Source organism: Bubalus bubalis, chromosome 17, assembly GCF_019923935.1.
Source record: "Bubalus bubalis isolate 160015118507 breed Murrah chromosome 17, NDDB_SH_1, whole genome shotgun sequence".
NCBI lineage: Eukaryota > Metazoa > Chordata > Mammalia > Artiodactyla > Bovidae > Bubalus > Bubalus bubalis.
This window is the reverse complement of record NC_059173.1, coordinates 33,483,533-33,555,621: the sequence shown is the minus strand read 5'-3', so window position 1 is coordinate 33,555,621 and position 72,089 is coordinate 33,483,533. Positions and strand designations below refer to the sequence as shown.

Below are 72,089 nucleotides of genomic sequence, written 5' to 3'. Positions count from 1 at the left end.
TGGCTGGATGGCATCACTGACTCGATGGACGTGAGTCTGAGTGAACTCTGGGAGTTGGTGATGGACAGAGAGGCCTGGCATGCTGCGACTCATGGGGTCGCAAAGAGTCGCACATGACTGAATGACTGATCTGATCTGATAAAGCACATACCAAAATGTGGGGCATAATCTATATTCAATAAATGGTAGCTCTCGTTTTACTGTTTTAATAAATCTGTTTTAAATATCCTTATTCTAGATCCAGCTTCTATACTGGATACAAGAAAATACAAATTAGAACAGTGAGACTTATGGATGTAGTTGAAGACTCTCTAACTTTAGAGGGAAATGCATCTTATTGGGACTTTTTTGTTCATTTTATGAAAAGGAATTATAAACTTAGTCTAGAGGAAATTCCATTTTGTTGATCATCATTGCCCTCTCCTGAGTGCTCAGTAAGTGCTAAAATACATTCTCTTCTTTAATCCTTACAACAAATGGATCAAGCAGGTAATTTTACTCATTTTGTGTATGAGAAAATTGACACTTGGAGGAGTTAGCTCACTTGCTTAGGAAAATACAGTTAAGAAAGAGTACAAAGATTTCAATCCAATCATTTTTTAATCCAAGGATCCAAAATTTTAAATACATAATATACAGTCATCTCATTGTATCCATGATGGACTGTTCCAGGAACAACCTTCCAATACCAAAATCCATAGATGCTCAAGTCTCTTATATGAAATAGCATAATGTTGACATATAACCTACATACATCCTCCCATATATTTTATCTCTGTATAACTTATAAAACTTAATGCATGTAAATGTTATGTAAATAGTTGCTGTTGCACAGAAAATTAAAGTGTTATATTTTGGAGGCTTCTGGAAGTCATTTTTTTTGAACATGTGGAACCTGTGGACACAGAGGGCTGATAGTACTTCATCCTGTGCTGTGTCACACATCATGAGAGAGCAGATAGTGACTTAAAGATAACTGTTCCGTCTCTCTTGCTTAAAGGATGATTCCTCTACATTTTTTTATTCTCAAGGGCTTTACTATCAATAATTCATTATTTATTTTGTATGTAATGTATCTAGAGAAAAAGTATATGGACAGCGTTTCTTTTCCCAGTACCGTTGCCTTTCCTTTCAGTAACTGGACAGTGCTCAGCAGCCATCTATTCAGAAATGACTGTGCTCTAAAACACTGGCATCTTGAGGAAGCCTAAAGCCACAGCAGCACTGAAAGCAAGCACCAAATCTGGGAGTCACTTGCTTTCATTTGTGCTTTCTTTTCAACTGGCTAAGTCATAGTGGGAGACAGAAGGGTTGTTCTATTCAGTATGTCAAGACTGAAGGTATTGAACTGCCATGGCTTACTTTTGAGCTCTAAATTATATTTGATAGTAGAAGGGTAAGGGGTTGGGGGAAAATGTCCACTCCTCCTTTTGCCAATTTTCACTGCAACATCAAGCAAGAGGTAAACAGTTCTAATTAGCTTCTTTATTATTTGCATACCAGTAATTCTTCTTTATAGATAACAGAAATGCTGTGCTTTCAGAATCATAGCTTTTCTTTCTGTCACAGACAAGCAATCTGTACTACCTTATTGATTTGCCCAACCAATTAGTCCAATGATTGTTTCCCATCTATAAAAACAACAGCAATGCAAAATCATACATATCCGATGACAAATATGATAGAACTTAGAAGTCAGCTATGAATAAAAATGATTGATAAAAATGATACCTATTGATCTTTGCATTTTCTCAGTAGCTTTTTTCCCATGTTCCAACTGAATGGTTCACAGTACATTGCTGAAGCATCACAAAATCCGTGAAAATGATATAAGAAACTTCTTAGTAAGGGCTGAAACTACGGAAGAAATAAGAGAGCTTTTATTTGTGTACATTTGGCTTCTAGTTCGAAAGTTTATAGTTTTCTTTTCACATTCAGTTGACACACTACTATATCGCAGGCTGAAAGATTTGAACTACCACCACTCGTGAATTGTAAAGACCAAGACATTTGAAACTTTTACCAGATTTATGACCTAGAAAAGCAAAAATAGAGCAGGAAAAAGAAATGAATGGAACTATAAAGCAGATCTGAGTCTATCTTTCAGGAAAAAGAAATGAACTAAAAAGTTAGAAGATTCTGGAAGTTAAAATTTTATTCTAGGCAATGGTGACTGACCAAGTGGGTTAGGTGAATGAACATGTTAATTCATTTCTAACTAACTAACTGAACTGAACTAGCTGTTATGTTGCACTTGCAGCTTTGCTTAAGGAAGATAGTGCACCAAGAGTTTCCAAAAGGCATTATTTAAATTTCAGTCTGAGTCACACATGTAAATTATAAGGCAAAGATCACATTATAAGAGAAAATTATGTCTCTTATTTTAGGAAGTTGAGCCATATTAATGATCCTTAATGATTCAATATCACACTAAGCAGTCTAAAATTTTTAAGCTGAAATAACCCTGGAAGCATATATGTCAACTTCACAGTGATTATTCATCTTGGGTAGGAAACCCTACAGTACATGAAACATCAAAAACTAAACATAATTTAAATGGTCCAATCACAGAGATCTTCTACTGAGTCAGTATCTCAAATTATAAGATATTAGAAAATAACTAACTTTAATAGAATGAAATGCCCCCCCTGATTAGAAAGGCCAGGGTGTCTAAGAATCAGTTTATGTTTAATTTAAAGCAGTACCAAAGGAATTAACCAGAAAACCCAATAGTAGAAATGCTATACAGAGAATGCCTTTGGATGCTGGTGATTAATTGAACCTGTGAGCAGAGTGTGGACTACTGGAGGAGTATAGATGACTCTCATAATTTCAGTTTAGGTGACTGAGTAAATGGCTATAATATATTCTGAATTAGGTCACACAAATAGAAACAGATGGGGAATGGAATATCATAATTCATTTTGGAATGTGCTGTATTTAAGCCACTTGTGTGAGTAGTATATGCGAAGACATGGAATGGGGAGCTGTCTGTATCAGTCAGGAGCTCAGAAGGAAAGTCTAAACTTAAGACCAGGATTTAAAGTCATCAGTGTACGAGCAGTATTTAAATCACAGAATCAGATAAAATTGACCAAGGAGACACATAGACTGAGAATGAGACAGGTTGAGGACAACATCACCACCAGCAAACACCAGGAGAATACCAACATCTAGAAAGAGAGCATTTAAGGAGACTGAGAAAGAAAATGAGCCAAAGAAGAAAACAGGAAAGAAGTAGTGAGGAAGGAGACAGAAAGATGACCGGAAAGAGCAATAATTGAGGTCAAAGAGCAGAAAAATATTGTGAAATAATTTAGTAATTGTCTTAATCGTCTAGGGCTGCTATAATGAGACACTGCAGACTAGGTGGCTTAAAAAATAGATATTTGTTTTCTCACAGTCCTGGAGGCTGGATGCCCAAGATTGGGGTGTTGACAGGTTTGGCTTCTCTGGCTCCCTCCTTGGCTTGCAGACAGCCGCCTTCTCATCATTGCTCACATGGGCTTTCCCCTGCTCATGCACATCCTGCCGTCTCTTTCTAATATAATGTATTATATTCTAATGTGTTCTAAATATAACACAAGTTGTATTAGATTAAGGCCCCATTCTTATGGCCTCATTTAATCTTTTTTTTTCCTTCCTTTTTAATTTTTTTCAATTTTATTGTGATTATAATTGACATATAGCCATCTGTTAAGTTTAAGGTGTACAGTATAATAATTTGACCTACATATACATGAAATGATTATCACATAAGTTTAGCAAATATCCATAATCCCATATAGATACAAAATTAAATAGAAAAAAATTGTTTTCCTTGTGATAACTCAGGATCTACTAACAAAATCAAAAAGACTAAACTTGACAAGATCAGATTTGTGATTATCCAAGGCAGGGGTGAGGGAAGGGGAACTGGATAAAGTTGGTCAAAAGGTGCATGTTCACACTCAGTTGTGTCCAACTCTTTGTGACCCCATGGACCGTGGCACACCAGACTCCTCTGTCTGTGGAATTTCTTGGGCAAGAATACTGAGATGGGTTGCTGTTTCCTTCCCCAGGGGATCTTCACAACCCAGGAATTGAACCTGGGTCTCTTGTATCTCCTGCATTGCAGGCAAGTTCTTTACCAGCTGAGCCACTTTAAGTTGTGTGGTCAAAAGGTACAAACTCCTAATTATAGGATAAATAAGTACTGGGAATATAAAGTACAGCATAATTATAGTTAACATGACAGTATCACATTCAGTGAAAGCTGTTGGCCTCATGAAATCTTAATTACCTCTTACCTATAAAGCATTATCTCCAAATACAGTTGTGTTGGAGGTTAGGGCTTCAGCATATGAATTGAGGAGACGCAATCTAGTCCTTAACTGTGGTCAGACCTTTACTGAATGCTAATGACAATACTTCTGCTCCACCAAAATTCATAAATTGAAACCTAATCCCAAATGTGATGGTGTTTGGAGGTGGGGCTCTGCAGAGGTGTTTAGGTCATGAGGCAGAGTCTTGATGAATGAGATCAGTGTGTTAGAAAAAAGAGACCCCTAAGAATCCCTCTTGATGAAAGTGAAAGAGGAGAGTGAAAAAGCTGGCTTAAAGATAAACATTCAGAAAATGAAGATCATGGCATCTGGTCCCATCACTTCATGGGAAATAGATAGGGAAACAGTGGAAACAGTGTCAGACTTTATCTTTTGGGGCTCTGAAATCACTGCAGATGGTGGCTGCAGTTATGAAATTAAAAGATGCTTACTCCTTGGAAGAAAATTTATGACCAACCTAGATAGCATATTGAAAAACAGACATTACTTTGCCAACAAAGGTCCATTTAGTCAAGGCTATGGTTTTTCCAGTGGTCATGTATGGATGTGAGTGTTGGACTGTGAAGAAAGCTGAGCACTGAACAATTGATGCTTTTGAAATGTGGTGTTGGAGAAGACTCTTGAGAGTCCTTTGGACTTCAAGGAGATCCAACCAATCCATTCTGAAAGAGATCAGCCCTGGGATTTCTTTGGAAGGAATGATGCTAAAGCTGAAACTCCAGTACTTTGGCCACCTCATGCGAAGAATTGACTCATTGGAAAAGACTCTGATGCTGGGAGGGATTGGGGGCAGGAGGAGAAGGGGACGACAGAGGATGAGATGGCTGGATGGCATCACCGACTCAATGGACATGAGTTTGAGTAAACTCCAGGAGTTGGCGATGGACAGGGAGGCCTGACGTGCTGCGATTCATGGGGTCGCAAAGAGTCAGACATGACTGAGCGACTGAACTGAACTGAAGAGTCCTTTCACTCCTTCCACCATGTGAGGTCACAGGGAAAGCACAGGCTCTCACCAGACACTGAATCAGTTGGCACCGTGTTCTTGGACTTACCAGCCTCCAGAACTGTAATGCATTTATGTTGTTTATAAGCCACCTTTGTTATGGCAGCCCAAATGTACTAAGATATTGATTGACTATTCATGGTTTATTAAAATCTGAATTCCTTAGCAAAGCATAAAGAGTCTTTACTAAATGGCTCCAATCAACCTTTCAGTCCCTAATTACTATCTCATACTTCAATTCCATGGGAAAAATTTGGTTTCTCCTGATTATGCCTTGTGTTTGTATGCCTCTGTTCCCTTTAGGGTCATCTTGATCCTCTACATGAACAAATCCTAGTTCACTTTGAAAATCTTCCTCAGTGTTGCTTCTTTTCAAAAGACTTTCCTTCCTTATTCTTCCTAGTAAGAAATGCTTCCCACATCTATGCTACTTCTGCATTTTATTCCTTTGTCACAAAGCCCTCATTAAATTCTATTATGATTATCTCTACTAGAAGGTCAGCTCATCTAACTATACCTTACTCATCTTTGTACCTGTGTCCTCTAGTATTCTTACAGATACATGCCAGATGTCTATTAAATGTAAGACAGTAAATAAACAAGGAAATGAATAAAAAAAAACAGGTAAATTAATGGACAGCTACACTATCCATAATGAGTTATTTCTCTAATATTTATGGAAGCCTGGAGTGCTGCAGTCCACTGGGTTGCAAAGAGTCGGACATGACTAAGCAACTGAAATGAACTGAACTGAAATAGAAAAAATATGCTGTGCACATTATCATAGAAAATGAGAGTAGTGTTCAACTGCTCTAGATAATCACTTTATTAAATACAGTGCAAAAACAAAATATAAATAAATAAGAAACAATGTGGTAGGGATGGTAGAAAAATTCACAGATTATAAATACAAAACATGATGCAAACCTTAGAATATTTATACATTAAAGGAGAAGTAGACTAAACTGCATGCTGGAAAAAAGCACGGGACCAAATGATGTGAAAGAACCTACTTGTGACACATTTAGTTTACCTTGTTCTGTTATTCTGACAATGAGCATTGAATTTGATGAACTTTAAGCACAGAGGATTTGCGTAGGTGAATGATATAGCTCTCCTCACGTTCTTTAGTATAGGAGCTCAGTAACAGGACATCACCACCCAGCCTTTATATTCTTTTTTTAAAGCAGTTACAAACCTTCAACTATCTATACATACTCTACTATGGGATTAATGATGGGATTATTTGTCCTTCCAGGAATAGACAGCATCCATGTTTCCACACGGCTAAGGCAATAACTAAAAGACGTAACAGTAAAGGAGATATCAATGGTAGAGGTCCAAGAAGCTCGTCTCACAAAGTTTCAGAACTAGGACTCAGGGGACCCCAGGGTCCCAGGTCCCAAGTCACTTCCTTATCAGCACCCGGTCTTGAGGATGCATTCATTGACTTTCTCCAAGCGCAAGAGCACAATTCTCATCCCAGCTGATATCCAATCCTGGCCATTAGCTCAGTTATAAGACAAGACTAAAATCATTCATCATTTTCTCTAATAATCCTCTCTATCTCTTTAATTATTTTAACACCACAGCCTTTAGATTCAGTCCATAGAATTTGTTAAAAACACTCAGCTGAAGAATAGCAGGACTTTTCCACTCTTGTTTTTATTGCAGTATCTGTTCAAGTCATTCTGAGCTCCAAGCAAAATGCTGCATATCAGTGCCCAAAGCAGAACAAAGTTGTCAATAATGATTCTCTTCACAGCTGCTAGAGTGATCATTCACTCTTCTGTTCAAAACACTCCCACCGTGTTGCATCTAAACTCTATGTGGTCTTGAAGGTGCTATAGGCTCTTTGCCTGCCTGCTGTTCCTACCACCACAACTGGATTTGGCCTCCAGGGCCAGGGTCATTGGAGGAGCTCCCTCAAGATGTCCTGCTAATTTTTACTTAGGGCTCCCCACTGCCTAGAACCCTTTATCCTTCAAGTTTTACAATGCTCACCCCTTCGCTTCAATCAAGTCTTTGTTTAAGCATCACTTCCCCAAAATACCCTTTCTTAACTTCCTGCCTAACACATGAGCACATAATCACATCAATCCCAGTTATAGAATTGTTGTAGCATAATCACAATCATTTCTTTTCTTTGCTTGCTTGCTTGCTTAATCACTCAGTAGTGTCCACTCTTTGTGACCCTCTGGACTATAGCCCCTCAGGTTCCTCTGTCCATGGGATTTTTCAGGCAAGAATACTAGAGTGGGTTGCCATTTTCCTCCTCCAGGGGATCTTCCCCACCCAGGGGTCGAATTTGTGTCTCCTGCATTGCAGGCAGGTTCTTTCATCACAATCATATTACATATCTTTTTATTTGTTTTGTTTTTTTTTTAAATCTGTCTCCTATTCTAGGAAGTAGCTAAGGAAGAACAGAACCTAATGCATGGTAAACACTCGATATTTTCAAAATAAGCAAAGAATAAGAGAATAAAACAAAGAAATAATAGAAGTCTGTCTAGAAGTCATGCTCCTTCAAAATGGATATTGGAAATACATACAACACTTGATGAAATTTGACATTTTCAAAGTAGAAGATTGAGAACACAGTGAAAGCACACATCCTCTGTTGAGGTGGAGTGAGGAGCCAGCATTAATAAGACCTCAGCAATGATAGCCCCAGGAGACATCCAGACTGTTGTCTTAATCAGAGTTTTGAACTTTATTCTATTCTGCTACTTGCTAAGTCGCTTCAGTCGTGTCCAACTCTGTGCGACCCCAGAGACGGCAGCCCACCAGGCTCCCCCGTCCCTGGGATTCTCCAGGCAAGAACACTGGAGTGGGTTGCCATTACCTTCTCCAATGCATGAAAGTGAAAAGGGAAAGTGAAGTCGCTCTGTCGTGTCCAACTCTCAGCGACCCCATGGACTGCAGCCTACCAGGCTCCTCCATCCATGGGATTTTTCAGGCAAGAGTACTGGAGTGGGGTGCCTTTGCCTTCTCCTTATTCTATTCTACATCTATGTAAATATATAACACTGTCACATGGTCCTGTAAATCAGCTCGTGGTAGCAAAATCATGGCAGCCATGAATAGCATCGTTTCTATGGAAGGACCTTTTTCTGCTCAGTTCAGATTGTTGTGCATTCATGGTTAACTGAGGATTCTACTCATCCTCTGGATGGTCTGAAGTCGTGAATTCACTAAGTAATGATTCAACTCTGATACCATCCTGGAACTGTTGTATCAGCAGGAATATGTGGAAGTCATGAGCAGAATGGTCCTTTCTCTCAAAAGGACTTAGAAGTTGAATGTGCCTTTGAAAACATATTAACTTTATGCTGCTGCTACTGCTGCTGCTGCTAAGTCGCTTCAGTCGTGTCCGACTCTGTGAGACCCCATAGACGTCTAGCAGCCCATCAGGCTCCCCCGTCCCTGGGATTCTCCAGGCAAGAACACTGGAGCGGGTTGCCATTTCCTTCTCCAATGCATGAAAGTAAAAAGTGAAAGTGAAGTCGCTCAGTCGTATCCGACTCTCAGCGACCCCATGGACTGCAGCCTTCCAGGCTCCTCCATCCATGGGATTTTCCAGGCAAGAGTACTGGAGTTGTGTGCCATTGCCTTCTCCATATTAACTTTATACAGACCTTTAATTTGTTCTTAGCCCTCTGTTTTCCTCATCTACACTCTTAGCAACATGATCCGTGTTGGTCTATTACCTAAGGTTGAAATATCAGAGGCAGCTGATGACTGCTGTCCCCTCTGCCTTCTGCATCACTAAAGCAATGTCAAATCCCAGGTGTGTATCAGAACCCCCATCACATATATCATTATACAACTTGATTTTGCAGAAAGTACACTGACCACACCTTTAGGAAACTACAAAACAAAGCTCTAAAACAATAAGAGGAAAAGAAATAGTGAAAAATTAGAACAAAAGAATCAATGGATTCAAAAACAGTAAAACTAAAAAACTCTGAATCAAAAGCTGTTTTTTTGAAAAATCAATAAAATTGATACCTCTATGCAGGCTAGATAAGGAAAAGAAAGAAGACATATATTACCATTATTAGCCACTAAGGAGGGAAGTTATTACTGCTGATCCCTGCACATTAAATGGTTAGTAAGGAAATTCTGAGTTCACCAAATATTCCTTTGGGGTCCTTCTATAACTTTTTATGGAATAATTGCAGAAATAATTGCAGAAAACCATTTGAAAAAAGTAATCAATTATAATAAAAACTTTAAAAGAAAACTAGAAATATAACAACTTAACAAAATTTATACATATTTAAAGAAAAAAATGCAACATTGTAATGCAATTATACTCCAATTTTTAAAAAATTAATAAAATGGAATCTCCACACTGTTCTCCATAGTGGCATACACACTGAGGAAACCAGAATTGAAAGAGACTCGTGTACCCCAATGTTCATCGCAGCACTGTTTGTAATAGCCAGGACATGGAAGCAACCTAGATGTCCATCAGCAGATGAATGGATAAGAAAGCTGTGGTACATATACACAATGGAGTATTACTCAGCCATTAAAAAAGAATACACTTGAATCAGTTCTAATGAGGTGGATGAAACTGGAACCTATTATACAGAGTGAAGTAAGCCAGAAAGAAAAACACCGATATAGTATACTAACACATATATATGGAATTTAGAAAGACGGTAACAATAACCCTATATACGAGATAGCAAAAGAGACACAGATGTATAGAACAGTCTTTTGGACTCTGTGGGAGAGGGAGAGGGTGGGATGATTTGGGAGAATGGCATTGAAATACATATAATATCATATATGAAATGAGTCGCCAGTCCAGGTTCGATGCACAATACTGGATGCGTGGGGCTGGTGCACTGGGACGACCCAGAGGGATGGAATGGGGAGGGAGGAGGGAGGAGGGTTCAGGATGGGGAACACATGTATACCTGTGGCGGATTCATTTTGATATTTGGCAAAACCAATACAATAGTGTAAGGTTTAAAAAAAAATTAATAAAATGGAAAGAAAACAAAAAAATAAAAAAAAATAATAACTAATATCATCTTTTGTGGAGCAGGACTAACTCTTTTCACATAAATTCAGGGGTAAGACAAGAATATCTTCTTTCTGAGTTCCTATTCAGCACTGTATTGGAAGTCCTAACATTCAATAAGATGAGGAAGAGAAAAATTAAGATACACAAAATTAAGAGAAAGAATGAAACAGTTTTTACTCAAAGGTGATAGACTGTCTGTGTAGATAGCCTGAAAAATAACCAATAAAATGAATAGACAGTGAAAAATAATTAATGAATACAGCATGGTAGCTGATATAAAGTCAGTATGTTTTTAAAAAATCAGTTGATTTCCTATATATCAACAAAGGAAACTGGAATATTAAATTTTAAAATTCCATTTACAATTGTAACAAAAATTTTAAGCAAAAAATGCTGATAAAAAAAAAGCTAAGTAAATGGAGAGATTTTGTGTTCATGGATTGGAAAACTCAACTACTACTTTTCTTAGTAGTAAAGAAGTCAGTTTTTTTCCCAAATTGATATATTGGCTTAATACAACACTATCAAAATACTAGCACTTTTTTTGGTGGTAACAACAAACCACTTCCAATAAATGTACAGTAGGAAAGCAAACACTCAATTTCAAGATTCACTATGATTCAACAGTAATCTAGAGAGGATGGCATTGGTGAAAGAATAGACATATAGCCAATGGAATAGACAGAGAACTTAGAAATAGCCCCACACAGATAAAGCCAACTGATTTTTGACAAAAGCAAAAAGGCAATATAACAAATATAACACAATTATAGTCTTCCATTGATGGTGCTGGAATAACAATAAGCCCCCATATTTTTAAATAAATAAAGAAAAATAATAAAGAAACTGGACATAGATCTCACATTTTCCATACATATTAATTCAAAATATACCATTGACCTAAATGTAATGCAAAGTTACAAAACGTCTAGAAGAATACATAGGAAAAACTCTGCATTACTTGCAATTTAGGGATATGTTTTTAGATATAACGCAACACTGAAAGCAAACCCATAGAAGAAAAATATATGTATAATTTGGAATTTACTAATTTTTTGAGGGTATTAAATCTTTTTTGTTTACACATAATAATGGATGAAACACAAGCTTCATTCCCTGGCTGAGTTCACAAATCTGTGGCAGGGCCTAGCTGCTACAAAGAAGAAATGCTTTAGACAATAGTCATGTGTGTGGGCAAAAAACTTGAGGACTATACTTGTGACCAGTTGTATAACAGGTTATTTCATTTTCTGTTCTGTGGAAAGGGTAAAGCATTTCAACAAAGGGTTTTAATGTCGATTTTTTTTTTTGCACCCATGCTGTTGATTGCTAAATGTAATAGGCTGATCATGACATTGAATACATGTATATCTCTTTTTTTTAATGTGCTATGTAAAGTTTGTCTACTCTGAAGCCATCTTGATAAACTATCCCAACAGTATGAAGTTAGAATTCCTTCAGGGTGATGCCAGGTTCCATTTGAAATTTATTTACAACCTGCTTTGGTGGAGAAGCTGTCACTTCTCTGGCTCTCCTCTCCTGCTAAGCTTGGTTTCCTGGCAGTAATTAAAACCATTTGCCACTGCCATAGCTACTGTTGCTGCTGGAACCACCATGGCCACCTTGGTTTCATGGTCTAGCAAAGCACTGACCTCCATCATAGGGGTCAGAACTTCTGCCTCCAAAGTTTCCTCCTTTCATGGGTCCAAAATTGAAGACTGATTGTTGTAATTACTAAAATCCTTGTAGCTTCCTGCCACCTCCAAAACTGCTTCCATCATTCTAGCCATCCCCACTGCCACCATATCCACCACCACCACCATGGCTGCCACCAAAGCCACCTCAACCACTGACGTTTTCTCCATGACCAGAGTTATCATTCGCACAAAACTACCTTCATGACCACCACCAAAGTTTCCAGAACCACTTCGACCTCTCTGGATGGATGAAGCACTAGCCATCTCTTGCTTAGATAGGGCTTTTCTTACTTCACAGTTGTGGCCATTGACAGTGTAGTATTTCTAATGACAATCCTGTCTATGGAGTCATGGTAATCAAAAGTTACAGAGCCTCTCTCTTTGCCACTGCCTCAATCAGTCATGATTTCAACCACTTCAATTTTACCAAACTGTTCAAAATAACCCCTCAGGTGATGTTCTTCAGTGTTGTCTTTAATGCCACCAACAAACATCTTTTTCACAGTTAAGTGTGCACCAGGTCTTTGAGAATCTTCTCTGGAGGTGGCCCTCCTAGGTTCCACAACTCTTCCATCTACCTTGTATGGTCTTGCATTCATGGCCACATCCACCTCCCTCACAGTGGCCTGTGTGACAAACCTGAAGCCTCTGGAGCACCTGGTGCTTGGAAGCCTCATTACCACACAGTCTGTGAGCATTCCACATTGCTCAAAATGGCTCCTCAGACTCTCATTGGTTGTTGCAAAGCTCAGTCCTCCAATGAAGAACTTCTGCAGCTGTTCGGACTCTTTGGGAAACTCTGACTTAGACTTGATTGCAGTGGAGAGGGAGAGGCTTCAGTGATGCTTACCCGGCAGCATCCACAGGCAAAAAGTGGAATTTATTTAATTTTTTTAAAAAATTTAAAAAGCAGTCTTCTGCAAAAAAACACTGTTAGGATGAAAAATCACAGTTTAAAAAAACATTTGCAAATCACTTAGCTAATAAATGACTAATATCCAAAATATACAAAATTACATAATAATAAAGTGTCTCAGTCCTCTACACTAAGAAAACAACTTTATACTAAGAAAACAATAATAAGCAAAAAACTGAATAAACAACTCACCACAAAATATACAGGTGGCAAATAAGCATATGAAAACATCCTCAATGTCATGTATCTTTAAGGAAATAGAAATTACACAGTAATGACATACTACTGTGCACTTACTGGAATGGCTAAAACCTAAACTCTGACAGTATCCATCACTGATGAATATGTGGACCAACAGTAACTCCCATTTATTGCTGGTGGGAAAGCAAAATGTTACAACTGCTTTGAGATATGTGTTGGCAGTTTCTTATAAGCTAAACATAGCTTGCTAGAGAATAACTCCAGTTTTACCCAACTGATTTGAAACTTATGCAGAAATCTGCACATGAATGAATTATAAATCAGCTTTACTAACCACCATTAAAAACTGGTAGCCACCTAAATGTATTTGAATAGATGAATAAATGAATAAACCATGGTATACTAGTATAATGGAATATTACCCAGTGATATAAATGGATGAACTATCAACCCAAAAAACAACATATATGAATTGTAAGAATATCACTAAGTGAATGAAGCTAGTCTTGAAAAGGCAGCATACTTTATGATTCAATTTACATGACATTTTGAAAAAGACAAAACTATGGAGAAGGAAAACAGATTAGTAATTGTCAGAGTCTTGGGATGAGGGAAGTGTTGATTGGTTGAAGCACACAGGAATTTTTAGTGCTGTAACTATTTTGCTTGATACTATAGTGTCAGACACATATTACTATGTACTTGTCAAAACTCATAGAATCTTTCACCACAGGAAGTGAACTTTAATATATACAAACAAAAATTCAAGGAGGTCAGGGATCCCAAAATGGAATGCAAACTGTGGCAAGAGAATCTAGCTGTATTACAAATGTGTAATATAAACTCTCAGAGAAGTGAAGAGAAGTCTCTCAGTCGTGTCCAACTCTTTGCGACCCCATGGACTGTAGCCTACCAGGCTCCTCCGTCCATGGAATTTTCCAGGCAAGAATACTGGAGTGGGTTGCCATTTTCTTCTCTAGGGGATCTTTCTGACCCAAGGGTCGAACCTGGGTCTCCCACATTGCAGGCAGACTCTTTACCATCTGAACCACCGGGGAACCCCCAACCTCTCAGAGAAGGGTATGAAAATGTTCTGATGTAAGCAACTTTGGAAATAAGTGGAGAAAAAAAAGAAACTGCATGTAAGCACTGCACTCCAGTGGGTAGCATTGTTTCTTGCAGGGGTATAGGTTGATAATTGTGAAACCCTAGATTATGCTGGAATTGAACAGATAGGTAAATGGATGCCAAATGACAGAGCCAGGAGCCTCACTGTTGGGGCAGGGGGAAGTTTACATAGAAGCAAGGGGAGTAGCTAGAAGAACCCATATGGTTATGGATTGGATGTGGTGCCTCCAGCGTGAACTCATGTTCAATTTAACATAAATACAGATGGAGAGATTCAGCAATACTTAGAGCAAAATGTTGCCTGGGAAGACTTAGGTGCAATGAACACATCCAGCACAGAACCAGAGCTCCTTGAAAAGAATGGTTGATTCTAGGCCTGGGGAATACACAATATGAGCCTGGAGCATAATTAATCCAAAAAGTAGGAAATGCTATATTAAACATGTGTGTGCACACACACACACACATGCACACACATACACACACCAATGGGAGCATGTAAAAGGGGAACAGAAATCAATTGAAAAAGCTCCCAATGGCCAAAACTGGAACCATTCTAACCATTAAGCAAATAACACATTATTGGATTATGGCTCAAAGCATAAAAAAAATACCTTGAGTCCATACTCATCTAAATAAATGATTGAGTAAATAAATAAATTACTGAGAATAAAAAAATACCCAGTGTAGAAGAATTCCAAATAATTTACGTAGATACTCTGCCCTTAATATGGTGGAGCTGGTAGAACATCACATCCTTCCCTCCCACCGGTCCTTAGTGACTTCCTTCCAAAGAATACAGGATGAAAAGGGGGCAAAGGAGTAATTAATTTGGAAACTGTGGTGGACAAATATTATCTGAGCCATGTGATCAAGGTTAGCATCAACAATGATAAATCATGTTGAGAATACTTATCCTTGATGTGATTTGATGAAAATGTCACTTTATCTGTAACTTTTCTCCAAAGACACATATCCTCAGTCTATTCATGGGAAATAGAAAAAGTAGGACAAACCCAGACTGAACCACATTCTACAAAATATCTGACCAGTACTATTCAAAATTGTCAAGGTCCTTGAAAACAAGGTAAGTCTGAGAAATGGTCACAGCCAGAAGTATTCCATGCAAACACAGCTACTGAATGTTGACATAGCATCTTGCACTGGATCCTGGGATAGAACAGCATAAGAAAAAAATTAAAGAAGTTTTAAAAATATGGTCTTGAATTAATAATATTCCATCAATACTAATTCACTAATACAACAAATATTTCAGACAGATAAGATGTTAGCAATCAGGGAAATAAGATGCAGACTATAAAAGAACTCTCTATACTGTCTTTATACCTTTTCCATAAATCTAGAAATTTCCTAAAATAGAAAAGTTACTAAAAATTGCCCTTATATTTGGAAAAGATGAAAACTCTAACTTGAAAAGATACGTGCACCTTAATATTTGTAGCAATACTATGTACAATAGCCAGAATATGGAAGCAAAACATACTGCATGTATATGTACACACACAATGGAATATTACTCAACCTGCTCTAGCTCTGGGTTGCACCATAAGCAATTGGTGGAAATTAAGCCAGTTTTGATATTAAAAAAACAGAAATTTAAAATAGTTTGACCTAATAATCAAGAGAATGGTCTTCGGTATCAATAGCATGTAAAAATTTAATAACTGCTGTCAAAATAGGCCTCCAAAAAGATTATACATCAATTCATATCAATGGCAGAGGAGAGGACAGGGTACTCTCCACTCTTGGTCAATGGGTCAGTCCCAGGGCAGCCAGTGGCAGCAGGGAGGCCAGAGAGCCCTCCACTCCTTGGCATCCTCCAATGTTGGCTCCAGGCTTCCCTGGACCCTCTTCCTGGTGACTCCAGCAGGGCCGCTGCCTCAGTCCACCAGCAGCAATGTAGACCAGTCTCTGACAGCTGGTGAAAGTTTACGCACTCAAGGAGGACCAGCAGTGGGACAACCAGGGCACTGGGCATGCAATCTAGCTACATAGAGTACCAGAAGGACATGTCTCTGCTAGTCAGGGCCTGGCAAAATGTGGTCCACTGGAGAAGGGAATGGCAAACCACTTCAGTATTCTTATCTTGAGAACCTCATGAAAAGTATGAAAAGACAAAAAGATATACTACTGAAAGAGGAGGCCACTGAGTCAGTAGGTCTCCAATATGCCACTGGAAAAGAGTGGAGAAATAATTCCAGAAAGAATGAAGAGCCAGAGCGGAAATGATGCTGAGTTGTGGTTGTGTCTGGTTGTGCAAGTAAAGTCTGATGCTGTAAAGAACAATATTGCATAGGAACCTGGAATGTTAGGTCCGTGAATCAAGGTAAATTGGAAGTGATCAAACAGGAGATGGCAAGAGTGAACATTGACATTTTAGAAAACAATGAACTAAAATGGATGGGGAAGAGAAAATTTAATTCAGATGACCATTATATCCACATTATATCTAAGGGCAAGAATCCCTTAGAAGGAACAGAGTAGCCCTCATAGTCAACAAAAGAGTCTGAAATGCAGTACTTGGGTGAGATCTCAAAAATGATAGAATGATCTCTGTTCATTTCCAAGGCAAACCATTCAGTATCACAGTAATCCAAGTCTATGCCCCAACCACAAATGCCAAAGAAACTGAAGCTGAATGATTCTATGAAGATCTATAGGACCTCCTAGAACTAACACCAAAAGTAGATGTCCTTTTCACATAGGGTATTGTAATGCAAAAATAGGAAGACAAGAGATACCTGGAGTAACAGGCAAGTTTGGCCTTGAAGTACAAAATGAAGCAGGGAAAAGGTTAACAGAGTTTTGCCAAGAGAACACACTGGTCATAGCAAGCACCTTTGTCCAACAACACAGGAGGACTCTACACATGGACATCACCAGATGGTCAATACCGAAATCAGATTGATTATATTCTTTGCTGTCAAAGATAGGGAATCTCTATAAAGTCAGCAAAATCAAGACCTGGAGCTTACTGTGACTCAGATCATGAGCTCCTTATTGCAAAATTCAGGCTCAAATTGAAGAAAGTAGCAAAAATCACAAGGCTATTCAGGAATGACCTAAATCAAATCCCTTGTGATTATATAATGTAGGTGATGAATAAATTCAAGGGACTAAATCTGGTAGACAGAGTGCCCAAAGAACTATGGACTGAGGTTCATACCATTGTACAAGAGGTGGTGACTAAAACTACTCCCAAGAAAAAGATATGCAAGGAGGCAAAGTGGTTGTCTGAGGAGGCCTTAAAAACAACTGAGAAAAGAAGAGATGCTAATGGCAAAGGACAAAAGGAAAGTTACATTCATCTGAATGCAGAGTTCCAGAGAATAGCAAGGAAAGATAAAAGAGCCTTCCTAAGTGAATGATGCAAAGAAATGAAGGAAAACAAAAAAAAAAAAAAAAAAGAAAGAAAGAAAGAAATGAAGGATGAAGGAAAACAATGGGAAAGACAAGAGATCTCTTCAATAAAATTCTAGATAACAAGGGAATATTTCATGCAAGATGGGCCCAATAAAGAACAGAAATGGCAAGAACCTAACAGAAGAAGAAGAGATTAATAAGAGGTGTCAAGGTACACAGAAGAACTGTATGAAAAAGGTCTTAAAGACCAAGGTAACTACAATGGTGTGGTCACTTACCTAGAGCTAGACATCCTGGAATGTGAAGTCAAGTGGGCCTTAGGAAGTATTACTACAAACAAAGCCAGTGGAGGTGATGGAATTACAGCTGAGCTATTTCAAATCCTAAACGATGATGCTATTAATGTGCCACACTCAATATGTCAGCAAACTTGGAAAACTGAGCAGTGGCCACAGGACTGGGAAAGGTCAATTTTCACTCCAATACCAAAGAGGGAAATGCCTAAGAATGTTCAAACTACTGCACAATTGCATGCTTTTCACATGCTAGCAAGATTATGCTCAAAATCATTCAAGCTAGGCTTCAATAATGCATGAACTGAGAAATTCCAGAAGTACAAGCTGGATTTAGAAAAGGCAGAGGAACCAGAGATCAAATTGCCAACATCCACTAGATCATAGAAAAAGCAAGGGAATTTTTTTTAAAAATCTACTTTTGCTTCATTGACTATGCTAAAGCCTTTGACTTTAGAAAATTCTTAGAGATGAGAGTAACAGACCACCTTAACCTGTCTCCTGAGAAACCTGTATACAAGAAGCAATAGAAAGAACTGGACATGAAACAATGAACTGGTTTAAAATTGGAAAGGTGTAGTTCAATGTTGTATATTGTCACCCTGCTTATTTAATTTATATGCAGAGTACATCATGAGAAATGCCAAACTGAATGAAGCACAAGCTGGGACCATGATTGACAGGAGAAATATCAACAACCTCAGATTTGCAGATGATACCACCCTGATAGTATAAAACGAGGAGGAACTAAAAAGCCACTTATGAAGGGGAAAGAGGAGAGAGAAAAAGCTAGCTTGAAACACAACAACAACAACAAAAAAAGAGGTCATGGAATCTGGTCCCATCACTTCATGGCAAATAGATGGGGAAAAAGTGGAAACAGTGAGCGACTTCATTTTCTTGGGCCCCAAAATCACTGCAGATGGTGACTGCAACCACAAAATTAAAAGACTCCTTGAAAGAAAAGTTATGACAAGCTGAGAGAGTGTTTAAAAGCCAAGGCATCACTTTGCTGATTAAGGTCTGCATAGTTAAAGCTATGGTTTTTTCAGTAGTCATGTCTGAATGTGAAAGTTGGACAATAAAGAAGGCTGAGTGCTGAAGAACTGATGCTTTTGAACTGTGGTGCTAGAGGAGAATCTTGAGACTCCCTTGAACAGCAAGGAGATCAAACCAGTCGATCTTAAAGGAAACCAACCCTAATATTCATTGGAAGGACTGATGCTGAAGCTGAAGCTCCAATACTGTGGCCACCTGATGTGAATGGTAGACTCATTGGAAAAGACCCTGATGCTGAGAAAGATTGAGGACAAGACAAGAAGGGGTGGGAGGAGATGAGATAGTTGGATGGCATCAGTGACTCAATGGACATGAGTTTGATCAAATTCAGGGAGATGGAGGACAGTTAAACCTGATGTGATGCAGTCCACGTGATCACAAAGAGTCAGACATGACTAAGCAACTGAACAACAAAAATAACATAAAAAGAATGAAATAATGCCATTTGTGGCAACATTTAAGGACCTAGAGATTATCACATTAAGTGAAGTAAGACATAGACAAATATTGTATGGTATCACTTATATGTGGTATTTAAAGAAAATGATATAAATGAACTTAAATACAAGACTGAAACAGAACCACAGACGTAGAATACAAATTATGATTCAGTTCAGTTCAGTTGCTCAGTCGTGTCCGACTCTTTGCGACCCCATGAACCGCAGCACACCAGGCCTCCCTGTCCATCACCAACTCCCGGAGTTCACTCAGACAAGTCCATCAAGTCAGTCATGCCATCCAGCCATCTCATCCTCTGTTGTCCCCTTCTCCTCCTGCCCTCAATCCCTCCCAGCATTAGAGTCTTTTCCAATGAGTCAACTCTTCGCATGAGGTGGCCAAAGGACTGGAGTTTCAGCTTTAGCATCATTCCTTCCAAAGAACACCCAGGGCTGATCTCCTTCAGAATGGACTGGTTGGATCTCCTTGCAGTCCAAGGGACTCTCAAGAGTCTTCTCCAACACCACACTTCAAAAGCATCAATTCTTCGGCGCTCAGCTTTCTTCACGGTCCAACTCTCACAGCCATACATGACCACTGGAAAAACCATAGCCTTGACTAGACGGACCTTTGTTGGCAAAGTAATGTCTCTGCTTTTGAATATGCTGTCTAGGTTGGTCATAACTTTCCTTCCAAGGAGTAAGCATCTTTTAATTTCATGGTTGCAGTCACCATCTGCAGGGATTTTGGAGCCCCAAAAAATAGTCTGACACTTTCCACTGTTTCCGCATCAATTTCCCATGAAGTCTCCCATAATCTCTTGCTCCACCTGGTGTCTGCCTATGGTACTGCAGATCCTCTGGTGCTTTAACAAGCTGTGGAACTAACCTTTGTTCTCAATGCCCTCAACCTCGCGTACAAATTATCCTTCTCTTCCTTTAACACAGTCAAGGGCTACAGAAACCAGTCCCTTCATAGGTCCCCAAAGTCCGAAACATTGCTTCACATTCTACTCTTCTCTTTTCCTCCCAATTAAAAGCCAGGAGTTGGGAGTTTTTTCCCAGTTTGCCACAGTGGCTTAGTAAAGAGGAGAGACTAACGTGGGAAAATGCAGCAAAGTTTCTTACTTATTTCCATCTGACTCTTATTGACTTTTGCTACCAGAAGGAAAAGAGTTGGGGGAAGGAATAAATTAGAAGTCACATAAATTGGAATTCACAGATACATCCAATGATATAGTGTCAACTACAAATTGGTACTTGCCTTTGGCACTGGCCATCAACCTCTACAAGGATTAAATCATGTGCTGCTGCAGCTGCTGACCTTCAACACCCCTGAAAGGAATTCAAGGTGGAGAGAAGAAATGAGGCACTCTGTGCTCTGGGAAAACCTGGCAGAACAGGTCTTCAGTTAGATAATTTCAGAAGATTTTATGAGTCCTATTCTTGTATCTCCTCATATTTAGAAAAGCACTAAAGTCCTTCATGTTCCTTGTGACTAGCAGAAACCTTCATGAGCCTAGCAGAAACCTTCTGAAAAATATACGTGCTTGATTGCATGTACTCCTCCTTCACCAAAGCCACATATATTACTGACCTACACCACCCCCCACCACGCCCCACTGTTCACCTCTTCGGAGCAGTTTCTCAGAGCTATCTGAGGTGCTGTATCCTGGGCTATAGTCCTCATTTTGTCCCATGCACAACTTAACTAACAATTTTCACATTGTGAATTTTTACGTAGTTAATATAAAATATATAAACAGCAGGGACCTACTGTATAGCACAAAGAATTATATTCAATATCTTATAATAACATATAAAAGGAAAATAATCTGCAAAAAAATATAGAGAGAGAGACACATATATATGTATATATATTTTGTTGTTCAGCTGCTCACTTGTGTCCAACTCTTTGCAACCCCATGGACTGCAGCAAGCCAGGCTTTCCTGTCCTTCACCGTCTCCCAGAGTTTGCTCAAACTCACATCCATTGAGTTGATAATATGAGTCTTCCACGTCACAGGCAGGTTCTTTACTGTCTCAACCATCAGGAGTTGCATATATATACATATATATATATATATACATATATGACATATATGTATAACTGAATCACTTTACTGTATACCTAAAATTGACACAACACTGTAAATTAACTATACTTCAATTTTAAAAAGTTATAAAAAATACATTGCCCCATTGGTATTCTTAAAAGTTAGACACAAATTCAAACTCAATAGAATATACCTTCAATTTTCTAGGAACCAATTATTCTCATTTTCATTTCCAAGTGAATTATTAAACACAATAATTTGAACAGAAGTTTAAAGAGCTTTACCCTAGATGTCTCTTTTGTTTTAATCATGAAACTCAAGTATGCATAGTGTTATAGATTGTATATTCCTTTTAAATTATTATAACAGGGTGTCCAAGAAAAAAGGGAAAGAAGTCAAAATCGTATCATTTACTATTAAGAAATGTCCTAATTTGAAAAGTTCTGTCAGAAATATTTTTATACAGTGTACCATGTTGCATATTGTCCCCTCAAAATTCATATCCACAGTAACCTCGCACTGTGAATTTATTTGGAAATAGAGTCCTTGAGAAAATGATTAGGTGAATCAAAGTGATATCATCCAGGAACAGGGTTGGCCCTAATTCATTGACTGGAGTCCTTATAAGAAAGAAAACAGACACATGGTGAGAAAAAGAAGAAGAAATAGACACAACACACAGACACACAGAGAAAATCAGACAGATAATGCCAAGTGACACAGGAAACAAAGACTGCAATGATGCAGCTACCAGGCCAAAAAAAGGCAATTGGTATCCACCAGAAGGAAAAATCTTTCCCTAGAGCCTTTAGCAATTAGCATTGTCCTGGCAACCTCTTGATTTCAGGCTTCTAGCCTCCAGAACTGTAAGAGAACAAATCCTGTTGTTTTAAGCCACCAAGTTTATGGTAATTTGTTCTGGCAGACCTAGGAAATGAATGCATACAGATTTGCAGGGTGCGCGATATACCAGGATGAAAGTGGTGTTATGTCTTTCTCAGAGCTAATTCCTTCTGTTGTATTTCTTTTTCTCCAGCAGTTGCAGACTGCTGATGGATGTAGGAGTGTTGAAATGAGCACTGATTCTTGATCTCAGAAAACATCACATTATCATCATCTACTCTTAGCAGACCTATCACAGCTTCTCATCTCTGACTAGCAAATTGTGCTATTTGGATAAAGTCACTTTCATTAATTAACAATTCCTTTCACAAGTCAATTATTTTCTTTTCTAAGCCCAAGAGCCTAATTTTAGCTACTTAACCTCATTATGTCCTTGACATCACTTTGGTGAAATTCTAAAACTTCTTTCATTTACTTTCTTGACAAAAAGTAAAAACACACATCAAATCAGATCAGATCAGATCAGTTGCTCAGTCATATCCGACTCTTTGCGACCCCATGAATCGCAGCACGCCAGGCCTCCCTGTCCATCACCAACTCCCGGAGTTCACTCAGACTCACGTCCATCGAGTCAGTGATGCCATCCAGCCATCTCATCCTCTGTCGTCCCCTTCTCCTCCTGCCCCCAATCCCTCCCAGCATCAGAGTCTTTTCCAATGAGTCAACTCTTTGCATGAGGTGGCCAAAGTGCTGGAGTTTCAGCTTTAGCATCATTCCTTCCAAAGAAATCCCAGGGCTGATCTCCTTCAGAATGAACTGGTTGGATCTCCCTGCAGTCCAAGGGACTCTCAAGAGTCTTCAACAGCACAGTTGAAAAGCATCAATTCTTTGGCGCTCAGCCTTCTTCACAGTCCAACTCTCACATCCATACATGACCACAGGAAAAACCATAGCCTTGACTAGACGGACCTTTGTTGGCAAAGTAATGTCTCTGCTTTTGAATATGCTATCTAGGTTGGTCATAACTTTCCTTCCAAGGAGTAAGCGTCTTTTAACTTCATGGCTGCAATCACCATCTGTAGTGATTTTGGAGCCCAAAACAATAAAGTCTGACACTGTTTTCCCTGTTTCCCCATCTATTCCCCATGAAGTGGTGGGACCGGATGCCATGATTTTGGTTTTCTGAATGTTGAGCTTTAAGCCAACTTTTTCACTCTCCACTTTCACTTTCATTAAGAGGCTTTGTAGTTCCTCTTCACTTTCTGCCATAAGGGTGGTGTCATCTGCATATCTGAGGTTATTGATATTTTCCCAGCAATCTTGATTCCAGCTTGTGCTTCTTCCAGCTCAGCATTTCTCATGATGTACTCTGCATATAAGTTAAATAAACAGGGTGACAATATACAGCCTTGACGTACTCCTTTTCCTGTTTGGAACCAGTCTGTTGTTCCATGTCCAGTTCTAACCGTTGCTTCCTGACCTGCATACAAATTTCTCAAGAGGCAGATCAGGTGGTCTGGTATTCCCATCTCTTTCAGAATTTTCCAGTTTATTGTGATCCACACAGTCAAAGGCTTTGGCATAGTCAATAAAGCAGAAATAGATGTTTTTCTGGAACTCTCTTGCTTTTTCCATGATCCAGCGGTTGTTGGCAATTTGATCTCTGGTTCCTCTGCCTTTTCTAAAACCAGCTTGAACATCAGGAAGTTCACGGTTCACATATTGCTGAAGCCTGACTTGGAGAATTTTGAGCATTACTTTACTAGCATGTGAGATGAGTGCAATTGTGCGGTAGTTTGAGCATTCTTTGGCATTGCCTTTCTTTGAGATTGGAATGAAAACTGACCTTTTCCAGTCCTGTGGCCACTGCTGTTTTCCAAATTTGCTGGCATATTGAGTGCAGCACTTTCACAGCATCATCTTTCAGGATTTGGAATAGCTCAACTGGAATTCTATCACCTCCACTAGCTTTGTTTGTAGTGATGCTTTCTAAGGCCCTCTTGACTTCACATTCCAGGATGTCTGGCTCTAGGTGAGTGATCACACCATCGTGATTATCTGGGTCATGAAGATCTTTTTTGTACAGTTCTTCTGTGTATTCTTGCCACCTCTTCTTAATATCTTCTGCTTCTGTTAGGTCCATACCATTTCTGTCCTTTATTGAGCTCATCTTTGCATGAAATGTTCCTTTGGTATCTCTGATTTTCTTGAAGAGATCCCTAGTCTTTCCCATTCTGTTGTTTTCCTCTATTTCTTTGCATTGATCACTGAAGAAGGCTTTCTTATCTCTTCTTCCTATTCTTTGGAACTCTGCATTCAGATGTTTATATCTTTCCTTTTCTCCTTTGCTTTTCACTTCTCTTCTTTTCATAGCTATTTGTAAGGCCTCCCCAGACAGCCATTTTACTTTTTTGCATTTCTTTTCTATGGGAATGGTCTTGATCCCTGTCTCCTGTACAATGTCACGAACCTCATTCCATAGTTCATCAGGCACTCTATCTATCAGATCTAGGCCCTTAAATTTATTTCTCACTTCCACTGTATAATCATAAGGAATTTGATTTAGGTCAGACAATCATATTGAGCTTTCTCCTATAATTAAATCTTTTATCTAAAGTTAACATGGCTGAGAAGAAGAGAATATAAAGGGTCTTTGGTCCCAGTCTTCCCAACACTATCTTTTGTTTCTAAAATCCATAAAATGCTCCAAGATGGTCTACTGAAAAAAAAGAGGTCAAACCTAACTTTTATTCTGAAAAGAAGATCTTGAGAATTGCAATATTTTCCCCCACCCTCATTCCTACTGCTTTACCCATGGAACTATTAATATAAGATATATTAAGATAAATAGGAAAAAAATGAGATTTTAACAGTGAGAAAATGAGAGAGCCTTTTCAGCAAACTATTTGAGTTCCTACAGTAGAGAAGTGGTTTCACAGTATAGGTGAGGCAAAATCACTGGAAGTAAAAGTCCTTTTTTAATTTAAAATGGGGAGGGTCTAGAGAACATCATACTAAAATAAATGTCTGCTAAGTCTACAGCAGGCTTTAATTACCTGTGAACCAGAAACTATGGAAGGTAAATAATATGGTGACATTAAGATTCCCAATAATGCAGGTCATTATTTTTACAGAAAAGCAATTGCAATAACCTGCTTAGCATTTTCCTCTCAATATTGCTGAGAAAGAAATAGATTGGCACTAACAAAATAAGACCTGACAAGTGAGTGATACACCCAACAACACCAACTCCCTGTATAACAACCTTACTTTTCTGTCGAAATCTTTTCTGAGCTGCTTTTAATCTTGACAACTCATAAAATAATTCTTTTTTCATATTCCCCATGATTCAACATTTATTTGGTATTTGTATACGGTAGAATTCAAAGTAAGCTGCAAGTGTTCAATATTAGAATACAGGTAGGATGAAATAAAGTAAGTGTTAGCTGTTCCATCATATACGACTCTTTGCAACCCTATGGACTATAGCCCACCAGGGTTCTCTGTCCATGGTATTCTCCAGGCAAGAATACTGGAATGGGTAGCCATTTCCTCCTCCAGGGGATCCTCCCCACCCAGGGATTGAATCCAGTTACAGTCTGAGCCACCAGGGAAGCCCTGCATCAGTAAACACTAATAACTATATACATGGGCTAAGAGTAAGCATCAGAACTCATCTCTGTGTATGCTTGGAATAAATAAACACAAGTAATGGCAATTACCATCTACTATGCCTGTGCAAAGTTTGATAAGATTCATACTTCCACTTTTGTCAATAGCCCACTCCCCTGTTGTTTGTGTTTTGGTTGTGGTTCCCAGAAAACAGACTTTTAGAAGGACTTTTGCTTATAGGAGGTTTGCCAGTTATTATTGTTAGGGAAATAATAAAAACTTGCCTTAAAGAAGTAAAGCGAGAAGGACTGGGGAGAAGAAGATATTGAGTTTGGATGCAGTCTCAAAAGTGGCCTCAACTAATCAATCAGGGAGCTCTTAAGTAGGTCTGACCCTTCAAAGATGCCCCAAGAAAGAAATCAGAGCCTTTTAACCCTATATTAATGAGTCATTAGAAGTGGCTGCTGATGGGGACATGGCTTAACACCAGGAGAGACAACTGTCTTTCAAAGGCAATTGGCAGAGAAGGACTCAGTGGTGGGCTGTCAGCCAGCAACACCCCATCACCTGGGGATGAGGGTCACAGCCCAAATGGGAGGATTGGGAAGAGCATCTCTGTATCTACCTTAGTTTCCCATTGGTCCCCAGTTTTCCCATCTTTGTTTACTTAATGCCACTGCCATATCCAGCTCACATCCTGAATCTTCTCACCCTTTTACAAATCTTGATTCTGATGGCTTATGGTCTGTATCCATGTCCCTAAATATTTACTATTTCTGTACTCAGTCAGGACTTTCATCTTATTCCAGTAGAGCCAACAAGGCAGCTGATGCACCCCTAGAGGCAGGGAAAGAGTAAGTTCTATGACTGAGGTGGATGCCACAGGTTTCCACCCATAATCCTTCATCCATACCATTTCACTTTACATGGGCTGAATGCCAACTGCTAGCACTGCATTCTGTTGCCTTATGACTTTCTGTTCTGCAAGAGCTCATTTTGACCATCTGTATACAAACCAGGGAAGTGTGGGAGAATCTAAACCAATGATTGATGTAAACTGGAATATAAAATATCTCAGCTCTCGTTCTCCTCATCTGGAATCCTACTGATATGTGTGTTCTGCCCTGGTTACCAGATTTCCCCAGTGGGCTCAAACTCCAGTTACCCACAGTGGTGACTTGGTTACCACTTCCCTTCTCTGTGGCATTTGTACACTCCCTGATGAAGGTTTCTGAGATTGTCTGCTAAATATACTGCTTAAAGGCAAATCCTTATGTATTGGCCTGGTTCATAGATAGCCTATTTGGAAACAGTTATATTAGTTCAAATATACCTAAAGGGACAAATTTTGAGTGGTGACAGAAGATAGGAGTAAGGGGAAAAATAAGCAAAAGATGAATTTATAAATGAAGATTAAAAGAATGGAGTTAAGATAGAAAAAATATGTCAGAAGAGAAAAATGCCAATATTTCAGAAGGTTGATTATTGGTATTTTTTTCCACTACATATTATGGTTTAGAGCCAGCATATCCCTCAACTAACTATTTTAATGAGATTTACATACATCATTGTTAGTCATCATCTCACCACCAATAAATGAATAAACACATAAATAGTGATGTATGACAACTGTATGTATCTGAAGGACAGAGAAGATAGATCTGTGTTATAACCGTGTTGTTTCTTAATTGTCCAGCCTCAAGCCCTCAAAAGATAGTGTCAGTCCCTATCTTTGGGGATCCTTGTGTAGCATCCTGCAAGGTGGCTCCCACATCCCACTATGGAAGCCAAAGCAATAATGTTACATTCCTGCTCTGGCACGATTACTGAATAGGCTCCTCAGAAGTTCTCTTCCTGGACTTTGAACCTGAGTTGCCAAACTGATGGAGATGACATTCATTATAGTGTCAGCACCTGGATCAGAGTGTTTCTGCAGGGTGACCATGCCTGTGGATCCTGCAATGAGGTCCTTTCAAGCTTCCAGGTTCCTGCCTGTTCTTCCAATGTAGCTTTCTGCCTCCAACCAATTCCATGAATCCCTAATATCCATTCAATAAATGTCATGTCCACTAATGGAGGAAAATTCGTGCAGATGTACCAGGTCTATGTAGCAGCTAAGAGTCCGAAGGGAAATGGGAAATTTGGAATTGACCTGACCATGATCACCTGACCATGATGGTGAACCCATGAAACTCTTGTAAATATTTCAATGAGACCATTTAGAACTTCCTGATACGTGTCATTGCCAAGCCTTGATCTTTGTATCTTTCCAACATATTCCTTTAAGGTGCTTACTTTATTGCTGTCAATCAAAGAAATGTAATGTATATTTTTAAGTTAAAAATTGTAAGTGTATGAGTTTTATAATTTATCTACATCTAAGTCCATATGACATTTTTTTAATCCTTCTAATACCAGTCATTTGTGTAAACCTGACTTAAAGTTCAAATGTACATCTCATAATTGCACAGTTTTTTAATCTGACCAATATCACATGTTTAGAAAAGAAATATATATTTCCCATTAATGATTTATTTTATTTTGTATTAAGAGCAAATGCAGAAGAAATGGTTAAACCCAGTAATAAAGTACTATGAGAAAATATTGAGAAAGTTAATTTAAACTGTGTATTTCAAACTCAAACTGATAAAAAGACCCCTCTGTAAAAGTTTGCAAAATCATCACTTTCAAATATATTCTTATTTTAAAAATCAAATTTATGTTGCCTATTTTTTAATTAATTTATTTTTATTGAAAGATAATTACTTTACAGAATTTTGCTGTTTTCTGTCAAACCTCAACATGAATCAGCCATATTTTTAACATTCAAAATACAAGACTCTTCCTATTTAAAATTAATTAAGAGAAAATAAAGTTTAAGCCAAAGAGGAACATCCTTTGTATATTGGGTATGTAAATGTATTTCAACTATATCATGCTAACTGAACCAAGACATCTTCCATTGTTTTGATTATCTGCATGGTTTATCAGGAAATGGAGTGGGAAAGTAGCAATCACTTGTGTGGTTAGATTTATCTTAATTTTTAAACTGTTCAGTTTCATTTATCTGAAAGAAAAACCTCTGTAATTATTTTTAAAGACTTAAACAAATTGATTTAAGTCTGGATGTGAAGTCTTACCATGGTTGGAAAGGCAGCAGTAAATACATGTGTGTATAGGGTCTTGGTGAGGTCTAGGTTCATACAATGATTAAACAAAATAGAAGTTTAGTCATTTAGGGAAGATCTGATTAATGTTCATAAAGGCTGAGTTAGTATTATTATTTGTTGATAAATACAATCATTAATTATTTTTAAATCTTGGCCTCATACTAGAGATAGAAGAGTGGATTTTATGATTTATGCATCACTTAGGACACAGTCTCTATTGACCATAATAATGATCTATCAAATACTGAACTACCAAAAGGTGAAGTAGCTTTAATTTAAAGATCTGACATATTTACTTCCCAAACTACATACAAACTACATCTTTCATCTAGTTTGAAAAGACCACTTTTGAAAAACTGGATGAAAAGTAGAATTTTTAAACTCTACTTTCCCGTAACCTGCATACACAAAAATAAAGGTCTTTTACATGTCATGTAAGATGTTGTAAGATCTGCATGCTCTAAGCCTTTTACTTATCCACATAAACCATTGATTCCTGCAATACTGAACTTTTGGAAGTGTCTTCAGTTTTTCATGCCTTTCTTCATGCTTCCACTTAAAAAAGTGCTCTTTCTCTATTTCCTGATTTAAGGCTTATGTCAGATATCATCTCCTATGGTAAGCTTTCCCTAACTCCCCAATTTTTGCCTCTCCTCTACTGCTACAGGACCTCTTTTTCATAACTCTGTTGGTGCCCTAATAGTCTGTTTCAAAAAAAAAAAAAGATAGATTTGGAAGAAACTTCAAGGTGACTATGAGCATCTTGGTGGCAGGTGCCATGACTTACACTCTTTGTTTCAGACAACTAGCACAGGAACTGACATATGCTGGATCTTGGTATGTTTTCATTTTACAAATGAATGAAAAAATGTCACATTCCTCTATAGGACTGATGCCTTGAAATATGCCATCCAGTTATTGGAGGAGTTACAGTGACAAAAGGTTGAGAAAATATCTTTGGTGTACAAAATACAGATACATAAAATTATTTTTCTTATTGAATTACCCCCATTGATAAAAAACACCCGTTTGTTTTCATTTTTCTGATATATATTATCCATATTTTTAATTTTCTTCCAATAGTTGAAATGGAAGGTTTATTCACCTTTGGTTTAAATCCATTGTACAGACATGTAATTTAATGACTTTTAATAGCTTGTAATATATTAAAACATAGACCACAAATAACGCAAGGAAAGAGATACACTGTGAAAACAGTAGCGGGGGTCTAAAAGCTCATTATTTTACTTTGTTCTTACTGTCAGGCAAAAAGATTTTTTAACTGAACTCTTGACAGAATAGTTTTTTTAGCTCTTTTATCTGCATTTATACTTTCTCTGCATTTATTATTTGATTTTCTATCACTTGTTTTTTTTTTATCACTTTCTTCTTTTATCATTAATTTTCCAACTCTGAGGGTGTTTCTCTTCTTTTCTTGTCTATCCCATGATTGAACTATTTTATAAGCCCAGGAAATAATGTTAGCAATTACAGTTAGAGAATGCTGCTGCTGCTGCTACCACTAAAATGTAACAAAGCTCAGAACACTTACCCTAGAGGAATGGGTGTCCCAGTTTCCTCTCACTACTTAAAATATGTGTTTCTATACAACTTACAACAAAGCCAGCTTATTTCAAGGCAAACAATCATTGGTCTAATTTCATTTATGGAAAAGGTTATCAAGGGCATATCTTTTCTAGAATCCTAAAAGAGTTGACCCAATTGACCCTAAAAGTGTTGACCCAGTGGCTCAGTCAGTAAAGAATTCTGTCTGCTACAGTAAAGACAGTGCTCAGGAATGAAAAATAAAAGATAAGTGTCTTATCTTCTTAAATAATGTTAAATTAATACCACAATACTAATACAATTATGTAAAGTTTAAAAAAAATTAAATTAAATTAAATTAAAAAAAAATACCACAATAGTCAAAAAAGCTGGTCCACAGACAGAAATAATTTGAGGATTGAATCGAAAAGGAACCTAAGGAATTTGCTGCCATCTAGGGAGAATGTAATGGCAACCCACTCCAGTGTTCTTGCCTGGAGAATCCCAGGGACGGGGGAGCCTGGTGGGCTGCCGTCTATGGGGTCACACAGAGTCAGACACGACTGAAGTGACTTAGCTTAGCTTAGGGAGAATGTATTTAAGAATACATAATGTAGGGGACTTCCCTGGTGGTCCAGTGGCTAAGACCTCTGAGCTCCCAATGCAGAGGCCCTGGATTCAGTCTCTGGTCAGGGAACTAGTTTTTACATGCCACAACTAAAAGATCCTGCATGCTGAGACTCACCATAGTCAAATATACAAATGAATAAATAAATATTTAAAATATAGATAAAAGTAAAATCCTATTTAAAAACTAGTTAATGCAAATGACTCAGAAGTAAGCAAGAATTTCCAAAACTTATTCATGTATCCTTTGAATATAGAGTGGGTAACTCTAACAGTACCTGCTAGACATGTGTTGCCCCACACAGCAGTCATTTGCCACATGTGGCTATTTAATTTCCTTAAAGGACTTCATGTTTTAGAACAATTTCATGTTCATAACAAAGGTGGGAGGGAAGTACAGTGGTTTCCCACATACACACAGCCTCCATCAACATGTCTAACCAGTCTTTTATATTTGTTATGTGATGAACCTACATGGATATATCATGACTGAAAAAATCCACAGTTTACATTAGGGTTCTCTCTTGATGTTTTACATATTGTAGATTTGGACAAATGTATAATGAATGACTTGCATTCATAATTATAATATCATAAGGAGCCTTTTCAATTTCCTAAAAATGTTCTGTCCTCTGACTCTCATCTCTCCTCCAATTCTGGGTAACTACTGAATTTCTTACTATCTCAATAGTTTTTCCTTTTCCTGACTAGCATATTGTTGGAATCGTATAGTATATTCAGTCTTTTCAGATTGGCTTCTTTCACTTAGTCATGTGCATTTAAAGCTCTTCCATGTATTTTTGTGGCTCCATAACTTATTTCTTTTTAATTGAATAATATTTCATTGTCAAGATCTGCTATAAATTATTTATCCATTCACCTACTAAAGGACTGGCTGGCAATTATGAATAAAGCTACTATAACTATCTTTGTGTAGGTTTTTTTATGGACGTAAGCTTTCAGATTCTTTGGGTAAATATCAAGGGTCACAATTTCTGAATTATTTGTTGTTGTTCAGTCACTCAGTTGTGTCTGACTCTTTGTGACCCCATGGACCTCACCATGCCGGGCTTCCCTGTCTTACACCAACTCCTAGAGCTTGCTCAAACTTATGTCTATTGAGTCAGTGATGTCATCCAACCATCTTATCCTGTCATCCCCTTCTCTTCCTGCCTTCAGTCTTTCCCAGTATCAGGGTCTTTTCTAGTGAGTAGGAACTTTGCATCAGGTGGCCACAGTATTGTAGCTTCAGCTTCAGGATCAGTCCCTTCAGTGAATATTCAGGATTGATTTCCTTTAGGATTGACTGATCTGATTTCCTTGCTCTCCAAAGGACTCTCAAGAGTCTTCTCCAACACCATAGTTCAAACGCATTAGTTCTTTGGTGCTCAGCCTTATTTATGGGCCAACTCTCACATCCATGCATGACTACTGGAAAATCATAGATTTGACTATATGGACCTTTGTTGGCAATGTAATGTCTCAGTTTTTTAATATGCTGTCTAGGTTTGTCATAGCTTTTCTTCCAAGGAGCAAGCATCTTTTAATTTTGTGGCTGAAGTGACCATGCACAGTGATTTTGGAGCCTAAGAAAATGAAATATGTCACTGTTTCTACTTTCTCCCCATCTATTTGCCATGAAGTGATGGGACCAGATGCCATGATCTTACTTTCTTGAATGCTGAGTTTTAAGCCAGGTTTTTCACTCTCCTCTTTCACCTTTCATCAAAAGGCTCTTTAGTTCCTATTTGCTTTCTGCCATAAGGGTGGTGTCACCTGCATATATGAGGTTGTTGATATTTCTCCCAGCAATCTTGATTCCCGCTTGTGATTAATCTAGCCTGGCATTTTGCATGGTGTACTCTGCATATAAGTTAAACAAGCAGGGTTACAATATACAACTTTGATGTACTCCTTTCCCAATTTGGAACCAGTCCATTGTTTCATGTCCAGTTCTAACTCTTGTTTCTTTATCTGCATATCATAAGAATATGTTTAGTTTTCTAAGAAACCAACAAACTGTCTTCCAAAGTGCATCATTTTGCATTCTCACCAGCAATGTAAGAAAATTCCTGTTGCTCTGTGAAAGTGTTCATCGCTATCACATCCGACTCTGCAACCACATGGACTACTGTAGCCCACCAGGCTCCTCTGTCCATGGCATTCTCCAGGCATGATACATGAATGGTTGCCATGCCCTTTTCCAGGGGATCTTCCCAAACCAGGAGTTGAACACACATTTCTTACATCTCCCACATTGCAGGCATATTCTTCACTGTCTGAGCCACCAGGCAAGCCCATTGCTCTGTATCCTTGCCAACATTTACTATTGTCAGTGTTCCAGATTTGGGGCATTTAACTATGTATGTAGTGGTATCTATTGTTTGAATTTAAATTTCCCTAACGACATTTATGTAGCATATCATTTTCATATGCTTGTTTGCCATCTATCTGTACATCTTCTTTGGTGAAGTGTCTGTTAAGATCTCTAGTCCTTTTAAAAATCAGTTTGTTTATTTTTTTATTGTGAAGTTCTAAGAATTCTTTGTGTATTCTGCATGTAGTACATCCAGTTGTTTTAGCATCGCTTTCAAAGAAACTTTGTTTCATTGTATTGCCTTTGCTCCTTTACCAAAGATCAGTTGTCTGTATTAATGTGAGTCTGTTTCTGATCTCTGTATTCTGCTTCATTGATCTCTTTGTCTATTCTTTAACCAACACCATGTCATATAGATTGTGATAGCTTTACAGTATGTTTTGAAGTCAAGGAGCATCACTCCTCCAACTTTGCTCTTCTTCAATATGAAGTTGGCTACTCTGAGTATTTTGTCTGTCTCTATAAACATTAAGATCAGTTTCTTGTTATTCACAAAATAACTTTCTGGGATTTGGATTAAGATTGTATTGACTCTATAAATCAAATTGGAAAGAATCGGCAGCTTGAAAATATAAAATATTGTATCTTCCTAATGCTGAACGTGGGCCATCTCTCTATTTAGTTAGTTCATCTCTGATTTTGTTCATCAAAGTTTTGTAGTTTCCTTCATATAGATCTCATAATGTAAATGTATTTTTAATTTCAAATTCCATTTGTTTATTCCTCATATATAGGAAAACAATTGACTTTTGCATCCTGTAATCTGCAACCACGGAGAAGGCAATGGCACCCCACTCCAGTACTTTTGCCTAGAAAATCCCATGGACGGAGGAGCCTGGTAGGCTGCATGCAGTCCGTGGGGTCGCTAGAGTCAGACACAACTGAGCGACTCCACTTTCACTTTTCACTTTCATGCATTGGAGAAGGAAATGGCAACCCACTCCAGTGTTCTTGCCTGGAGAATCCCAGAGACGGGGGAGTCTGATGGGCTGCCGTCTATGGGGTCGCACAGAGTCGGACATAACTGAAGTGACTTAGCAGCAGCAGCAGTAATCTTCAACCTTACTCTAGTGGCTTATTATTAATAGTTCAAGGAGATTGTTGTTGATTCTTTTGGATTTTCTACATAAATCAGCATCTCATCTATGAACAAAGGTAGTTTTATTTCTTCCTTCTCAGTCTGTATACCTTGATTTTCTTATCTTGTCTTCATTCATTACAGTATGAAGCTGAAAAGAGTGATGAGAAGGGAAATCCTTGCCTTGTACCTGGTCTTAGTGAAAAAAATTTAAGTTCTAACATCAGTTTTAATGTTTCTGTAGATCTTTTTATGAACTTGAGAAAATTTCCTTTTATTCCTAGTTTACTCAGAGTTTTTTTTTTTTAATTATGAGTGTGTGGTTGATTTTTGTCAAATACTTTTCCCCAAATCTATTGATACGATTGTATAAAAAAAAATTTAAGCCTATTGATATGATGGATTACATTAATTGACTTCAGAGTGTTGAACCAGCATTGTAAACCTGGTATGAATCCCACTTCATTGTGATGTATAATTCTTTGTATATGTTGTTGGATATTATTTGCTAATATTATGTTGGGAATTTTTGCATCTGTGTTCATGAAAGACATTTGCCTGTAGTTTTCTTTTCTTGTAGTGTCTTTGTCTGATTTTGGTTAGGAATAGAGGCCTCACAAAATGAGTCCTGGGGTTTCTTTCCTCTGAAATAGATAGTAGAGAATTGCTACAATTTCTTCCTTAAAAGCTTGGTAGAATTCACCAGTGAATTTCTGTACCAGAGACTGATGTTGTTTTAGAAAGTTATTAATTTTTAATTCAATTTATTTAATAGATATAGGACCATTCAGATTGTCTATTTCTTCTTGTGTGAATCTTGGCAGATTGTGTCTTTCAAGGAACTGATTTATTTCAACTAAGGTATCAAATTTGTGGGCACTGAATAGGTTACAGTATTTCTTATACAGAGAGGAACTATATAATGACCCAGATAACCATGGTAATATTGTCACTCACCCAGAGCTAAACATCCTGGAGTGTGAAGTCAAGTGGGCCTTAGGAACCATTACTTACAAACAAAGCTAGTGGAGGTGACTGAGTTCCGACTGAACTATTTAAAATCTTAAAAAGATGATGTTGTTAAAATGTTGCACTCAGTATGTCAGCAAACTTGAAACACTCAGCAGAGACCACAAGACTGAAAAGGTCAGTTTTCATTTCAATTCCAAAGAAGGATAATGCCAAAGAATTTCAAATCACCATTATAATTGTGTTCATTTTGCAAGCTAGGAAGGTTAAGCTCAAAATCCTTCAAGCTAGGCTTCAGCAGTATCTAAACCAAGGACTTCCAAAATGACAAGCTTAATTTTGAAAAGGCAGAGGAACCAGACATTAAATTGCCAACATTTATTGGATTCCAGAGAAATCGAGGGAGTTCCAAAAAAGCAGCTACTTCTGCTTCACTGACTACACTAAAGCCTTTAACTGTGTAGATCACAACAAACTGGAAAATATTTCAAGAGATGGGAATACCAGACCACCTTACCTATCTCCTGGAAACCTGTACATGGGTCAAGAAGTAACAGTTAGAACAAGATATGGAACAACTGGCTGGTTCCAAATTGGGAAAACTGTACATTACAAAGCTGTATATTGTCACCCTGCTTATTTAACTTCTATGCAGAGTACATCATGAGAAATGCTGATCTTGGTGAGTCATAAGCTGGAATCAAGATTTCCAGGAGAAATATCAACAACCTCAAACATGCAGATGATACCAGTCTAATGGCAGAAAGTAAAAAGGAACTAAAAAGCCTCTTGATGAAGGTGAAAGAGAAGAGTGAAAAAACTGGCTTGAAACTCAGCATTCAAAAAACTAAGATCATGGTATCCAGTCCCATTACTTGGTGGCAAATAGAAGGGAAAAAAGTGGTAGCAGTGATAGATTTTATATTCTCGGGCTCCAAAATCAATGTTGATGGTGACTGAAGCCTTGAAGTTAAAAGACTCTTCCTCCTTGGAAGAAAAGATGACAAGCCTAGACACTGTATTAAAAACCACAAACATCACTTTGGTGACAAAAGTCTGTAGAGTCAAATCTATGGTTTTTCCAGTAGTTATGTATGGGATGTGAGTGTTGGACCATGAAGAAGGCTGAGCACCAAAGAATTGATGCTTTTGAATTGTGGGACTGGAGAAGACGGTTGAGAGTCTCCTGGATTGCAAGGAGATCACATCTGTCAACCCTAAAGGAAATCAACACTGACTATTCATTGGAAGTTTTGACACTGAAGCGGAAGCTCCAATACTTTGGCCACTTGATGCAAAGAGCCTACTCATTGAAAAAGACTGATCCTGGGAAAAACTGAAGGCAAAAAAGAAGGGGACAACAGAGAATGAGATGGTTGGATGGCATCTTCAACTCAATGGACATGAGTTTGAGCAAACTTTGGGAGATGGTGAGGACAGAGAAGCCTGGTGAGCTACACAATCCATGGGGTCACAAAGAGCTGGACACATATTTGTGACTGAACAGCATTCCATATTATCCTTTTAATTTCCACAATATCTGTGGTAATGCTCCCCTTTCACTTCTGATACTAGTAATTTGTGTTCTCTTTCTTATTTCCCTAGTTAGCCTTGCTAGAATTTTATTGATTTTATTAAAATGTCCAAATAACCTTTCTTTGGTTTTGTTTACTTTTTCTTTTGAGTTCCAGTTTTAAATTTCATTGATTTTTGCTCTAATTCTTATTATTTCTTTTTTTCTAGTTAGTTTAGATTTAATTTGCTCATCCTTTTAGGATTCCTAAAATGGAAATTTAGATTATTGGGATTTTTTCTTCTAAAATGCTTACATGATGCTATAAATTTCCTTCTAAGTACTCCTTTTGCTGCATCCTACAAATTTCAATGTTGTGTTTTTTCATGTTTTATTAATATTTATTGCAATATAATTGCTTTATAATCTTGTGTTAATTATGTACAGCAAAATGAATCCATTATATATGTACATACATCTCCTCTTTTTTGGATTTCCTTCCCATTTAGGTCACCACAGAGCTTTGAATAGAGTTCCCTGTGATATACAGGAGGTTCTCATTAGTTATACATGGTAGTGTATGGTGACGCTAGTGGTAAGTCTGCAAATGCAGGAGATTTAAGAGATGCAGATTCAATCCTTGGGTCATTAAGATACCCTGGAGGAGGGCACAGGCAACCCACTCATGTATTCTTGCCTGGAGAATCCCATGGATAGAGGAGCCTGGTGGGCTATAGTCCATAGGGCTGCAAAGAGTTGGAAACGACTGAAGTGAGTTAGCACGCACACATACACAGTGTATATACGTCAATCCCAATCTCCTAGTTCATCTCACCCCCTTCCCCTCATGGTATCAATAAGTTTGTTGTCTACATCTGAGCATCTATTTCTGCTTTGCAAATAAGCTCACCTGAATATTTTTCTAGATTGCATATATCAGCGATATTATATGATATTTGGTTTTCTCTTTCTTACTTCACTTTATATGACAGTCTCTAGGTTTATCCATGTCTCTGTAAATGTCACTATTTAATTCCGTTTTATGGTTGAGTAATATTCAATTGCATGTCTGTGCCACATCTTCTTTGTCCATTCTTCTGCTGATGGATATTTTGGTTGCTTCCATATCCTGGCTATTGCAAATAGTGCTGCAATGAACTTTCAGATGCATATATCATTTTGAATTATAGTTTTCCCTGGGTATATGTCCAGGAGTGAAATTACTGGGTCATATGGCAGTTCTCTATTTAGCTTTTTGAGGAACCTCCAAACTGTTCTCCATAGTGTCTGTACCAATTTACATTCCCACCAGCAGTGTAGGAAGGCTCCTTTTTTCTCCACACCCTTCCCAGCATTGATTGTTTGTAGATTGTTTTGATGATGGCCATTCTGACCAGTGTGAGAAGATACCTCCTTGTAGTTTTGATTGTATTTCTCTAATAATTAGTGGTGTTGATCATCTTTTCATGTATTTATTTCCCATCTCTATGTATTCTTTGGAGAAATGTCTATTTAGATTCCCCTCCCCATTTTTTGATTGGGTTGTTTGTTTATTTTTTATATTGAGTTGCATGAGCTGCTTGTTTATTTTGGAGATTAATCCTTTGTTGGTTGCTTTGTTTCTAAATATTTTCTCCGACTCTGAGAGTTGTCTTTTTGTCTGTTTATAGTTGTCCCAAGAATCTTTGGATATCTTTTCTGTTTCTTTTTTTTTTTTTTCTCTTCTCCTTTTTTTGCAGTTTTTGAGGTTTCTGTTGTATTCTCAAGCTCAAAGATTCTTTTCTCAAACATGTCCTGACTATTAACAAGCCTATCAAATAAATTCTTCATTTCTGTAAACATTCTTCTGCTACATGGTTTTTATCTCTGCAATTTCTTTCTGGTTTTATCTTAGGATCTCCATAACTGCTTACATGTCCATCTGTTCTTGCATGCAGGGAAGCCTGGCATGCTGTATTCCATGGGGTCACAAAAAGTTGGACATTACTGAGCAACTCAACAACAATCTACTTTTACTAGTAGAACCCGTCGTGTATTAACCTTCATTCAGTTCAGTACAGTTCAGTCACTCGGTCGTGTCCAACTCTTTGCGACCCCATGAATCGCAGCATGCCAAATTCCCAATCTGATCATTCCAACGTCTTTGCCATGTGTGGTTATGATCCTTGCTCTGTCTCTTCAATTTGTGTTTTTTGCCATCAGTATGCTTGTAGTTTTTTTCTTTGTAAGCAGACATGACGTACCAGTAAAAGGAATTGCTGTAAATAGGCCTTTAGTAATGTAGCAGTGAGGTATAAGAGAAGGGGAAGCATTGTATAGTTCTATGATCAGATCTCCATCTTTTAGTGGCCCTATACCTCTGGACTGTGACTTTCACAAATGTTTTTAGTTATTTTATCTCCACAGCTTAGGTCGGGGGAGGATGGCTATAGTTGGCTGGAGATGGCTGTTTTCCCTCTCACCCATGGAGGACTAGACCTGACTGGAATTGGGTATTTCCCTTAGCAAGGTCAGTTAGGCTGCAGTAATACCCCTGCAGGTTACACGCTGATTACCTGGCTTCTCCTAAGAGCTGACCTTCCTAAGAGAAGCAAAGTGCTCTGGTGAATTTCAAAATAGTTGCTTTTCCCCTCCCCCTGCCAGAAGCATGAGGGAACTTTTCTCCAGCATTTACTAGGGAAACCTGGTCAGACTCCTGAAAGTAAATCCCACAAAACTGTGGGGACCTCATTATAACTGGGTCCCCCTGGAGATTTTAAGTCTCAGAGTTCTCCACACTGAGCTTCTAGAAATTCATCAGTACAGTTCAAATTTTCCTATACCAGCACTGGTTCTCACAGAAGTTTCCATTTGTGTCTCTGCTTAGGTAAGTTGTTGTTCACTGAATTTTTCTGTCTCTCAAATGTTGCAGAGAAGTGATTTTCCTGTGTCCTCACCTCTCTTCCAAGATTCTAGAAGAGTTGTAGATTTTTCAGTCTGTTAAGGTTTTTACTGGTTATGAGGACAGAGTGGCAGCTTCTAGGATACTTAAGTGCAGAAACAGCCATATTTAAGATAATTTTAATTAAGTAAACCTAAAAATTAAGGTCCTCAGTTGCACTAGTCACATGCACAATGGCTGCACATACCATATTGGGCAGCAAAGAACATCCTCATCATTTCAGAAAGTGCCACTGGACAGTGCAGTACAATGCAGCATTCTGAACTAGTGTTAAATAATAAAACAATGTATTTTGAGCAATTCACAATTAGAAAAGTCTTCTATTGAAATGACTTGAGAAGGCAGTTGTCACGTAGAAAGAAATAGTAGATGGTGAATAAGAAAGCTAAAGCTAAAAGTACATTTTCATATATTTTTCTTTTGTGTAAAATGTAGAAACTACTTAATTGGATCTATTAATTAAAACTCAGAAGATATTTTGTGCATTATAAATAATTATGTTTGGAGAATAAAAGAAATAATAATACTGAGAAAATCCAAAAATATGGAGATTGAACTTTTTATTTTACTTCTGTTTGGTTAGTCAACATTTCACTACCTTCTTTGGTAAGTTGAGCTTTCTTTTTTTTGTTTTTTTTGTTTTTTTTTTACTTTTTAATTGGAGAATAATTGCTTTACAATGTTGTGATGGTTTCTGCCATACAACAACAGGAATCAGTCATATATATATATATATATATATATATATATATACACATACATATATATATATACGTATATACAATCCCTCCTTCTTGAGTCTCCTTCCCCCCAAAACCCACCCCATCCCACTTCTCTAGGTCATTACAGAGCACCAGATTTGGCTCCTTATGTCATATATATGTTGGACTTTCTAAGATTTCCAAAAATGCCACTTATGCATGATAAAGGGTTATTCAGGGGCAGTATAAAAGTTGTTATTCCCTTTTTGATCTCTAATGAGAATAAAGAATCCAAAATTGATAATTATATAAAAATACTGCTAATTTAAGACTCTACACATGGACATCTCCAGATGGTAAACACCAAAATCAGATTGATTATATTCTTTGCAGCCAAAGATGCAGAAGCTCTATACAGTCAACAAAAACAAGACCAGGAGCTGACTGTGGCTCAGATCATGAACTCCTTATTACCAAATTCAGACTTAAATTGAAGAAAGTAGGGAGAACCACTAGACCATTCAGGTATGACCTAAGTCAAATCCCTTATGATTATACAGTGGAAGTGAGAAATAGATTTAAGGGACTAGACTGATAGATAGAGTGCCTGATGAACTATGGATGGAGGTTCATGACATTGTACATGAGACAGGGACCAAGACCATCCCCATGGAAAAGAAATGCAAAAAAGCAAAATGCCTGTCTGGGGAAGCCTTACAAATAGCTGTGAAAAGAAGAGAAGAGAAAAGCAAAGGAAAAAAGGAAAGATATAAGCATTTGAATGCAGAGTTCCAAAGAATAGCAAGAAGAGATAAGAAAGCCTTCCTCGGCGATCAATGCAAAGAAATAGAGGAAAGCAACAGAATGGGAAAGACTAGAGATCTCTTCAAGAAAATTAGAGATACCAAGGGAACATTTCACGCAAAGATGAGCTTGATAAAGGACAGAAATGGTATGGACCTAACAGAAGCAGAAGATATTAAGAAGAGGTGGCAAGAATACACAGAAGAACTGTACAAAAAAGATCTTCATGACCCAGATAATCACAATGATGTGATCACTGACCTAGAGCCAGACATCCTGGAATGTGAAGTCAAGTGGGCCTTAGAAAGCATCACTACAAACAAAGTTAGTGGAGGTGATGGAATTCCAGTTGAGCTATTTCAAATCCTGAAAGATGATGCTGTGAAAGTGCTGCACTTTGCCAGCAAATTTGGAAAACTCAGCAGTGGCCACAGGACTGGAAAAGGTCAGTTTTCATTCCAATCCCAAGGAAAGGCAATGCCAAATTATGCTCAAACTACTGCACAATTGCACTCATCTCACATGCTAGTAAAGTAATGCTCAAGGTTCCGATACGTGAACCGTGAACTTCCTGATGTTCAACCTGGTTTTAGAAAAGGCAGAGGAACAAGAGATCAAATTGTCAACATCCGCTGGATCATGGAAATGCAAGAGAGTTCCAGAAAAGGAGACAAGAATATACAATGGATTAAAGACAACCTCTTTAACAAGTGGTGCTGGGAAAACTGGTCAACCACTTGTAAAAGAATGAAACTAGAACACTTTCTAACACCATACACAAAAATAAACTGAAAATGGATTAAAGATCTAAACCTAACACCAGAACTATAAAACTCCTAGAGGAGAACATAGGCAAAACACGCTCCAACATAAATCACAGCAGGATCCTCTATGACCCACCTCCCAGAGTATTGGAAATAAAAGCAAAAATAAACAAATGAGACCTAATTAAACTTAAAAGCTTCTACACAACAAAGGAAACTATAAGCAAGGTGAAAAGACAGCCTTCAGAATGGGAGAAAATAATAACACAACTGACAAACAACTAATCTCAAAAATATACGAGCAACTCCTGCAGCTCAATTCCAGAAAAATAAACGACCCAATCAAAAAATGGGCCAAAGTGGATTCATGTTGATATATGACAAAACTAATACAATATTGTAAAGTTAAAAAAAAAAGAAAAAGAAAAACTCCCCCCCCCAAAAAAAGGGCCAAAGAACTAAATAGACATTTCTCCAAAGAAGACATACAGATGGCTAACAAACACATGAAAAGATGCTCAACATCACTCATTATCAGTGAAATGCAAATCAAAACCACTATGAGGTACCATGTCATGCCAGCAGAATGGCTATGATCCAAAAGTCTACAAGCAATAAATGCTGGAGAGGGTGTGGAGAAAAGGGAACCCTCTTACACTGTTGGTGGGAATACAAACTAGTACAGCCACTGTGAAGAACAGTGTGGAGATTCCTTAAAAAACTGGAAATAGAATTGCCTTATGACCCAGCAATCCCACTGCTGGGCATACACACTGAGGAAACCAGAAGGGAAAGAGACATGTGTACCCCAATGTTCAAAGCAGCACTGTTTATAATAGCCAGGACATGGAAGCAACCTAGATGTCCATCAGCAGATGAATGGATAAGAAAGCAGTGGTACATATACACAATGGAGTATTACTCAGCCATTAAAAAGAATACATTTGAATCAGTTCTATGAGGTGGATAAAACTGGAGCCTATTATACAGAGTGAAGTAAGCCAGAAAGAAAAACACCAATACGGTATACTAATGCATATATATGGAATTTAGAAAGATGGTAACGATAACCCTGTATATGAGACAGCAAAAGAGACATAGACATATAGAACAGTCTTTTGGACTCTGTGGGAGAGGGCGAGGGTGGGATGATTTGGGAGAATGGTATTGAAACATGTATAATATCATATATGAAATGAAAAAAAAGAAGTTCTCTGAGCCCCATAATCCTATAGTCTGATCATCAGCTTCAGAATGGACAAGCTATCAACAAGGGCAAATATATATGCCTTCCTCACTACCCATGGCTCAGCTGATCGATCTTTTTAGGATTCAATGTCCTTTGAGCTTTGCCACTCCCTAACTGTGCAGAAACTTCAGTGAGGGTGGACCTCCTTTTATAGATTTTCACTTCCTAACCTCTACACTTTAATTAGAGGCAGAAAGCATGGATATAATTTTCAAATCTACTTTAATTAAGTGTAAGTACTTTGTAAGTCATATAGCATTTTAAAAATCTCTTTTATTTAAACTTAGAAATAGTATCTTTAATCCCCTACAGACTTGTTTAAATAAATTTGCGCATGCTTAATAGCTTGCATAATAACATACACCTAGTAGTTTTTCAAAAAAATAACAGCTATTAGTATAATTATTACTATCCCCACTCTACTAGAATACTGTCCTCTGGAAAATGAGAGGCCCTACAACCTGAAAATTAATTGATAATTACATATTCTTAAGTGCTAATGCTGTGAATTTGACTGGTGTTATGTGTTAACAATCAGGTGAATATTTGCAACTGATGAGCTCCCTTCTGCAGTCAATGCTTGAGCAGATGTTCCTTTTATTTGACTCCTTGATTTAAATAGGTATTTTATTCAAAAATATAAGTTTCCACAGCCAAACTTGGGAAATGCTGTGTTAAACAGAAGTGAAAAGAATTATTTCCTGTGTTAATTCTCCTAATTCTTTAACATGCTCATGTACATTGTAAAGGAATCTTAGGAACTTGATTGGATCTTTTAAGCAACTTCCAGATCTTGAGTCCTGTGATTCATACCAGGGAAACCCTGATACCCAGAGTGACCATAAATGCCAAAATATGATGCAACTAGCAGTGGACTCTAATCTTTCTGGTATGTATTCCTTCATATTTTAGATATCTTCCAAGATTAATTATCCTACTTACAGCCTGCAACCACAAACATCCACATCAAGATTTTCTAAATGATCCAGTCAAATTTTTGGTCATAAAATTAACATTTTCAATAAAAGCACTAAGCACTTTTGTTTTTCACTGCAAATTGCTTGAAATGTAAGACTTGCTTAGAAAGTGTTTATACCTTTTCCTGTCTCTACACTTCTTCACAAGATACTTCACCCTGTGCCTGATGTGAGATGCCAGTTCTCACATTATTTCTTGTGCAATAAGTTTCTATTTATATCTAGATAGTCAAGACCAATGCCTGTATGCTTTCTCCGAGAGCTGCATATAAAGAATTCAAATAACTGAAGTGCTACTTGCATTGGAATTTATGTGTTTTTGTCTTAAATACCTATCCAAAATAAAAGTAGTAGCCAGTAGCAACCTAAGTATCAATTAATGTACATGATGCTCTCCAGTTGAGTACAAAAATGTGATTATTTACAATGAACAAAAATGGAAGAAGAGTGGGTGGATTTACAATTATGGACAATCAGTACACAGCTTTTGCTGCTTTGCAGTCTGTGAGCTTTACAGCCTAACATAATGGTGTGACCATAAAGAGCAGCCCCCAGAAAGCCTGGGCTCAGGTGGGAAAAAGACTCCCTGTAAAGTCATAGAAATGAGACTGAAGTAACCACAATGACAACAAAATAGGAGGCAGGATTATTATCTAATTAAAGCAGTTCTTTATTATCTCAAATAATGTGTTATCATCTATTTGTCAGATTGACTTATAATAATTAAAACTTATACATTTCTTAGTAACTGTTTTAATAATAAATATGGCCTTTCCTTTCATTTTATCTATAACCTGGGAGTGTGAACAATTTGTATTGAAATAGTGATAATTTTACTAAACAAGAAACAATCTACATGACAAAAGGTAGCATTTAGGGTATAAGTATTTACACGAATCATCTCATTTATAGAAATAGCAATTCCTATCATTATCTAGACTGCAACAGACAAAATAGTACTTTCTCAAGACCACAAAGAAAAGCAAATGCCAGAGTCAGAATTCAAACACAGGTCTCTGTGATTCCAGGGCCCAGGCTCTTAACTTGCTGAATCATCATGTCATTATCCTTTCCTGTATGAATCATGAGCAAATAAACTGTACAATATGCCATTGTGCCTATAGCCATTCTCCAGTCAGACTTGTCTCCCTGTAAGAGTTCAAGAACACACTCTTGAAAAACTAACATTTATACTCCCTGAAAAAAATAATGTATATTTGGAAGTCCACTGTAATATCTTTTGTTGGTAATAGATGCCTTGTTTTTGACCCATACTGGGTCTCTTAGTGCCAACCCATTTCTGGTACTTAGTGGATTTTGAACTGAAGTGATGAGGGAAGCTGTTTGTTGGTCTCTTAGATTTGGGCAATTGCCTGGTTTGTGGAATTGCCCAAATCTATAACATAATTTTGCCTTCATTTACCCTATCTGTTAAACATTATTTTAAAACCTGAATGATATGAGGCTGAGAAATAGGTCAGTCCACTTTGCATGTTTGATATTAAGAATTATAGAATACTTACAGTAGCTCCCTCCTAATTCTTGGATCCATATCAAAGACTATTAGGAACTGAAATTACTTTATAAAATATCTAGTCAAGCCTTTCACTTTATAGGTAAGAAATACAAGGTCAAGAGGAGATAGGTCTCCTAGGATAACTTCCCCCATTGAAATACAAAGTCATTTCTTGATGTCCTCATTCAGAGTTATTTGGTGACAATTACATGTTTTGGGGGCTTCCCTGGTGGCTCAGATGGTAAAGCGTCTGCCTACAATGCGGGAGACCCAGGTTCAATCCCTGGGTCGGGAAGATCTCCTGGAGAAGGAAATGGCAACCCACTCCAGGACTCTTGCCTGGAAAATCCCATGGACGGAGGAGCCTGGTAGGCTACAGTCCATGGGGTCGCTAAGAGTCGGACAAAACTGAGTGACTTCACTTTCGCTTTCACATATTCTTTATTTGTGTCTACAAGGTTTTAGCATGCATGAGACCTGGAAAACGCTCCCTAATCAACAAAGAAGCCTCAGTAAGATTTCTCATTAAATAAATTTCTTAAAATGAAGCCGCTTTTACTTCATGCTTTAGTATAGATACCCTTCCCTTGTAATAGGCAGATTTTCATTCCTTTCACTTGATTTTCAACCCTGAGCACAACATTGAATGCAAGATTAGGTGTATGTTAGTGTACTCTTTTACCACTTTATAAATGTGCTTCTGAGAACCCATGTAAGTTCTTTTCATATTATCTCCTTCTGAAATTTTGCAAAAGTTGGTAAAGGAAACAACTAGGAGCAAGATTCATTTCAGCATTGTAAGTCAACAACTTATGACTCTGTTTTTTTCTATTGAAATCCATAAGCATGATTTCAAAATCCACTTTCATTTCCCAAGACTGAGAGAGAAATAGTATAGAGGAGTTGGAGAAAAAAAATAACAAAAGTAGGCTAAGAATCTGAATCTAAAACATTATTCTTAGTCTTAGGTAATTGGAATCACATCATTTAATCTTTTTAAGCTTGGCATGTTTACCTATAACCTAAAGCTAATAATACCTGTCCTGCTAGAACATGGTTGATTTGCAATTAAATGTGATAAGGAGTATGAGTCCTTTGTTAGCTGTTAGTCATTACCAGTTAAGTTATTCATTTATTCAAACACTCATTTAGCTAACATTTTTGAGCTCCTACCCTATGTCAGGTTTTCTGCTGAATACTAGGCACATAGTCATGATGCCAAAAATACAGAGTCTGCTTCTATGGGTCCTATGGTATAATGGGGGAGATAGACATTAACCAAAAAGCACAGAAATAAGTTAATCATCAAATTGTGATAAACTGAAGTGCAAGACCAGAATACTGTGAGCAAAAATCAGCGTGGAGAGCTACTTAAGCTTCAGGGAAAGTCTCTCAAGTTAATAGCATTTAGGCAAGAATGTACCGTTTTCTTGCCTAGAGAATCCTATGGACAGAGGAGCCTGATGGGCTGCCATCTATAGGATCGCAAAGAGTCAGAAGCGGCTGAAGCAACTTAGCACACACACACACACACACGCAGGAGACATAGACAATGAACTGGAGATTAAAAATCAAGTATAGGACATGTAGGACACGATAGATAAATAGATTTCTTAAAAGAGAAATAATTTTGAGTTCTCCAAGAAAAACAAATAGGTAGAAGAGAATGACATAATATAATGTTGGAGAGACAGGCTGGGGCCAGATTGCTAACAAAATTAAACTTCTTACAAAGAATTTTGTTTTATATTCTAAGTGCAGCAGAAAACTATTAAAGTATATTAAGAAATGGCTTGACATAATCTGAACAATGTTTATAAACAAATACTTCTGTGTCTGTGTGGAGCAGATCTGAGACCTGATTTTGTGACTGAAAAAGAAAAAAGAAGAGAAAAATGCATGGTGAATTCAGAGTTGGGGCAGTGTGAGGAAGAAAAATTGTCACAGAAATAATATTTGAGTTCCTGACTGAGGAGAAGCTGGATGGTGGTGCTGTGCTGCAGTGGGAATGGTCAACAGATGGCAGCAGCCTGAATGCAGCATCCGGAGTCAAGAGTGTAGCTGGCAACTCGCTAAGGTTGAAGATTAATGTTCTCACAATGTACAAAGGTACACAGAGGACACTGGGGCCCTGAATACTGAAATGCATAATCTGAGCGTCCAAGATGTCACTAAATGTCCCCTTTTCTATGAGGTGAATTGCTCCAAATGCTTGCACAACTTGGGCACAAGTGAAACCTTTCCATCTAGATCTTTCGTTTCAGTACAACTTGGTTAGGACTATAGGGTTCACAACCTTTTATGTGAGATTTCAAGATCTAAAAATTATAAACTTTAAGTGTGATTCTAAAACTCTTTCAAAAACCAAATTTGGCAGCAAAGCCCATATGCTGAACTGATGGGAGACTTCATAGCCTTTATTTCATCCTGCCTAGATTGACTGTGCATGTTTCACAGAAGTGTAAACAGAAATAAGAACATATTTGATTATAAGATGCTACTATTAACCCCTCCAACAACATTATGTAATATGTATATGTAATATAAATGCACTTTATTGCATTTCTTGAATCTTAAAAATTCAGAACCCAGAGGCACCTCTGACCCCAAGGATTTCAGATACAGGAATGTGGGACTGTAACGATATACACTTTCTGGAGAATCACTGAATATTTATCAACCAATAAATATTAGAAAATATTAATTGATTAGCAAAGGACAAGAAAAATATTTTTTTCTATTTTTGTTGCATTCTATTAGGTCCTCACCATTTCTGTCCTTTATGCATGCTCATCCTTGCATGACATATTCTCTTGATATCTCCAATTTTCATGAAGATATCTCTAGTCTTTTCCATTCTATTGTTTGCCTCTGTTTTTTTTGTTTTTGTTTGTTTGTTTTTGCATTGTTCGTTTAAGATAACCTTGTTATCTCTCCTTCCTATTCTTTGGAACTCTGCATTCAGTTGGGTATATCTTTTCCATTCTCCCCTGCCTTTCACTTCTCTTCTTTCCTCAGCTATTTGTTAAGCCTTCTCAGACAACCACTTTGCCTTTTTTCATTTCTTTTTCTTTGGGTTGGTTTTGGTCACTGCCTCCTGTACAATGTTAAGAATCTCCATCCATGGTTCTTCCAGCACTCTATCAGATCTAATCCCTTGAATTATTCACCACAATTTTTAGATCATACCTGAATGATCTAGTGCTTTCCCCTACTTTCTTCAATTTAAGCCTGAATTTTGCAATAAGGAGCTCATGATCTGAGCCATAGTTAGGTTCAAGTATTGTTTTTACTCATTGTATAGAGCTTCTCCATCTTTGGCTGCAAAGAACAAAATCAGTCTGATTTCGGTATTGACCATCTGGTGATGTCCATGTGTAGAGTTTTCTCTCGTATTGTTGGGAAAGGGTATTTGTTATGACCAGCATGTTCTCTTGACAAAACTGTTTTAGACTTTGCCCTGCTTCGTTTTGTACTCCAAGGCCAAACTTGCCTGTTTTCTGGGTATCTCTTGACTTCATATTTTTGCATTCCAATCCCTATGATGAAAAAGACATCTTTTTTTTTTTTTTTGGTGTTACTTCTACAAAGTGTTGTAGGTCTTCATAGAACTGGTCAACTTCAGCTGCTTTGGCATCGGTAGTTGAGACATATACCTGGATACTGTGATGTTGATTGGTTTACTTTGGAAATGAACCCACATTATTCTCTTATTTTTTGAGATTGTACCCAAGTAGTGCATTTCAGGCTTCCCTGGTAGCTCGGGTGGTAAAGAATCCACCTGCAATGCAGGAGACCCTGAATTCAATTTCTGCATCAGGAAGATCCCCCAGAGAAGGGATAGGCTACCCACTTTAATATTTTTGGGTTTCCCTGGTGGCTCAGTCAGTAAAGAATACATATGCAATGTGGGAGACCTGTTTTTGATCCCTAGGTTGGGAAAATTCCCTGGAGGAGGAAATGGCAATCCACTCCAGTATTCTTGCCTGGAAAATCCCTAAGGACAGAGGAGCCTGGCAGGCTGCAGTCCATGGGGTCACAAAGGGTCAGACATGACTGAGCAACTAAGTACAGTATAGTGCATTTCAGACTCTTGTCAACTATGATGTCTACTCCATTTCTTCTAAGGGATTCTTGCCCACAGAAGTTGCTATAATGGTCATCTGAATTAAAGTTGCCCGTTCCTGTCCATTTTAGTTCACTGATTCCTAAGATGCCTATGTTCGATCTTACCATCTCTTGCTTGACCACATCCAATTTACCTTGATTCATGGACCTAACATTTCATGTTCCTATGGAATATTTTCTTTACAGAGCCAGACTTTACTTTCACTAACAGACATATTCACAACTGAGCATTGTTCCCAGTTTCACCCAGTCACTTCATTCTTATGGGAACTATCAGTAATTGGCCTCTGCTCATTCCAAGTAGTTTGTTGAATACCTTTTACCCCGAGGGGGAGGCTGGGGTTCAACTTCCAGGATCATATCTTTTTGCCTTTTCATACTGTTCATGTAGATCTGGTTTCAATCCCTGGGTCAGGAAGATCCCCTGGAGAAGAAAGTGGCAGCCCACTCTAGTACTCTTGGCTGGAGAATCTCATGGACAGAGGAGCATAGTAGGCTACAGTCCATGGAGTCGCAAAGAGTCAGACACGACTGAACGACTTCACTTTCACTGTTCATGGGGTTTTCCAGGCAAGAATATTAGAGTTCCTGTTTTCTTCCCAGTGGACCATGTTTTTTTCAGAACTCTTCACTATGATCCATCCATCTTGGGTGGCCCTGCACATGTCTCATATCTTCACTGAGTTATGCAAGCCACTTCAGCATGACAAAGCTGTGATCTACAAAGATGATGTCTGCTGCATTAGCAGGTGACTTTTTACTGCTAAGCCTCTAGGGAAGCCCTAATCGACTATGCTGCTGCTGCTAAGTCTCTTCAGTCGTGTCCAAGTCTGTGCAACCCCATAGACGGCAGCCCACCAGGCTCTGCCGTCCCTGGGATTCTCCAGGCAAGAACACTGGAGTGGGCTGCCATTTCTTTCTCCAATGCATGAAAGTGAAAAGTGAAAGTGAAGTTGCTCAGTTGTGTCTGACTCCTAGTGACCCCAATGGACTGCAGCCTACCAGACTCCTCCATCCATAGGATTTTCCAGGCAAGAGTACTGGAGTGGGTTGCCATTGCCTTCTCCGCTAATCAACTATACTCCAATATAAATCAAAATTAAAAAAAAAAATTTTTACTGAGAAAAATCAAAGTGGATGTAAGTAGACATAGGAATTATAATGAATTATAAAACTCAATATTGTAAAAATGTAAATTTTGTGCAAATTGATCCAAAACTATTATAATAATTTCACCATTTACAAAAATGAGAATGAAATCAATTCCAACGTCTTTTTTTGTTTGTTTTTTGTTATAGACTGAAAGTGAAAGTGCCACTCAGTTGTGTCCAACTCTCTGCATCCCCAGGGACTACGCCAACCAGGCTCCTATGTCCATGGAATTCTCTAGGTAAGAATACTGGAATGGGTTGCCATTTCCTTCTCTAGGGGATCTTCCTGACCCAAGGATCAAATCTGGGTCTTCCATAAAGACAGATTCTTTATCGTCTGAACCACCAAGGAAGCCCCTTGTTATAGACTAAATGAATCCAAAATGCTAGCTGAGTGAAGAGAAAAGAGAAAGTTAATTATTGGTCCTTCCCAAAATCTTCACTTGATTTTGGTTCTAGTTTGGAGAGGGTAATAGCAACCACTCTGGTATTCTTGCCTGAAGAATCCCGTGGACAGAGGAGCCTGGAAGGCTACAGTCCATGGGGTAACACAGAGTTGGACATGACTGACATGAATCAGCCTGCATATAGGAAGGAGCAAAACCTGAAAGATCCCTGGTGGTTCAATGGTTAATACCTTGTACTACCAATGCAGGGCCTGGATTCAATCCCTGGTCAGGAAACTAGATCCCATATATGCTACTGCTGCTGCTGCTAAGTCGCTTCAGTCGTGTCAGACTCTGTGCAACCCCATAGACATCAGCCCACCAGGCTCCCCGGTCCCTGGGATTCTCCAGGCAAGAACACTGGAGTGGGCTGCCATTTCTTTCTCCAATGCATGAAAGTGGAAAGTGAAAATGAGGTTGCTCAGTTGTGTCTGACTCTTAGCGACCCCATGGACTGCAGCCTCCAGGCTCCTCCGTCCATGGGATTTTCCAGGCAAGAGTACTGGAGTGGTGTGCCATTGCCTTCTCTGATATGTGCTACTAGAAGATCCCATATGCCACAAAGAAGATTGAAGATCCCACGTGGTGCAGCTAAAAGTTTGAGGACCTCAATACAGATCTCACGTGCTGTATCTAAAGATCCTATATGCCACAACTAAGACCCAGTACAACCAAGTAAATACATAAATAAGTAAGAAACTTCAGCATAACTGCAGCCATGTGTTCCCACTAACAGAGCACCTGGCACCCAGAATTAGAAGAACTTGGCAACTTGGGCCTGTCTGCTTGGTAAGAAATAACAGCTGCTACCATATACTAGGAAAAAAAAAAAAAGCATGTTCTAACCACCTTCTTGGAGTGGAGGAATCAAACCCTCATATCTGTTTGACTTTTGAATGATCTTAGATCTCTGTGCCCAATGAGATCCCTGCTAGATCCTTCATCAAAAGGTAGACAGGGAATCAAGCATGAGAGTGCCATCATGCCCACATCTACAGAGTTCAGAAAGTAGGAATGTATGCAACCACTGTACAATAGCATAATGAGACAAGGCTCAGTTGCTTTATTTGGCCAGATGTTGTCTGTCACTCAGCTAGACAGAGAGAGGACAGTATCCAGAAACTAGACATAACTCCCAGGGATCTATTGCCAGTTCCAGCCTTAGATAATTGGAGCAACTCTAGAAGGACAGCAAAAATGAGGCAATTATTATTACTTTAATATAATAAATAATTAACCTTAAACATTGAATACTTATAAGTGTCAGGCACTCAGCTGGTTACTCCATATGGATAATCTGGCTAAAACCTACAACAATCTTGCAAAACAGTCACTGTTTTCATTGTACATATGCAGAAACATTTGCATGGAGAGATTAAATAACCTGCCCAGCCAAGTACAGCTTGTAGGATGTGAAAGATTTCCAATGCTCCAGAGCTTACATGGTATCTAGGATTTAAAACTAAGTCTCTTAAAATAACTAACATCGGTATGGCATCTGACAGTATAAAGTGCATCACCATCTCAGACTGTAAAAACAGCATTTTGAAATGGAAAAGGCACTTTTCTGGAAAACAAAGAGGAGACCAGAGAGAACGAGTGGTTTTCATTGAGCCATTTGACTGGACAGGAAGAAACCGAAGACCAAGAAGCAGAATGTTGACCCTAAACTGAGCCCTCTTGTCTTATTTCATGTGGTTCCCCAAATTTAAAGATACAGAAATGAAACCCGGAACTCCATAACTTTTTGCTGCTCACCACAGAGTTAGCAGAGAGGACCAGAATAATGACCTGTGGGATGAAATGGGCATTTTTTTGTTTGTTTAGATTTTCCCCAACTTGATTCACTGGGAGTTCATGTGGCACCTGTGGTTCTTTGTGGACTGCTTTTTAGTTTATTCTATCCTCCTGAAAAAAATCTCAAGAATCTTAAATACATAGGGACTGCTGGTTAGTTTCTGCCTTCCTATGGTCCACTTTATTTCCCTCTTGGAGGAGTTTTGTAGATATGCAATATATACAATAAATGCTGCTAAGTCGCTTCAGTCATGTCCGACTCTGTGCGACCCCATAGATGGCAGCCCACCAGGCTCCCCTGCCCCTGGGATTCTCCAGGCAAGAACACTGGAGTGGGTTGCCATTTCCTTCTCCAGTGCATGAAAGTGAAAAGTGAAATTGAAGTTGCTCGGTTGTGTCCAACTCCTAGTGATATACAATAAATGGACAGACTTAAAAATAAGTAAAGAGCCAATCTAGGCTTCCAAATAAGTGGAAATAGTGCATCCCATCAAAGCAATGAAATGTTAAGAAGAATGGTTTACTTGGGTAAGAAATGGCCAACAGACTCTCCCCCACCTCCCATCCCCCAAACTAAAACCTTGAACTGGTGTGCTGGTGGCAGGGAGGGAGGGGATGGGGGGACCGGGGTGAGGGAGAGGGCAAGAGGGCAAGGAATGGGGATTTAACTGGAGAGATCTGGAGGAAGCCTCTTGGACTTCAAATCTGTAATGTGTCTCTCTATGTTCTAGTTAGGCTAAGAATGTCCTCTGTCTTAAGAAAATTTTCATCCCAGAAATGCAGACAGGTGAAGGTGGAGGGGAGAGGAGAGGAAACAGAGAGCACAGGGCTCCACCCTTTGCAGACTCAATGCAGAAACCACTTTTGCAGCTCCTTTTGGGTCTCGAGTCCAACTCAGTCCACTAAATAGAGCAAGAAGGTCAGTGCATTTAGGCAAGGGTTCTCTCTCTAGAAAAAGAGATCCCAATGCTGCCTGTGCTGCTTTGTCTGCCCAGAGCACAGCTCACAGCATCTCTTCTTCAAGACTCAATGGATGCTGCATCTTCCTAGGAAATGTTCTTGTATCCCTCTGTGTATAGATTAAATGTCCCTCCAAGCATCTCCATTGTACCCATTTCAGTATCAGTCTTCTCTTAAATATATGATATCACAGACTTAACTCCTTGAGGACAGGAACTGCACCACATCTTTTGTTTCTCTAAGAGCTAATGTAATCATGAATGATGTTTTTATACAAACTTTATATTCATTTCCTAGTCTCCCTTTAAACACCTCAATTAGGGGGAAATTCCTTTTCCTCTAAATGGAAACGCTGGTAGAACTTAAGGCTTTTACCTTACTCTTAGACCAACTGAAGTGAGAATTATTTCCATTTATCAATTAAAATATACACCCAAAGCAATAATAAAAACTTTGAATATGAGTTGCAGTTGGACCTTCTATGAGCTAGGTCTGGATTCAGTCAGGTAGCTGACTTCTGGGGAGGGAGTATAAACATTTTTTTTTTCTCTTTCTCTGCATGTCCTCATCCACCTCACTATCTACCCTTCCTGTAACCTTTATAATTTGAGTGCAGGAGAAGAAAAAGAAACTGTCCAGAAAGTTTAACTTGACTGTTTTTATATTCTCTAGGCATAGTGTTGTTTAAAATTGACCTTTTCTTTCATAGATGATTTCATGGGCTTGTGGACCCCAATTCTGCTGGGGGCCTCCACTTTCTTCCCCCACCTGGCTATTCTCCCTCCACCTCTCTTCTGAAACTATTGGTTCTTTGGTGGTCACTGCAGAGAGTACCTCTTTGCTGGAATTTCCTTGCCTTCTCATAGAAAGTTTTAAGGGGAGAACACCCTTTAAATTGATTGGGGCTGGCATTTCTAGCACAGGATCCCCACTGGAAGAGAGTGGAGTTATTTCCAGTATAACACCAAACCCATCCCATCTGCCTTAGCCTTAGACTGATAGCGGCAACCTCCAGCCTTGAGACACTTCCACCATGTCTAACACCAGCTATCCCTCCCCACAATACCTGGAGACACAACACCTGAAGACACATGCTCCCCTGGAGAGCACAGGTTTTGAAATATACCACCATCACTTCACCCCCAACACCACTGCTCCAAAAAACATCAATCTTCAAAATTTCTTTCATTCAATATCCATGTGTGTTAGTCACTCAGTTGTGTCTGACTCTTTGTAACCCATGGACTATAGCCCTCCAGGCTCCTCTTTCCATGGGATTTTCCAGGCAAGAATACTGGAGTGGGTTGCCATTTCAATAACCATACTTGATAATTTTATGCCTCAAAGTAAATCAGACATTTCAAGTATGTAGTTGAATCTTGACATAACCTCTAAAAATATTTTTTTGCACCTAAACCTTTACTTGGAATTTAAATTTTGTATCCTGGTGCCTCAGTTGAATGTTCAATTTATCCTGGCTGCCAGCAAGCAACTAGTAGGCACTACTCATTTTTGAATGAAAAGGTGCTGATTTTATAACACACTTTAGAGCATATAAATTGTCTCCTCTATATTTTCCAGAAAGGACCTTCTAGATTTAGTACTTTTTACTGAGTTAATTAACAAGATCCATATCCTATTATAATAAACTTCTTGGCAAAGGCACCCAACAGTCACTATCTTATTTTAATAAGCGCAATCTTTTCTTACAGCTTATCTACCAGCAGAGCCAATGCTACAAATTTTACTTCCTTTTCTAAGTGCTGACTGAGCAACATCTTTACATAGACCTTGCTCCTCACTAAATCAGGCAAAATCAGGGACAAGAGATTGAATATGTACAGGATGTGCAGAGGAGAATTTGAGGTTGAGAAGATTGAGCAGACAACAACTTTTGAATTTAAATATTGCCAACCAGGGCAGACTATAGTGTGTACTGAAAGCAGATTCATATTCAGCACCTTGAACTTCAGAAACTAAAATTACCTACTAACCCAGCATAATTCATATACGATGAACTGAATTCATAGTCATATTGAAATACTTTTTAAGGTCTCTTTTTTTTCATATTTTTTCTCTTGAATTACTTAACATCTGTACAAAAGTTTACTGTTCCTCCTAATTTTGAGTTGAGTGTGAAGGAGTCCAGTATAAGGAGGCTATATTTAGACAATTCTGAATGCAATTATCTCTTTTTGTCTTTATGAATACCTTTATGAGTATCTGATCTTTACCTGTTCAGCTAAAGGTATCTGCTGGCCTATGGAGTAAGATGAGAACTTTTCAAAGAGGGTAGATGGGAGAGGGAAAAGGCTTGGTAATACTTTGCCTGTTAAACAAAATAGAATTCTTCAGGATGAAAATGTCTTACAAACTGAGATGTTGGGATGCTGTTTTAAGAAATAGTTTCCATATACTTTTATTTCCTCCACTTTAGCAGCATAATAAAGACAAAGTAAAAACAACACCCAGTTGTGGATGTGACTGGTGATAGAAGAAAAGTCGATGCGGCAAAGAGCAATATTGCATAGGAATATTAGGTCCATGAATCAAGGCAAATTGAAAGTGGTCAAACAGGAGATGGCAAGAGTGAACGTTGACATTTTAGAAATCAGCGAAATAGAATGGACTGGAATGTGTGAATTTAACTCAGATGACCTTTATATCTACTACTGTGGGCAGCAATCCCTTAGAAGAAATGGAGTAGCCATCACAGTCAACAAAAGAGTCTGAAATACAGTACTTGGATACAATCTTAAAAACAACGGAATGATCTCTGTTAGTTTCCAAGGCAAACCATTCAATATCACAGTAATCCAAGTCTATGCCCTGACCAGTAATGCTAAAGAAGTTTGAAGTTGAATGGTCCTATGAAGACCTACAAGACGTTTTAGAACCAATACCAAAAAAAGACGTCCTTTTCATTATAGGGGACTGAAATGCAAAAGTAGGAAGTCAAGAAACACATGGAATAACAAGCAAATTTGGCCTTGGAGTACAGAATTAAGCAGGGCAAAGACAAATAGAGTTTTGCCAAGAGAACACACTGGTCATTGCAAACACCCACTTCCAACAAAACAAGAGAAGACTCTACACATGGACATCAGATGGTTAATACCAATATCAGATTGATTATATTCTTTGCATCCAAGGATGGAGAAGCTCTACACAGTCAGCAAAAACAAGACTGGGAGCTGACTGTGGCTGAGATCATGAACTCCTTATTGCCAAATTCAGACTTAAATTGAAGAAAGTAGGGAAAACCACTAGACCATTCAGGTATGACCTAAATGAAATTCCTTAGAAATATCAATAACCTCAGATATGCATATGACACCACCCTTATGGCAGAAAGTGAAGAGGAACTCAAAAGCCTCTTGATGAACGTGAAAGTGGAGAGTTAAAAAGTTGGCTTAAAGCTCAACATTCAGAAAATGAAGATCATGGCATCCGGTTCCATCTCTTCATGGGAAATAGGTGCGGAAACAATGGAAACAGTGTCAGACTTTATTTTTTTGAGCTCCAAAATCACTGCAGATGGTGACTGCAGCCATGAAATGAAAAGACGCTTACTCCTTGGAAGGAAAGTTATGACCAACCTAGATAGTATATTTAAAAGCAGAGATATTACTTAGCCAATAAAGGTCCGTCTAGTCAAGGCTATGGTTTTTTCCTGTGGTCATGTATAGATGTGAGAGTTGGACTGTGAAGAAGGCTGAGCACTGAAGAATTGATGCTTTTGAACTGTGGTGTTGGAGAAGACTCTTGAGAGTCCCTTGGACTGCAAGGAGATCCAACTAGTCCATTCTGAAGGAGATCAGCCCTGGGATTTCTTTGGAGGAATGATGCTAAAACTGAAACTGCAGTACTTTGGCCACCTCATGCGAAGAGTTGACTCATTGGAAAAGACTCTGATGCTGGGAGGGATTGGGGGCAGGAGGAGAAGGGGATGACAGAGGATGAGATGGCTGGATGGCATCACTGATTCGATGGACATGAGTCTGAGTGAACTCCGGGAGTTGGTGATGGACAGGGAGGCCTGGCGTGCTGCAATTCATGGGGTCACAAAGAGTTGAACACGACTGTGCGACTGAACTGACTGAACTGAACTGAATGATTAAACAATGGAAGCGAGAAGTAGATTCAAGGGATTAGATTTGACAGACAGAGTACCTGAAGAACTATGGACAGAGGTTCATGACATTGTACAGGAGACAGGGATCAACACCATTCCCAAGGAAAAACAAAATTCAAAAGAGCAAAATAGCTGTCTGAGGAGGCCTTACAAATAGCTGTGAAACTAAGAGAAGCGAAAGGCAAAGGAGAAAAGGAAAGGTATACCCATTTGAAGGCAGAGTTCCAAAGAATAACAAGGAGAGATAAGAAACCCTTCCTCAGTGATCAGTACAAAGAAATAGAGGAAAACAATAGAATGGGAAAGACTAGATATCTCTTCAAGAAAATTAAAGATACCAAGGGAACATTTCATGTAAAGATGGGCTCAATAAAGGACAGAAATGGTATGGACCTGACAGAAGCAGAAGATATTATGAGGAGGTGGCAAGAATACACAGAAGAACTATACAAAAAAGATATTCACTACACAGATAACCACGATGGTGTGACCACTCATCTAGACCCACACATCCCGGGAATGTGAAGTCAAGTGGGCCTTAGGAAGCATCACCATAAACAAAGCTAGTGGAGGTGATGGAATTCCAGTTGAGCTATTTCAAATCCTAAAAGATGATGCTGTGAAAGTGCTGCACTCACTATATCAGCAAATTTGAAAAATTCAGCAGTGGCCATAGGACTGGAAATGGTCAGTTATCATTCCAATACCAAATAAAGACAATGCCAAAGAATGCTCAAACTACCACACAATTGCACTCATCTCAAATGCAATTAAAGCAATGACCAAAATTCTCCAAGCCAAACTTCAACAGTATGTGATCCATGAACTTCCAGATGTTCAAGCTGGTTTTAGAAAAGGCAGAGGAACCAGAGATCAAATTGCTAACATCCACTGGATCATCGGCAAAGCAAGAGAAAATAATATCTATTCCAGAAAAATATCTATTTCTTCTTTATTGACTACACCAAAGCCTTTGACTGTGTGGATCACAACAAACTGTGGAAAATTCTTAAAGAGATGAGAATACCAGACCATCTGATCTGGCTCTTGAGAAATTTGTATGCAGGACAAGAAGCAACAGTTAGAACTGGACATGGAACAACAGACTGGTCCTGAATCAGGAAAGGAGTACTTCAAGGTTGTATATTGTCACCTTGATTATTTAACTTATATGCAGAGTACATCATGAGAAACGCTGGACTGGTTGAAACACAAGCTGGAATCAAGATTGCCGGGAGAAATATCAATAACCTCAGATGACACCAGTCTTATGGCAGAAAATGAAGAAGAACTAAAGAGCCCCTTGATGAAAGTGAAAGAAGAGAGTGAAAAAGTTGGCTTAAAGCTCAATACTCAGAAACTAATATCATGGCATCCGGTCCCATCACTTCATGACAAACAGATGGGGAAACAGTGGAAACAGTGACAGGCTTTATTTTGGAGGGCTCCAAAATCCCTGCAGATGGTGACTGCAGCCATGAAATTAAAAGATGCTTATCCTTGGAAGAAAAGTTATGATGAACCTAGACAGCATATTAAAAAGCAGAGACATTATTTTGCCAACAAAGGTCCATCTATGGTTTTTCCAGTGGTCATGGATGGATGTTATAGTTGGGCTATAAAGAGAACTGAGCGCCGAAGAATTGGTGCTTTTGAACTGTGGTGTTGGAGAAGACTCTTAAGAGTCCCTTGGACTGCAAGGAGATCCAACCAGTCCATCCTAAAGGAGATCAGTCCTGGGGGTTCATTGGAAGGACTGATGTTGAAGCTGAAACTCCAAATCTTTGGCGACCTAATGAAAAGAGCTGACTCATAGAAAAGACCCTGATGCTGGGAAAGATTGAGGGCAGGAGGAGAAGGGGACAACAGAGGATGAGATGGTTGGACGGCATCACTGACTCAATGGACATGATTTTGAGTGAACTCTGGGAGTAGGTGATGGATAGGGAGGCCTGATGTGCTGCAGTCCATGGGGTCACAAAGAGTCAGACATGACTGAGTGACTGAACTGAACTGAACTGAAATCCCCTACAAGCAGAAGATGTTAGTATTCTTCATTCCAGAGAAGAGGACCTGAGGCCAAATTAAAGGAACCAGAGAAAAGCTCATCAAGGGCTACCTGAGACCAGATTAAAGGAATGCGGGCCTGAGCACTCCCCACCCTTGAACAATAAAATAAATAACAAAATAATTTCAAGTGTTACCATAGAGACACAGGAGAGACAAAGAGAATCTCACATGAGGGCCTTCTTTAATTAGGACAGTTTGGGGAAGAACTTTGAGGAATACCTCTGTAAAGTGAAGCCTGATATGAAAAAACCACATGCAGAGTTGGGGTGAGTGTGAGTTGTGGAATCTGTTCAGTTTAGTTCAGTCGAGTTGCTCAGTCATGTCCAGCCATCCAGTCTGTGTCCATACCATCCAACCATTTCATCCTCTGTCAACCATTTCTCCTCCTGCCTTTGATCTTTCCCAGCATCAGGGTCTTTTCCAATGATTCAGTTCTTTGCATCAGATGGCTCAAGTACTGGAGTTTCAGCTTCAGCATCAGTCCTTCCAATGATATTCAGCACTGATTTCCACTAGGATTGACTAGTTGGATCTCCTTGCAGTCCAAAGGAGTCTCAAGAGTATTCTCCAGCACCACAGTTCAAAAGAATGAATTCTTCAGTGCTCATCTTTCTTTATAGTCCAACTCTCACATCCATATATGACCACTGGAGAAGCCATGGAGTTGGGGGATGGGAGAACATATATCATGCAAAGGGCACAGCTTATGCCAAATGGCCAAGGCCAGAAATAGTAGGGAGTGGTCACAGAAACACAGTTGGCCTCTGTGTGTCAAGTTTGAAAGGGTGTAGCATGACATAAATTTGATAAGATATGCCCCAAACATTCATTAAGGGCCTTATCAGCCAGGTTAGGAAATGAATTTTTTTATATTAAACTCAGTGGAAGTCCCTGAGGAAGTCCCTAAGGAAGTCCTTAAGTCTCAGAGGAAGCATGCAGAGTGGGATCCAATTTGAGTGTTAAGAATATCATAGCTACAAACTGGAGACTGCATGAGAGGAACACAAGGATGGGAAAATACAGGCTGGATTGTAGATGCTGGGAGCAATCGAGGCAGGAAATGACTGTGGTCTGATGAATGAGCTGGCATTCGAGGTGGAAGGATAGAATAGATAGAATTAGAATCAGGACAGTTAATGGCTGTCTGTTGGAGTGTGAGGGGAAGGAATGTTACAAACTGAATTTGGGTCCGTGTGGCAAAACCAATCTATTAACACCAGGTTGTGGTGGGGAAAAGTACAGTGTTTATTGAAAGCATCAAACAAGGAGAACAGGCAGCTCGTGAGTAAAAATCCCAAACTCCCTGATGGCTTTCAGGCCAGGAGTGTTTTTTAGGGCAACATTTGGAGTGAGAGCTGTAGGATGCATGATTTTCCTTTGGTTGGTTGGTGGTCAGTCAACAGGATGGTGTTAGAGAAAATTAATCATCAACTTTCTGGTTCCAAGCAGCCTGAGGCCTAAATTCTTGTAGTTAGCATGTAGGCACCATCCTCCACTGGGTGGGGAGTCTTAGTTTGTGCAGAACAACTCAAAGATGTGTGTCAGATTGTTATGTATTAACATATTCCTTGAGGATTAAGTAGGACTGTTTTATCTCTGAACTATTTTCATTACACTTCTTTCTTAGCTGCTTTTCCTTTGTTTCTACATTACCTCACTTCCCTAATTAGTAAATGCTTGAGTCTGTTCTTTGAAACTCAGGAAAAGCCTAGGAGACTAAAGCTTTTTTCCACAAACAGAAATGGGGGACGTGGAAGACCTTTCATATCTAGGAAGGTCCTGCAAGTTCCTACTTGCTTTCAAACCCTCTTTTTCTTTCATACTCCTCAGTCCTGAGGGAAACAGGGACAAGACAAGAAAAGGAATAAAGTACTGGGTGAAGAAGTTCATCATAAACTCGATGGGGAACTCAATTTGGGGGGGGGGGGGATTCAGTTTCAGGAAGAATCAGGGAGGAAAATACAGAAAAATTTGTTGTAGACATCATCATTATGTTAAAGATGGGATTAAAATCCCTGAGAATTGGTGAGATCTCCAAAGAAGAGTCAGTAGTAAAGAAAATAGAACATTGTCCCGAACACCACATAGTCCTTTGAAGTAGGTATTGTTATATTATTTCCATATTACAAGATGAGAAACTAAAACTTGGTAAAGGTTATGTGAAGTGAAGTGAAGTCGCTCAGTCGTGTCCAACTCTTTGCGATCCCATGGACTGTAGTCTACCAGGCTTCTCTGTCCATGGGATTTTCCAGGCAAGAGTACTGGAGTGGGTTGCCATTTCCTTCTCCAGGGGATCTTCCTGACCCAGGGATCGAATCCAGGTCTCTTGCATTGCAGGCAGACACTTTACCCTCTGAGCCACCAGGGAAAGTTTATGTAATTTAACCAAGATTTATTCAGCTATTAAGAAACCCAAAGTACATTTCAGTCTACATTTGAATCTACTCTGATTCAAAGTAATTCAGACCTAAACTCAACTGAATAGATATCAAGCAAACAATCAAAACCAGTCAAACTCCATCTGTTGATCTGGTTCTAATTTTCTCATATAATTTGTTAACAATTTGCCCAACATTTCTTGAGTATAACAGGTTATGAATTTAGTATATTTCCCAAATTTAAATCTATGCATTACAGAAAATGGAACCTTTTGGCTTCTCACATTCATCTATGGAGAAACCCTACTTACTAATTTGTTACAAAGAGAAGAGGCCAGTTTCCCACAGAGACAACATATGTGATTCTAGGCATCACTTTATGCAGCTGTCATTGTATTAGTGAAGAGGTTAAAAAGTGACTATTACTCTGTTTTTTTAATTAAGTCAGCATACACAGGGTGATTATTGACTTGCATTTTATAGAAAGTTGCATTACCCATCATTAAAATTTCAAATCAATGTAACATATGTTTAGTATATATGACGAGGTGAACACACTTGGCATTTACTTCTCAAATGAAATTTAAGCAAACATGAAAGAGGTCTGCAGCATTATTCAAAATTAATTAAGAAGCTTTCTTGACTACAGCTGATCCACAGTGCTGTGCTATCTTCAGGTGTACAGTACGTTTAATCAGTCATACATAAATTTCTTGGATTCCACTTAGATTCTGCTTCCAGAGAGGCCATTATAGAACACAAAGTAGAGTTTATTGTGCAACACAACAGGTCTCTATCAGTTATCCATTCTACTTATAGTAGTGTATACATGTCAATTCCAATCTCCCAATTTATCCTTCCTCCCTTATCCCTGGTAACATAAGTTTGCTCTTCCCATCCTGGGCTCTATCTCTGTCCTGAAAATAAATTCATTTGCACCTCCTCTCTAGAATCCACATACAAGCAACACTGCAAGACATCCATTCTTCTCTATCTGAATCACTCCACTCAGCCCAAAAATCTCCAGGTCCATCCATGTTGTGTAGCCTTTTTTTGATTCATGGAAATTAATAAGGTCCAGAAAAGTTGTAAAAAGGTTAATTATGATTTTAGTTCAAAGATATCATCCTCATTCCATTCCAAAATCCAGGTTACTTTAAATGTAATTTTTCAGGCAAAACTTTTAGAATTTGAACAAAGTTCTGTACAAATATTCTTCAATTTCTAAGGAGATTTGTCACAATCACACTCCTAAGAATTTTCATCAATGCAAAAGCAGGCTACTTCATGGGAATAAGAAGGTATAAAAGACACACTACCTTCTTGAGATTTGGAGGCTTGAATAGAACCACATTCACAGGAGTTCTGGACTATACAATGCTACATAGAATAAGTTATAAAAATGTTTCCTATATTATAAAAGTCTATAAACATGAAATATTCAAGGTTGTGTGGATATTACAAAAGCTCCAGAAACTGACAATCTGGTTTTTGATCCAGTAACTTTCATATGATTTGATGAATGGTAACTAGTAGTGTAAAATATGAGCCTTTGGACTGCTAAAAGGAAGACCGGAATATATTAGCAAACCTGAATTGATCGTGTGGGTATATGCAGTAACCTATTGTACAAGGGTGACATATTTTCAAATTTTAATCCAGTAGACTCAATCTGAACTCTGTAAAATGCATATGCTCAGAAACAAATGTGTAACATTTGAAGCACAATGCATTATTCACAAACATACTCCAAGCATTTCTTACAGATTTATGGAGTAATTTATATGGAAACATACATACGTCTCAACATTTCCATCCCATTCCAGCTACCTTAAACTTGTACCTCTCTAACCAATGCACTCTACAAAGTCAATCCAAAAAAAAAGTACAATCTGTATGACTTACAGTTTAAAAAAAAAAAGAAAGAAAATGTTTTCCAAAAGAACTCAACCTTATTTAGGTAGGCAAAGATTTTTAACATGACATATTGAACAAGATAATCTTTCTTAGAAAATGAAAATCTTTTGCAAATATTAAACAAGACTTACAATTTCCAACTCCTCTCAAATAAGAATAATGTATTTTTGTCTTAAGGATTTCTATTGGTAAAAGTAAGTAGATCAAAACAATAAAAGAAAAGGATTAAATTCCTCTGACTCAAAGTAATGCAACTGTTTTCAATAGCAAGTGAATTGAGTTTAATTTTGCTTTTGCAGGGGGAATGATGGCTTCTCAGGGAATTTCAACCTTTTACAAAACAAGTATAGCACGTTCAACAAAAAGAATATATACTTATATCTCCTTATTTGAGATTTCTGTACATATCATTAACTCCCTAGCTGAAAATTTTTATTTTGTAATTTCAGAATCACTGTACATAGACGTTAACTCTCATAGCTTTTCAGGGCTTTATTTTCTTATTTTTAGAGAGCACATAAAGGAATAAAGGTGAAATGAACTAAAGATATGTCCAGAGTTCGTATCATGCTGCTGAGAGTTGTACATATTACTTCTTATAATTCAGATTAAATGTTAAAAAAAAACACTTCCTCATAATGATTTCTTTGATATAAAAATATTGATAAAAAAAGAAGTACTGGATTTCTTGCTCTGAAGTCTTCTAAATACAGGATTTTTCTGAGCAACTGTATATAAATGGCCTTGTTGATGAACAAGGAAATTACTGAATCAGTCCCTAAAGAAATAATTCCCTTGATCACAAAATATGTTATTACATTATAATCCCAAGGGAGTCCAGATGCTCTTTCCTGATTCTGTTAGAGCTACCATCCCACCACAAAAAAGAAAATTATAGTTTAATTATTATGGATGTTTGTTTTAAAAGCCACTTATTATGAGATGTTGCAACACAGACAGAAATGGTTGACTGGTTCAGTTTTTCTTTGTTTTCTTCTCAAAATTATATAGATAGCATGAGATCAAATCTAAATATTGTTATCCCCACTTCCCTCAAATAAAAATAAAATTGATAAGAAGAGTATTTATCTGTTCAAAGGGAGAATAATCATTCTCATGGTTAAGCATGTGAATGATGTTAGCTTAAAAATGAAGTGAGCAGAAAGGCCAGTTATTACTCTGATTTTGAAACAAGAATACCTAAATCCATATGTCATGTATGCTGAGCTTTATTATCCCTTTTGTTCAGAGTCCATTGTTTTGTGTAGGAAAACAACTCAGGGATGAGTTTCACATATTTATAACACCTTTCTAGTCTATAAGACTGAATGAATAGGGGATTAGAATCAAATTTGAATCAAACAGAGGATATAAGACAAGTTCCTTACCATCTTAGGAAAAAGGAGGTAGTGAATCCACGGAGAGAAAGTGGTTAATCTTACTATAGGGCCATGGGACATCAGGGTCAAGAGGATGATCAGTTAACCCCAATATTAGTGTCACTTATTCCTGATGTAGCCTATAAATAAGAGAAGTCTCAACAGCAGGGCATTTCACTTGGAGGGAGTTAGAGCTTTCCATTTGAATAAAAGTTGATCCTGCTATATTATATCAAAGATGAATAGAAAGACATGGATGCTCTGTGGCTGAACCATCTAGAAAAGAGATTTTCAGATTTTGAGTAGAAACTCAAACTACAATGTTAAGAGCACCCTTAGTATCTATCCTGCAAGACCCACCAAAATGAAAACTGATCCTGGGCATTGTCATTTAAGGGGCATTGGAAAGGCACTCACCCAAATTATCTCCCAGAAGAATGATGCTAATATTCAGGTTCTAGCAATGCAAATCCAAATCTCTGCTACTTAACTGTTGTGTGACCTTGGGCAAGTGATCTAACTTCTTTAACCCAAATGAAGCTAAGATGAAATGAAATACTGCATTTGAAGCACTTGAGAGTGCCGCGCACATTTTAATAAGTATTTTAATAAGTATAATTAATAATGAGGTGTAATTAAAAGCTTCTTTCAGCAGAATGATTCTCTGGAGCAATCAATTTTGATAGAGACGGGGGAAATTATCAAAGTGAGGAAAGCCAGAACAGACAGAGTGTTAGAGAAATTCAGGGACTAAGGATAGGAAGAAACAGAGAGAGAGAAAGATAGAGAATAAAATGTCCAATTAAATAAATTTAAATTAAAAAAAAAGAAAAGCTGGGCACATAAAAGAGAGACAGAAAATATGACCAGATCTGAGCACATAAAACTTACAGGCTTTATTCTGAAAACGTGTAATAAGCAAAGGTGAAAGATAAATGCAAAATGGTTTTTTAAAAAACTAAACCAAAAAGTGCTATCTTCCTAATTTTATTAAGCAGGGTTTTTTTATTATTATTACTAAGAAAAAGATGTGCACCTGAGTCAAAAACAAAACAGTTAATGTCCTAAGTTCAGAATTCAGAAAAAATGGCCCATATACATATAAAAATGTTCAATTTTTTTAGTAATCAAAGAATTGCTATTTAAAGCAACAGAGAAGGTTTTCATTTTTTTTTATTTTACCTGAAAATAGAAAACTTTTTAAAAATATGCCTATGACTGTGGAGTTAAAGCAAGTTTTTTCCTACACTTTTTTTTCAGGTGCAAATTGGGTAAAATATTCCTTATGATAATTGGCAAGAACTTTAAATATGCTCAGAATTGTGATCTTGAGATGAAGACAAAGTCACTGAGCACATGGTCTCCCTAGCAGTGTCGTGTGGTGCAACCATGACTGAGTACTACCTGCAGGCTTGACCCATCTACACATTCCATGTTATTCCCCACTCTGCTTCTCTTCTTCAGTCCACCCTGTAACTCATCTCCAGGGTGACCACTGAAGCCATGTGTGACCAGGCCGCAGTCTGCAGCCATTTTCCTGGAACTGAATATGGCCTTCGTTCTGCACCACCATCCCCAAAACCATACTTCACCCTGATTAAACTTCTTTTTTTTTTTTTAATTTTTATTGACACATAAGTTTGTATATTGTAACCCTGCTTATTTAACCTATATGCAGAGTACATCATGAGAAATGCTGGGCTGGAAGAAGCACAAGCTGGAATCAAGATTGCCAGAAGAAATATCAATAAACTCAAATATGCAGATGACACCACCCTTATGGCAGAAAGTGAAGAGGAACTAAAAAGCCTCTTGATGAAAGTGAAAGGGGAGAGTGAAAAAGTTGGCTTAAAGGTCAACATTCAGAAAACGAAGACCATGGCATATGGTCCCATCAATTCATGGGAAATAGATGGGGAAACAGTGGAAACAGTGTCAGACTTCATTTTGGGGGGCTCCAAAATCACTGCAGATGGTGACTGGAGCTATAAAATTAAAAGACGCTTACTCCTTGGAAGGAAAGTTATGACCAACCTAGATAGCATATTGAAAAGCGGAGACATTACTTGGCCAACAAAGGTCCATCTAGGCAAGGCTATGGTTTTTCCACTGGTCATGTATGGATGTGAAGAAAGCTGAGCACCGAAGAATTGATGCTTTTGAACTGTGGTGTTGTTGGAGAAGACTCTTGAGAGTCCCTTAGACTGCAAGGAAATACAACCAGTCCATTCTAAAGGAGATCAGCCCTGGGTGTTCTTTGGAAGGAATGATGCTAAAGCTGAAACGCCAGTACTTTGGCCACCTCACGCAAAGAGTTGACTCATTGGAAAAGACTGATGCTGGGAGGGATTGGGGGCAGGAGGAAAAGGGGACGACAGAGGATGGGATGGCTGGATGGCATCACCGACTCGATGGACGTGAGTCTGAGTGAACTCCGGGAGTTGGTGATGGACAGGGAGGCCTGGCGTGCTGCAATTCATGGGGTCGCAAAGAGTCAGACACGACTGAGCGACTGAACTGAACTGAACTGAACTGACACATATTTGCTCTACAATGGTGTGTTAGTTTCTGCTATACGGCAGAGTGAGTCAGCTAAACATACTCATGTATCCTGATTTTGGATTTCCTTCCCATTTAGGTCACCACAGAGCACTGAGTAGAGTTCCCTGTGCTATACAGTAGGTTCTCATTGACCTCTATGAGACCAAAAAGTACATCCAATTAAGAACCAATATCTTGGAGTTTATTTCAGTAGTTAATTCAACTAAAATAGAATGCTTAATTCTACTTTTAGATATTTATCCTTATTACATTTTAAGAATATATCAACACATTAACTAAAATACTTGAAAAAAATGAGAATTATCTCACTAACAAAATAAATTATAAAAATAACTACAGAACATTCATTGAATGGAATATCTTGCAACAAGTAAAAAAGTCAGCTTTAATTAAATATGTAGGGAAATGTAAATAGAACATCAGGTTAAAAAAAAAAGAAGCACACAAAATTTTATATGACTTGTAGCCAAAATTTATATACACCATCTAACCACAGTTATTTTGGAGGTACTGGAATTATGAGTAATTTTATTTGACTATTTTTTTTATTATCTGAATATTTTAGAATAACTTTTCTTGTTATATTTGGGAAAAATTCTCATGGATATCATTTTAAAAGATAAAGAGGTGGAAAAAAGAAAAGGGAAAAAGAAAGAAGAGAAAAAAAAACACTGATGTCTGCATTTATAGTAATGTGACATGATTTGCCAAGGCTGCCCTGTGCACATAATTACAGAGCTTTTCAACTGATATGTTGTGAGTGGTACCTGGATGTGCTTAAGACACTACTCTCAGCCCAGGACAGCTGGGCAAGGCCCAGGGTCAGTCAAGCCCCCAGGTGGTCATCTCATGGCCATCAAGACTCATTATTGACCCTATTGTTCCATACCATGCTGCTGTGTTGTACACTCAGTCATGTCCGACTCTTTGCAACCCCATGGACTGTAGCCCACCAGGGTCCTCTGTCCATGGGATTCTCCAAGCAACAATACTGCAGAGGGTTATCATGCCCTCCTCCAGGGGATCTTCCCAACCCAGAGACTGAACCTGCATCTCCTGCTTCTCCTGCATTCCAGGCAGATTCTTTACCACTGAGCCACCAGGGAAACCCACTGTTCTATATAAATACCACCATTTCCCACAGGTAACATGATAATAATATCATTAGGAATCATCAGGAAAACACTCCAGTTGAAGAAAAGTTACAGATTTCATGCACACACATTTTCTTTTATCCAAAGAGGATAACATGCTTAATAACAAGTGCTTACATTAGAAAAAAAATGTATATATATATATATATATATATTTAAAAGCATCCATGAAATCACATAATCTGATTATAATATTATTGTGTTTTTTTTTAAGCCCTGCACTATTTTTAATAGTAGTTAAAATCTTGACCCTATTTTTCTCTGATAAACTTACTACCAAAACCTGGGGGAATGTTGTTTAATGATTAGATGCTATACATTTCTCTTCCTTTAAATCAAATATAGCCAATGTCCTTCATATACACACTCAGACAATTAATAAAACATTTTACAATAACTATACCATACTTGTAAAAATGTTGCAATATGTTAACCAGAAAATGACTAGAAACTGAGCCAGATTTTTCTTATTTGACTGTATTTTGATGAGGATGAATGAAGCATCTGTAGATAAAATACTTTTTAAAGCTCCAGGACATACACTGAATCTTGGCAGAATATTAGCATATGAATGATACAGAACAAGGGGGAAACAGTTCATTTAAAAGAGTTTCTTATCCTGGCCTACCACTATGTGATATTAAATGAGTTCCAAAGAGTACAGTGGTTCCATTGAAATTTACTTCATAAAAATAAAATTGTATACTAAATGCTTTGCCAGAAATAAAAGAAACCCTACAAACATCATTTTGCACACCTGCCAGTAATGATTAAGCAAGCGGGGCTGGGGGGGTTGCTGTGGAGGGAAGCACTGAAACGTAGGTCTTACAAAGAATTGTGAGATGCTCTTTCTCCTCCCTTGTTCTGAAAAAAAAAAAAGTGAATTAGTCTTAGGTTTTCATCATAGTTTTCAGACATTATGCTTAGTATGTTATATTTGTAAAGGACTAAAAAGATAAATTTAGATTCTCCTCTGAAATATTCTTATGGTAAATTAGAAACTGAAATGCATTAAAGAACTAATTTTCTGCTTTAAAATGTGCATGTGTTTATACCTCAAAACCAGAAATGACCTAGAATTTGTGGAGATACTCAATTTTCTTTTAAAGAGTGAATCATGCTAGGAAAAAGCTTTCCTGAGCCCAGAGAAGCAAAGATATTTTCTGCTTATTCCCAGCCAAACACATCTAACCCAGACAACCTGCTCTCTGTAGAACAAATCAGTCCAGGTGTATCCTGCATGGAGCAGCTGAGTGCCCCTTCTTGGCATGTGAGCCCCCTGCACTCCCCTCTCATGGATTTCACATCCTGCAATGCATCTATAGTTGCCTGGCCACTGGTCAGTATACTCTATAGTGAACAGCAACTTCCCTCCATGTGGGAAGGACCAGTGCTGCTTCTGTCTGTCCTTGTTCCATCGGTTACTAACACTGTGTTGATACATATCAGACACTCAATAAATAGGTGTGAATATTTCTATAATGCATACATAGTTTCCAAATAAGCTATGTGCTAAATACTATTCCAAGCACATGGCATAAAGTGATGAATAAGATAGACCATTTTACAGCAAAATATAGCTCTATAAGTAGTAAAGGGATCAGCAGAAAAAGCATTGTTTTCAAAGAGGACAGGCAGGAAGAGCAGGTTACATCCCATAGTAGCCTCTACAGCCTAGAGATGAAAAAATCTGGGACACACCTGAAAGACCCAAGGAACTCTTGGTACAGGCAGGTCTGGGAGATTTTGATGAAAAAACTTGGATGCTACAGGTATTTAGTG

The 72,089-nt window shown here is 38.2% G+C and overlaps 1 pseudogene; it reads right to left on the bottom strand.

Moving 5' to 3' along the window:
• Positions 1-11,938: 11,938 nt before the first annotated feature.
• On the bottom strand, positions 11,939-68,124 carry LOC102406745 (annotated as a pseudogene).
• Between the last annotated feature and the right edge of the window lie 3,965 nt (positions 68,125-72,089).